Source organism: Phragmites australis, chromosome 5, assembly GCF_958298935.1.
Source record: "Phragmites australis chromosome 5, lpPhrAust1.1, whole genome shotgun sequence".
Lineage (NCBI taxonomy): Eukaryota > Viridiplantae > Streptophyta > Magnoliopsida > Poales > Poaceae > Phragmites > Phragmites australis.
In genome coordinates this window covers 43,474,665-43,535,612 of record NC_084925.1, presented here as the reverse complement: position 1 = coordinate 43,535,612, position 60,948 = coordinate 43,474,665, and the positions used below count along the sequence as shown (strand labels likewise).

Sequence of the window (60,948 nt, the reverse complement as noted above, 5' to 3'; positions counted from 1 at the left end):
CGTAAGCTCTGTTCATGGTGCTGCACTGCTGCCGCTATCAGTTGACTGATCATCGTCGTACTGGGTGCTAACCAGTTGACTAGTCTCCTCTCGTTCAAAGCCCATGTTTTTAGGTCTTAACCCATGGGCCCTACAAAAATATCCCACACTCCATGTACATGGCCGTTCTCAGGTCCAACGGTCCCGTCGGTGGGGCTGTTCGCTGTCCTGCGGGATTTCATTTCGGCAGCAGGCCCGGCCAACATTGCCGCTTCAATCCGGGCCGCACAATCTAATCTAAATATTCTAAACGCCGTAGCGTTTTTGCAAAATGCGCGATCCCCACCCCCTTCTCTCTCTCGTATCTCTGTCCTTCCAAAGTAAGTTTTATAAGATCTCGTGCGAAAGATTCTGATAAATTTTGATCTACATCGTTATACGTGCGTACAGAAGAATAGAAAACATATATCACATGAAAAGAACAAATCTTTCAGAAGGACGAATCTTATAAAATTTCCTTCCTATATCATCCAGAGTCGTGCGTACTCACGACTTGCTTGAGCTTGGTACTTGGAGCGGCCTGGAGGGCAGCAAAATAGACGAAGAAGGACGAGCAGCAAGACCTCCGGCAGCAGCATCTTGTACAGGATGGCGCATCTGCTGGAAGCCGAAGGGCCGCGCGTCCGCCGCGGCAACCGCGTCTGGCCGCATGGATGCCTGATTAGTTAAACGGGATCATCACACGCCGAGCAAAAATTGCATGCTAGTCATTATACGCATACGGAACATATATATATACAGCCATACAGGGTGCGATCTTCATGTATCTGCATGCATGTATTCGATGTTAGCGTCTGAGTTTCGGTTTGTGCTGGTCCGGAGAGTACGTGATGGGGAGGAGAGACCGATAGGAGGTGCACTGCTGCGGGGAGCAGGAGCACCCCAATGCCCTCCTCCCTGCTGTCCTCTATCGGATCTGTAGACCGCCGCCGCCGCCGCCGCCGTCTCCACCAAAGCCCTTGCATGGAAGTCCAAGGAGAGATAGAGAGACGGGGTGATGTGGAAGCACACATGCTAATAGTGAGAGGTGATATGAAACCAATAAAACTGCTTAGTGAAACCAATAAAGGGATGATGTGATCCGGTAGTGCAAACTGAGAGGGTTAACTCTTGCGATACTTCAGAAGAGTAATTTAGACTTTTTTTTCCATTTTTTTATTTTGTATAACTTTGCAGGGATAATACAAGATTACTCACATGATGTTCTGACTTTTGATTACAAGAGATTAATATCCATGGCACTAACGACTACATTAGCAAAAGTCTATTTTTACGGCTGAACTTTTTCTTCTACCAAAGACTTCTTTTATTATATGGATATTCACCTTTTGCGAAGTATATTTGGTGGGAAAAATTTCTTGTATGTGACTAATTTAGCTGTGTTTCGAAGATTTTATCATCCTGGCCTATATGTCATTAACACATGTGGCATCATGTGTTAGTAGGAGAGGAGTGGTATTTTGTCGAAACACATTTAAATTAGTGGCAACTGTGCAAATTCCCCCCCTAATCATACCTCGTTGAGTGTCCGAGCGAAGGAAATTTAGGATGGCAACGTTCTTATAGATTGCATAGGAACATTTCCTATATAGTCTTACAAAGAGAAGTTTCTGTCAATTTGATGGAAAATTCTCTTTATAAGAACGAATGCATATGCCACCGTAAAATTACTTCCCTCAGACACTGAACGAGTTATGACTAGGGTACCGTATCATCTATAGAGCAGTCAAAATTAAGCCTCATAACACGTCGGCCACACCCCAGTGGGATGGGCTCAGCGGGCGCAGCAAGCCACGTCATCTTTCTAGTATGATCTAATGGTCGCTAGTGATGTCAATTTGGATTGTAATTATTAATCGTGATCCAGTCTAAACCAGGAGTTTGGTCATTGACCGGTAGTGTCATTCCAGTACTTTCACTGGGTTTACAGCCATAGTTGTCGCTGTATGTGGGTCGTCCACATGTCAACGACAACTATCTTCGGACGTTCACGTCAGAATAACCGGTTCCGTTTTACAAACGATGTGTGATAGCGACACACTTACATACGTGTGTGGTGCTATATGTGCAGGTACGTGTCATCCTATAATAAAAAAGAAAACTGCCGAGCCCACGCCATGCCGCCGCCCACCGTGCCTCGCAACGGCTTCTGCTCCCGCTGACTTGAGCCGGAGCCGCACAAGGACATGCGTTAGGGTTCGGGAGCAGGGAGTACCGGAGTAGCACTGCAGTTTTGAATCCCATGACGGCTCTGTGCCTCGCCTTGTGCCTGACCATATTGCTGCCTTCTCTGTTCCTTCCAACTCGGGCTTTCAGACGAATGGATGCGAGCGCCTTGATAACGATGCCATACACCCAAAAGTTCGTGAACAAGATGGCAAAACGATCGATGATCAGAGCAAACAAAATCATGGAACTGTTTATCAACTATCTACACTTGGATCAAATACAGGATGGAAAAGAATACACTCGTATAGTTCCTTCGCAGAAAAGAATCTGCCCTAGTTAGCAAGCGTGTCCTGACAACAATTTCAGCTACAACTGAGTTTGATTTACAATCTTCAGTCCCCAGCTCACGTCCTCGCAATGCCTTACAAAAGGCACCACTTTGCCCAAGTCAGCGTCCCTCCTCGCCTTGCAGTCGTAGTAGGGAGCTTGATGGAAGCACGGTTCGATGGACATGGCGCGGCCGCATGGTGGGTCTGGCACGACGTGGTTCTCCGACCTGAACATGATCCATGGCTTCAGGCCGGCGAGCCCCTGAGCTGCGTACCCGAAGGTGGAAAAGCCACTGGTGATCAGTACGTCAGTCATGCTCAATAGATAGATCTCGGCAAGAGCCTTCATGTTATGCTTCTTGTTCCTCGACTTCTGGTACTCCTCGTGGCTCGGCAGGTACACTTTGACAGTGGTGCCGTCGACAGTCTGGTGCTCATCGTACTTCTTCTGGATCTGATCACTGTACCATGAGCTCAACGAAGTAGTTAGAACGGCAATCGTTCTGTTATTCTGAGTCTCGGTTGCTGCTTCCTCTGTCATGCTAATTTCTGGAAGGAGATTTTCATTCTGAGCACATGAAAGGATCTGATTCAGAATGTGTGGGAACGGGCCATTTCTTTGCAAGATGCCCTTCGTTTCATATATTCTGATCTGAATTCCCACTCTTTTTTCAGCTTTGGCAAGGTAGGACCGGTAATATCTTGTAACTGAATACCAAACATTGTTTGTCGGATGAAAAAGATAGCGGGCCAAGTGATGGAAAACAGTGTCTTTCTCAGGAAATAGCCTGCTTAGTTCATCTTGGTAAGCTGGAATAAAAAACAGGGACGGCACGAAGTACATGTCAGTTCTCATGATCAGCCATGGGATACCTTGCAGGAATTGTTGGTCGTCTTCGCAGAAGAAAAGCTTGTCATGGAAACCATAGTTACCATCAAGGTGAAGATACACATAGGAAGGTCTAGTACCAGCCAAAGACCGATCTACATTGCCACCGACAACTTTATTCTGTAGCATGTTGCCGTAGCTCTCTGGACTACTCTGGGTAAATTCGCCATAGTTCAGAGGGAAATCTGAAGGAACCAACCATGAAGTTTCAGGGAAAGGTTCGCAGAAAAGGCCAGCAATCTCCTTATAGCGATCGACAAGCAGAACCCGGTTTGTAAGGAGTGCATATAGGAATGCTGAAGTGATCTCAAGCATCCGGTTCCCTAAGCCAGCGTGGATTATCAGGAACAGATAGTTGCAATCTGTCACATTGATGCTCTGACCGGAGCTCAGCTGTTTTGTGGCTTCCTTGTATGCTTTGGTGCCGGGGCCGCACTTTTTCTGCAATGCTTCTTGTTTCCTTAACCTCTCTATGAGGTATGAAGAAGGTATGCTTGGTGAATTCCTGTGATAACGTGCGAACTGATATCTGCTTTGACAAGATTTTTCATCAAATCCCTCAATCAGAAGGCCACTCAGAAGTTTATCGTACTCAATATGTCGCGACAGAGATAGATCATCAGACATATCATCTTGTATATCTGAAGAAGAAAGGGGGTTTTGAGTCAGTCACTGCAGCTTGTAGTTCACTAACATAGAACAAAAGAGTGCTAGAACGAACTGGCACATGGGAACTGCCAAAGCCAGAGAAGCAGTGGACCACTAGAAGTAGTAGATATGCTGTTACTATTAACGTAAGTGATTAAAAAGAAAAATGCTAGAACAAAGCAATCTGTAGATAAACACAATGCCAGGAAGGACTAACAGAAAGAGTGGCTATTCAGTGAATAACACTGAAGTATACACCTATTTAGAATGGTTGGCAGGTTGTTTGTTCTTTTCCCTATTAAAACTGCTTGCAAGTTGGAAGAAATCACGCAGCCCACTTGGAGGTCACTCATCATAGGCCTACCCTTTTTGCATTTCAAGGGACTAGGAAATGAGAAGGAACCAGTTCTTTCTGTTCCCTCGTGCAGAAGGCAGTATGATGCATATTCTAAAATCATTAGTTGGACATGCATGCACCTGTATATGGTATCTATCACATGGTCTTGTTTCTATCGCCAAGTGTGACAGTTTTTCTCTCTGCTTGCCGTCTACACTGCAGATACATGCATTTCCCCGTAATGAAATATTTCACTTCAGATTTTCTTACATTACAATTGTACGACTGCGTTTTGGCGCAGAGAAGAAGAGGGAAAAAGAAAGAGAAAAATGCAAACCCCCAAAAGTCACTTGGATTTTGATTTTTCCCCCTAAAAGTTGTTTTGTTTAAAAAAAAACCCCTAAAGGTTTGGTTTTGTTGCAAAAACATCCTAAAATTTCAAAAAAAATTAAACAAAATCACAAAAAATTCTAAAAAAACTAGAGACAATTCTAAGACCTTTTGTGAAATTTGTTTTCAAAAATAATATCCTTTGCATCATATTTCATGGATAGTAAGTTTGAAAAAAAAGAAAAATGTGCAGCTCATTTATTAATTCGAGTTAAATACATAGTTAATTATTTACTAATCCAAAAATCACGAAACAAATTTTTTTTAGTCTTCTTACATAATCCTCTATCTTCTAAAAATACATGAAATTTTGAAATAGTTATTGTAACGTGCAGGATTGAGTAAATGTGTTGCAGATAGATTAATTTATAACTAATCCATAACATCCCCAAAATTAGTGAAACTACTTTTATTAGTTTACTTAAACAATTATTTGTGTAGGAAAAATAATGGTAGATATGACAAAGTTAAAATAACATGAGTTAATAAATGAGCTGCACATTTTTTTTTCTCTAAACTTCCTCTCCATAAAATATGATACAAAGGATATTATTTTTGAAAAAAAAAATCACAGAAGGTCTTAGAATTGTCTGTAGTTTTTTTTAGAATTTTTTTGTGATTTTTTTATTTCTTTAATTTTTGGGGGGTTTTTTGCAACAAAATCTAACTTTTGGGGGGGTTCTTGCAACAAAACAATTTTTGGGGGGAAAGTCAAAATCCAAATGACTTTTAGGGTTTTTTTTTGCATTTTTCCCAAAAAGAAAAGAAAAGGGAGGAGGCTTCGGGCGACCTAGGATTGCCAGCCTGGCCCGTCTCACTCCTTTGCTCTATGGCCCAAGTCGGCAGCCCCTCTCCTTATCCGCTCCGCCCGAGTGGACCCCTAGTCGGGGTCCTGTTCCTCTTCCTCTCCCACTCGATCGAGCTGCTAGCTCTCTCGGCCGCCACCCGTTCACCTAGCCACGCGCGCTGCGCTGAGCCACCTCCTCCCTGGGCCCGAGTTCGCCAGCCACCACCCGCTTCTCCCTGGGCCCGAGTTCGCTGGCCACCACCCGCTTCTCCTTGGGCCCGAGGCCGAAGCATGCTCGTCTCCTTATTTCGCCTGTGTCAGATTCCTCGCTCTATATCTAAATATCCTGGTTCAAATTGCTCCTAGGGGGATCGGATGGAGTTCGGTTGGGATATTTTCCCCAAATTCGAACCACCTTGATCCTTATCTCCTTCGGTTTGAGGGAACCGTGGCCACATATATAAAGTAGGAAGAGGGTGCCCGGAAGGAAAGGATTGGGAGGACACCTTGGCGAAGCCATACCGCATCTGGTTACTGCCATACAAAGTCGTCATCGTCGCCCTCGAGCTCACCGCCTCCACAAGATCGTTGTCGGGCCACCGATCCACGACAGCACCAAGAGGTTTGCCGCCGACCCACGAGTTGCCGTCGCTGACCATGAGCCCTAGATGCATCGCCGTCTCCGTTCCACAAGGTGAGCCCTCGCCATGAGTCCCGCCCTCTTGCCTCTCTGGTGCGCATATGCTTGTCCCCGGCCATCGTGCTATGGTGCTACTGCCCGTCGCCGTTGTGCTCATGCTAGGCCCGGCCGCCGGTGTGTTTCTCTCCCTTTGTGCTCGTATATGTGATGGATGACGTGCACCATGCTCAGCTTGACCTATCGTATGCCCCTCCCCGCTGGGCAGCAATGTCGGGGAGCCTCTGACAGTGCTGGCGTCGTGCATGGATCGCGTTGCTGCGCTGGTCGGCCATTGTGCTGCTATGTTCATGGTTCGGATTTGCATGCCGTTGTGCTTGTACACGAGCCCGGCCGTCGTTTCTCTCTCTGATATGCACTATGGACGCTTGAGCTCAGGCTATGCGCTGTAGAAGCACTGGTGTCGGTGAATCAGGAACCAGAGGTCCCCGAGTCCTGAGGCCAGATCAGCAGTTTGCCACGTGACGCCCTCCCGCGGGGATCATCTCCGCGAGGTACGAGAAGACTAAGTCCCGGGAGAGGGTGCTCGGGGCCATGAACAGTAGTCCCCGAGTACCCGAGTTCCCTGATGATCCGCGAAGACCAAGTGCCGGGAAGAGAGTGCTCGGGATCGTGAACAGTAGCCCCCGAGCACCCAAGTCCCTCGACGACCAGAAAAACCGAGTACCGGGAAGGGTGTGCTCGGGGCTGCGAACAGCGGCCCCAGAGCGCCCGAGTACCCCGAGGACCCAAGGGAGTTAGTTCCGGGAGAGAGTGCTCGGGGCCGTGAACAGTGGCCCCCGAGCACTCGGTTCCCCGAGGACCAAGAAAGGGCATATCCGGGAGAGAGTGCTCAGGGATGTGAACAGTGACCCCCGAGCACTCGGTCCCCCGACGGCCTAAGAAGTCCTTCGCCGGTGGCCCCCACAGAGGTCCAGCGGTGAGGTGTCAACCAGTGAAAGGCCCGATGCCGTATTTAAAAGGGTGTGTGGCCTGTCACCTCCTACTGCTCCTGCCAAGCTCGGTGTCAGTCCCTGCCACACTCTGGCAGGGGGGCGTGGGGACATTTCATGCACGGGTCCCATCCCGCGTCATCCGGCGCGCCTCGGGATAACATCGCGAGGCCCAAGGCGCCCCGCCTGCCGCCCTGCTGTGTCAGGCGTACAAGACCGAACGGGCACGCCGGACTGCTCGATGGCTGCCCGGTGTGCCCTCTTCGCGGCGCCCGTTGCAGAACGACATCATGACGACCGAGATCGGGCGGGGACGCGTTTTCAACCCCCCGTCACTTCGCGCAGCAGCCCATGATGGTTGCTTTTCTATTTATAGTGCCTTGGAACTCGTGCCCTCCCTTTCGGGGCACGCTACCGCCGGCGAGTATTTAAGAGGAGTCGGTGGACACGGAAAGGCTCTCCCCAGATTCGAACACTCAAAGCCAAGGGAACAAGACAGTGGTTCAGTATAAGCACAGAAGCTGAGACCACCGAAGAACAAGGAGCCCGAAGCTCTAGAATAGACAAACATTCTTGTAAACAGCAACATCCCTGAGAGACATTCTCAGCGCATTTATAGCATCCACATAGGAGTATGGTATTACGCTCAGTGCGGCCCGAACCTGTCTAAAAACCTCCAGTGCATTTACTGCATTCTGCATCCGATCATTCCATTCCACCTGCCATCGCATTTACGCCCATTTATTTCTCCCGCAAGACAGATTCAGAATCATCCCCCCGGTCGAACCTCAAAGGGGGCTCCTCCGGATCCCTGCTTTAGGAGTTCACCCTCCGACAACTGAGCTCCAGCGGTGCGCCGTCAAAGTCTCGTACTCCGGCAATGTGTTGGTAAAGCCCGAGCTCCGGCCGTGAGTCATGATAGCCTTGCCATCTTGTTGATGTGTTCGTGCCAGTGCGCGAGTCGCCGTGTTGCTGCTAGCCCGGCTGCGTTGTTGTGCTTCTGTATTCACGATCGCCATAACTTTGCCTCTGCAATGCGTGTGCCTGGTGCTTATGCTTGAAGCTCAGCCATGCCGTCATGGTTTCGTTCCTGCTATATGCGTGCGTGTGCTTGGCCGTTGTACTGACGGCCAACTCATGTGTCTGTGATTGCCACTGGTTCATGTTCTTATGGTTCGTCTACCTGTGGATAGCTGAGGCAATTGTGAGGGTCTCTTCTGATTTCACCCCCAGTTACTGAGTTATGCTATTTCTAGTTGGTCAGCATGCCATAGGTGCTTGCATTGCTACCAGTTGATCTCTTCCTATGGTAGCCCTGTGCTATAATTAGTGGCTTTGTGCTTGGTATGTTCAGAGGGCTTTCTTGTTGATTGCCCCTGTTATTGATCTCGAGCCATTATACATGCTTTCGATTATGAGATATTATGCTTTGTTCTCTATTGGTTTGGTGATAATGATATGTTGCAAAGAAAAGAAAAAAGGAAAGAAGAAGAATAATTCAGAGGACTATATTGTTGATGGTCCCTATATTTAATCTTGATGCTTCTTGCAAAGAGCATTATGCCTTTGTGGCTAATGCTTTTGTGGCAAGTTACCACCGTGATCACCCTGCCTGTGTGCATTTGCCTTTGTGGCATTGTGCCTGAGTGGCTGTCGGATAACATTGATCACAGAGAATATATGTGTCATTGCGGCAGGAGCCTTCGTGGCCCACATTGATCACCGTCGCCTTTGTGGCTTTCGCCTTCATGGCATGTTGCCTTCGAAAATGGCCGATGAGGACAAGTCCGAGGCCTGAAGAGGGGTTTAGTGAGTCAAGCACTGCGTCGGGCTCTTAGTTGTGGTCTCGCTGCCGCTTCCAGTAGAAGCTACGCGTCGTGCCGCGCTCTTAGCCCACCTCTTCATACACACTATTCGAATGCTCATACGAGGCCAATGATGATCCGAGATGTATAAACAGTCCAAAAAGCTATAGTCGCTAGATTGTTATCCTGTTCCTTTACCCTTTTTATTTCTAATGTTATCACTTTGCTCTATTTTTGTTGCATGTGACTACAGCTTTGCAAACTCAGAGACGACCTCGATATGACGACCGCTAGCGTAGCTTAAACGGAGATAGCCCGAAGACGGGCGTAATTAACCGGGGTTGCTTTACGAAGCTCCGGGAACCAAGACAAAGCAATCGCCAGATCATTTTACACATTCAGTTTAGCGTGTGCATTGTGGAGTAACACGTTGTGATAAAAAGAACTTGTACTTTATGAATTCGACATAAATGGATAAAGTTTACATGTTTCTGTTACAACGTCCTCCCGTCTTTTGTATACTTTGTATATTGGCACGCCCGTAAATACTACATTCAAAGTTAAAAATATAACTCGACGCGAGCTTTCCTTGCGCGAAACAACAATAAATCAGGTGAAAACCTTTTTCTTAGACTAAAGCAGAGCAGTATACTTGGTTCTAGCTAAACAGTAAATCTCAACTAATGTTCATGTATAGACAAGCTGTTCGTGCTCATTGCCTGGGAGTTGTGGAAGGAATGAAATGTGCGCCTGTTCCTGGGCATATCCACTGACAGCAGAGCACTAGGCCAAACGATTAAAGATGAGGCGTGGCTCTGGTGATGGCCAGACCAAGGCGCTTAGGTAGTCTTCTCTGTGAGTAATCGACAAGGTTTTAGCGTTTTCTAGCCTGACAGTTTCCTCTTTATGTAATATCGCCCTCCAGTCCTGAGTGGTTAGCGAGTGCTTTGCGCCTCGTGTTGTAACCCGATTGTAACTTGACTGTTTCATTTCTCTACTAGATACAATGATACGTAGCTCTCATGCATATTTGAGGAAAAAAGAACTAAATTCTATGTTATCTATCGAGAGCAAAACAACATGTTTAACTTTAAGTGATCCTTATGGTTTCCCCGTGTTAAGAAAAAGTAATCCTTATGTCACATTTTCAGATAAGGACCACATATTTTTTTGTGAAATCCCTATCAGTGAAGTATTCAGAATTGGAACCACACACCATGTCCACGTACCCTATTCTGCTTTATTCTTGCACAGCTTATCTCTGATAGAAAGAGGTAGCATAAACCACTCTTACGGAATCTGCTGCCAGAGTTGCTCACAATTAAGACGTTACACATTACCTTAGAGACTCCAACAATAATCCACAGTGAAGTTTCAGACCCCTTAAGTTTTTTTAGCATCTTGAATACCTTATCCCGATGCTATTTCTCCCAGTAAATTTCCCTCCAGTTCCTCTAAATTTTTTTTAGATCCCCAATTCCTCTAAAACTGTAAATCATCCTACTCTCTACATTCATTTTTTTTCCTCGAAGACGTGGGAGAACAACGTATCATTGCATCAGTGGTAGAAAGGAACCAAGAAAGGAACATTACAAGCTATCAGGTTTACAGAACTCCCTACAAATTTAAGGATCACAAATATTCAAGAGGCCATGGACAATTATACACCTGAAGAGCACCACGAGTACACGACCGTATATCCTACTAAAAAGCTATCACTGTTGCAATGCCAATTCACGGTGACGAAATCGCCCAAGCTAAATCATCCCGGTGTTACTGGTTTCGAGATAAAATAATCATCCCAGCGTTAAAAACAGAGATCTGACGATCTATATAATCTAATTTTATTCGACATGAGTAAACAGCTTGTAACCTCAACCAATCCACGAGCTGGCTTAGCTGTGCGGCAACGTAGCCGGAATGTTATCCATTTTCTAAAAAAAAAAAGCTTAGCTGTGCGGCGAAATGCATATGACTCACTGACAGGTGGGCCTTAATCCCCACGCTTCACGGTTGAAGTAGCGGTACTAGTTCACAAGCCGTTGTGCGCTCCAAACAAGGCTACGAACACGCGGACAAGTAAGGATGGATGGAGATGCACACACACCTCGGTCGTCATCCGCCGGGGGCTCGACTTCGAAGAGCCACTCCGGCGCGGCGCCGGCCTGCCACCGCTGCAGGAGCAGGACGGCCGGGACAGCCAGGAAGCACACCGCCAGCGCGGCGCGCGAGAGCCTGCGCGGCTTCTTTGCCTCCGCCGCCGACGACCCGGCCGCCCTCTCCGTCTCCAACCCCTGCTGCAGCGGCAGCCGCTCCTCGTCGCCCCTCCCCATCACCATGAGCTCATAAACAACTCCTATTTTTCGATTGGCGCCCTGTCTGCAAGCGAGCATCGCTGTTGGTTTTGGCTTTTGGGACAGGGAGGGTCAAACGAGTCCGGCCATCCTCCGCGTGGGAGGTGAGCTAGCCAAGCAAGTTGCAAGCTGAATGGGCCAAGGTGTGTGGCTACCGGCTAGTGCAGCGCGGCACGGTAGTAGCATTTAGTCTGAGCCACTTCACGATTTGAACAGGGTGCAAGGGCAGCGAGTGTCTGCTACTCCCATCCATTGCCGTTGCAGCCGAACCAATCCAAAGCCAAACGGTTTTTTTTTTAAATAAAAAAACTACACCGGTTCCAAACGGCCGGCTTTGTCTGGTTTTGGTTTCTTGAGGGCACCGTTCGGTTGTCTTTTGCCCGGAAAGGAAAAGAAAACGTCAATTTTGTTCGATCTGGCATCCACCAAGAACAGCATTCTGTTCCATGCTCTGGGCTCCACCTGGCTTTGATGCGCTGGGCCGCTGCCCGGTACTTAGAAGTTGCCGCCGCATGGTACGCCGGTGGCTGATTAACACCTGAGTTGGTTAACATCTTCTTGTTCCTCCCATTCATTGCCGTCTCTTCTTCTTTCTCCAATCCCTCTCACCCTTATTGCCACCCTGTCACGGTGGAATAAGGTCTCACCATTGTATCTCGTCGTCATCTCAACCAACTTTCCTTTATCATCTTAGCCAGTAGCGCTCTTATCGTCTTATCCTATGACTTCACCGATAAACTATCATCATCGATAGACCGTCTTACCGTCACATATTTTCCACTAAATCCGATGAGCTTGGAGTCTCAACCTGAACTCTAATCTAACATAAAGATGTCCAAATAGGCGGCCCGACCCGGCACGGCACGGGCCCAGTCAGGCACGACCCGTTTTGGGTACGGCCCGTGGCACGATAGGCCCATTAGTATTTTTCTGGCCTGGCGGCCCGTTAACACGTGAAAATCCCGAAAAACATCAAAAAACCGCCGAATGCAAGGATCGAACTCAAGACCTCGTACATGGGAAGCAATGACTCTACCACCTTGTTAAGGATCTCTTTATGTATTAGGGATAAATAAATTATATAAAACCTTAAAAAAATAGAAAAACTTAAATAGGCCGGCCCGGCCCGGCGTGCCGCCGCTCCGACCCAGGCACGGCCCGCCTAACCGTGCCGTGCCGGCACGGCCCATTTACTTTCGTGTCGTGCCGTGCCTGGGCCGGGCCAATTTTCCCGTGCCACGGGTTGACCCGTTAGGCCCGACCCAGTTGGTCATCTTTAATCTAACATTACAATGGTAAGAGAGAGACTCACCTAAGGACGGATTGCGTGGGAAAAAAAGTCGGGAGAGGAGTGGCATAAAAATGCTAGATTGAAATATAGTTTTATCGCTAATTAATCATCTCGACCAGTATTTGCTTGTAACTTCACGTCTCAACACAAAATTAATTATTTTACTACACCTTGGTATAGTAATAAACAAGTAGTAGGAGTACTTCTACGTGATGGATGGCACTGATGTAATGATGGATGCGACCAAGCTCGACTTAGGATTAGACAACCTACTCCGAGTAAAATAAGCCGGAGACGGCAAAGGAATCTGCTTTGCGAGTTTGATCTATTCTCTCTCTCTTGCACGCCCCTCCAACTATTCCCGGAATAAAGTTTTTTTTATTGAATTCCCGGAATAAAGCTTAACAACTTCGATCCGTTCCTGCGTATTGGCTTCACTGCTGATCATTAGGCTTTGGTCACAATTCTTTTGTAGAAGCAAGAACATAGGAGTTGAGCAGATGCGTACCTTGGCCGTCGTCTTCCGCGGGGGGCTCGGCCTCGAAGACCCACTGCGGCGAGGAGTTGGCCTGCCACCGTAGCAGGAGTAGGACGGCCGGGACCGAGAGCAAGAAGAGCACCAGCACGGCGCGCACGGACGCGAGCCAGAACCTGCTGCCCCGCCCCGCCTCCTGCTGCTGCTCCACGCCATGGTGGGGCGGCGCCGGCGCCCTCTCCGTCTCCAGGCCGCCGCGCAGAGGCTGCCGCTCCTCGTCGCCAGCTACGCCCCCGCTTCCGTGGCTGTGGCTTGGCCTCCCCATGACCATGAGTGAAGCTACCGTACCCGTCTCATATATGCTCTTATCGACGACGTCGCTCGCTCGGTGGTATGCTCTCACTTGCACGGTTGGACTTTAATGGCCTTGGAGTTGGACGGTCAAGATGGATTCATGTCCAGGATGCCAATAAAATGCCGCCTCGTACAGTTCGAATCATCGAATCCACATGGCAAACTTGGAAATAAATGTCAACTCGCATGGCCTCGATGTTGGACGGATTCTTGTAATAAATACACGAGAAATGTAGCTTAGACATAGAAATCATCACCAGATTAAATAACTAGCGTGTTATTGTCATCCACAATTTATATTTCAGTTAGTAATTGAAAGAGAATGAAATGTAACAGTAGCAGTTGTGTATATATGTCCGAATTGTTCTATCAAGAACGAATTTGAATTCAGCACATGAAGGTATATATCTTTGTAATATCCAGGTGTACAAGAAGATACCGATCGAAAACGAATACAACGAATCTCCAAAGGCCTAATTACTCCACAGGACTAAACGTACATGCGCAATTCGGAAGGCGGGATTGAATCAAACTGTCCACTCGAAGTTAGCTGTCGAACAACTTGAGACCGAACCCGACGTCCTCGCAGTGCCGGACGTACGGCTTGACGACGGCCACGTCGACCTCCTTCTTCGCCCTGCAACTGAGGATCGGCGGCGAGTGCAGGCACGGCTCGACGGACGCCGACCGGACGCACGCGACCTCGGACCTCTCCTTGTCCCAGTCCGGCCGGAGCAGGATCCACGGCTTCACGCCGGCGAAGCTGTACGCGACGTACCCGAACGTGGACCAGGCGCTCATTGTGATCTTGTCGCAGTAGCTGAGCAGGTAGATCTCGGCCAGCGCCTTCTGGTTGTGCTCACTCGACGTGTACTGCTGCTGCTCCTCGTGGCTTGGCTGGTACACCGCCACGATCTCGCCGGTCTTGGTCGGATTCTCGTAGTACATGCCACGGATCTTCTCGTAGTACCCTGAGTACAGGGAAGCGATCAGAACGGCCTTCACCTTCCCTGCATCAGCTGTCGAGTTTGTCGGCTCGGCGGTGCCGAGTTCCGGCAACAGCTGCTGCTCCCTGATGCACCTGATGAGCTGATCATACATGTTCTCGAACTTGACCGGCTTCTCGGGGAAAATCCGAATCTGAAACCCGATCTTCTCGTCCACCCTTGTAAGATACGCTTCGTAGTATCTTCTTATGATCCCCCAGACTCGGTTCGTCGGGTGGAAGAGGTACCGTCCCAGGTGATGGAACACCGCCTCCTTCTGCGGGAACATCCTTGCGAGCTCCTTCTCGAACATCGGCGTCAGGAAGAGCGCCGGCGCGAAGTAGCTGTCAGACTTGAGTATCATCCAGTTGAACTTGCTGAGCATCACCTGATCCTCATCGCAGAAGACATTGTCAGACAGCTTCAGGCGGAACTGCTCGACGTGGAGGTAGACGTACGGCGGCAGCGACGACGCCGGCATGTTCGGGTCGTCGTTGCGGATGACATTGTTCTTGAGCATGTTGGCGTAGCTCTCCGGCGCGCCGATGTGGAGGCTCTGGGGGTTGTTGTGAGGGAAGTTCCCAGGGAGCACCCACGAGCTGCCCGGGAACGGCTCGCAGAAGAGGCCCTCTTGCTCCGGCGCGACGTGCATGAGGAGCACCCGGTCGGTGAGGAGGGCGTAGAGGAAAGTGGAGGCGATGGTGAGCATGCGGTTGCCGAGGCCGTTGCAGGGGAACCACACCACGTACTTGCACTCCGAGTTGTCGACGTTGCGCCCGGCATTGAGCTGCTTGATGGCCCTGCGGTAGCGCTTGGTTCCCGGGCCGCATTTCTTGTGGTACACCTCGTACTTCCTCAGCTTCTGCACGAGGTAAGGGGAGAGCGGGAAAGGGGATGGCTTCCGGTAGAGATTCGATTTGTAGCGGCTCTGGCAGGACGATTCTTGGAATGCCGCAGAAAGTAATCCTCCGAGCAGCTTGTCCTGGGACAGAGGTGTTGTGGTCGATGCAGAGACGTTCTTCGGAGTAACAGTTTCTGCAGAAAAGACACAGAACCGAATGAGCGACCACATATGAGGTGTCAAAAAGATGGGAAAAAATAGCTCAATACTACTGCAAAAGATGTATGAATTGGAAAATACCGTAACTTCTTTATTTTCTGTTAAACACTTTGTTAGATGCTCCTCATTCCGGATAGAAACAACAAAGCAGAGCTAGTCCAGAAATTAAATTAGACAACATATTTAATAATCAAGTTTACGGCTGCGTGCTTCTCCAGATGCAGAGTTTGGGATAATTTTAATTCCAATATCTAAAAAACTTAAGAATCAAGACCATTTACTTTAAAATATATACAAATGGTTTATTGCTAAACTAAGTGCACATCGTCTGTTTCAGATCTTTCTTACAACAAAGAAAAAGAGAAAAACATTCTTAAATTGGGTCCCGATGTAGTTAGCAAATGATTTCATATGACTCAACTGGCTGTCATAGCGCAAGTACGGCAGAACTAAAGTGCAACCCATCACTTCTCAGGTACCATTTTGAGTTTAGACCAACATTATCGCTGGAACGTGAACCGTGATCAAGGGAAACTACCACCGCACTCACTCTGTCTGGAGACTTGTTGAATATTATATTACTACTTTAAGAATAACAGTTTGTCTCCTAAAGCCAGGGACCGCTCGAGTGAAGGCTGGGCTCTGGGCCATCTAGAACACACTCAAGCCACCGACAAGCTACCCTTTCCGAAGAAGTAGAGATGAGGCAGGACAAGATCCGGCAATGATGCACCAGTGTGATGGATGCACCAGGATTCAGGGCACCGCTCACCACTGACAAAAACATGGTCGCCTTCCAGAAACTCACTGTTCAAGCACACAGCACGCTGCAAGTGGGATCTGATCTCGGACGAGTATCCAGAGAGAGAGAGAGAGAGAGAATGCTTGCTCGTGCGTGAAGTAGATCGGTGATCCGAGCACAAATTTGGACTGCCTAAGCAAGCCAGATCCGCACTTCATACGCAGGACTACTAACGAATTAACGATGGCGTCCTCGTGAATCAGACTTAGCTGCCCCCTGACCAAACGCCAATATGCAGTCCACCTTGAGGAACCGTAGAGGCGCAGAATTGCTTACGAGTTACGACAGCAGCTGCTTCTTCATAGGCCAACACCATTGAGAACTGGGGCGCGGAACACGAGAATTCCCTCGCACACTGCCGATCAACGAGCTTCTCTGCCTCACGTTGGATGTGATGTTCCCAATTCTGATTCAGAAACCACAAGCGGAAAAAGCGCAGGGGAAAAAGAAGCTTACTTCGACTTTGAGGCGTTGCGCCGGCGGCGACGTGGGGGTCGACGGGCTTGGGGCCGGAGGAGGAGGAGGGGAGGGAGCTGCTGCCCCAGCGGCCGCCGAAGACGAACACCAGGAGAGCCAGCGTGATGAGGAAGCCGACCAGCACCATCTCCGGCCGGACGCCGGAGCCGCGCCACACGGCCCTCTTCTTATCCTCCTCGGCCGGAGCCCGAGGGCTCCGCGCCCGCCTCACGTCCATCTCCCTCCCGGCCTCCCAGACTTTGCTACTTCACCGCCTGCTCTGCTTCTTGATCCCCTCTGGCTCTTGACCTCTCGTTTTGATCCGTGCGTTGCTTGTGCCGGCTTCTCTCCTCCTCCTTGGAGGCGTGGAGCTGGTCAACCTGTTGGAAGCTGCGGGGGCTTGAAACGGAAGGAGAGGGAGTGACGCCGACGTGTGCCCGATCATACACATCGGAAGTCCTGTTCCCTTGTTGGTTTCTGCAACGCCCACTTATTCTATTCGCATTTGCTTGCGAGTACTCCAACTGTTGTGTATTCGCGCGGGAGCTATTGGCTAGCTTTTTGGATGCTGATTAGTTAGTTTGTAGGTCACCGTGATATAGGGATGAAAACGAAAATAAGAATTATCGATTTTCCAAGGCTCTTTTCGAAGAGTTCCGATTGAAGCAGCGAAATGGTATTCCGAAGAAATAGAAACGAAAACAGTATTTTGTCTTAGAAATGGAAGCGGAAATGATTTTAGATCTTCCGGTCATTTTCGGCTTTTTCTATTGAATCGGTAATTATCGTATTTTAGACCCAGTAATTACCATTTTTCACCCCATATATGAAGACCTATATCCACAAGAGCAGCCCAGCCATCAGCACTCCACACTTTGGCAGCCCCTCTGGCCTCTAGACTAGTCCTCACTTCTTGCTCGTCACAACCGCTTCTCTTCGACTCTCTCTGACCTTAAGGCTGTCGACCCCCTGCGCCTCCCTCTCGTCCACCGCCAACGGGCCACCGGTGGTGCCTCATGCTTGCGGATGGCGGATCCCCTTCTCTGGGAGCCCGTTTGGTCGTCCCGTCCTCCATCTTCCCTAATACACGTTGTTGCTGCCGCCACGGCGCTGGCCTCAGCCACTGACGATGACCCTTGACGGGATGAGTCAATGATGCAGACGATTGGAGAAACGTAATCCTGGAAGCGCCTTCTAATGGAGCCGCCCGCCTCTCGTGATGTCACCACGACCTCTCGAAACTCGTCAACCGCGAGCAGTGCAGGTGAGTTTCAAAGCTTGTTACTTCATTACTAGTTAGGTTCTAGCCTTGATGCAATCCCCAGTCCCTAGATCTAGATGTATGAACTACCGACTAGAAAAAATGTGTCTTCTTTTGGGGCGGTTTCTTGAATCTCTTGTGGCTGTTAAGGAGAGAATTTGGGTTCCTTGGAATGGGTAGCACTGCAATTTGGGTTCCTTGGAGTGGGTAGCACTGCAATGGGGATTGATAGGTAGCTTGAAATTGTAGTGCAACAAATTGTTTACTCATAGCAATCTATTTAGCCTACAGCAGAAATAGAACTAGCCTTGTTAGGTTCTTTACTCTTTATTGTTTGTCCTGGAAGATTCTTTTTGTTTGATAAGCAATTAGAGGAACAAAGTGATGGTTGTGGCTGATGCAAGTGAAGATATAGTAGATGGTTAGTCTGCATCATCTACAACACCTGTAGAAGCAACAGTCGTAGCAACAACAACATCAACTTCAGTTCAAAGGGGATTAGAAGTAGTAATGATAGGACCTGAAGCTCAAGGAGTTTCATCCACCACCAGTGGAAGTGACACAGAGGGACATGGTACAAATGCTAGTGATTCAATTATCATTTATGTGAAAAATGGTGGCCAGCCTCCAGAAAAGAAGCAAAAGAATTTGACATCATATGGTTTGGCTTTACTTCACCAAGAATATGATTGAAGTGGAGGAGAATGGCAAGTTGATTAAGCCGGTGTGGGCACATTGCAACTTCAAAGGGTGTAATAACAAGAGTAGCAAACTTAGAGATGAGAGTGGATTTGGAACAACTGGGTTTTGAACTCATCTGAACAATTATCATAGTATTGTCAAAGGCCAGCAACAACTCAAAGTAGAAATTGATCATGAGAAAGTATAACTATTCTTGAACCTTAGAAGTATGATCAAGATGTTAGCTTGAAGAAGTTATATACTGCAATAATCATGCATGAGCATTCCTTTAATTTAGTTGAGCATTAGTACTTTATTGAGTGGGTCAAATCCTCACGTCCTAACTTTTCTATCAGGTCCTGTGGCGCCGTTAGGAATGATACAATGGACATTTATTTGGAAGAAAAAGAAAATATGTATGCACATTTTAAAACCATTCCATCCCTCTTTAGTGCAACAATGGATATGTGGACATCCAACCAGAACAAGGGCTATATGTGTTTCACTTTGCATTGGACTAGTAATGATTGGAAAATTCAGAAGAGGATTGCCAATTTTTTCCATGTCAAGGGACACGTACTAGTCAGTTCTTGTATCTTGAAATGGTTTGTAGAGACAAAAATGTTTTATTTGACTTTGTACAATGCAACTTCAAATGATGTATGTGTTAAGGATGTTATTTTAGACCTCAAGAAGCATAATCCTTTAATATGTGATGGTCTATTTTTCATGTGAGATGTGCCAACCACATCCTTAATTTGGTTGCTATAGATGGTATCCGTGTTGTTGCATCTGAAACTAACATCATAAGAACATTTGTACTTGCTGTAAAGGGCTCTCCATTGCAGTGGGAAGAATTCATGAAGTGTGCTACTGAGTGTGGATTGGACACAAAGGAGGGTATGTCACTTAATGTTTGTACAAGATGGAATTCAACCTACATGATATTGAGAGATGGCATGTATTATAGGCCTGCGTTTGAGAGACTCAAGTCCTATGAACGCCGAAGGTATGAGAACATTGCTTCTACTCCTACAGAATGGGACAAGGCATAGTCACTTATTTCATTCTTGAAAAGTTTCTTTGATCTTATGGAGTTTTTTCTAGCACTTTATATCCAACAGCAAACTTGTTCTTTAGAGATTTTTGTGGCATTAAAATTGTGCTTGTAGATATGTGCCATAAACATGACCCCGCTATTAGAGTCATGGCATTACCTATGATGGTTAAGTTTGACAAGTATTGGAAGAAGTCAAACATGGCACTAGCTCTAGCAAATGTTCTTGATCCTAGGTTCAAGAGAAAAGCTGTAGAATTTTACTTGATGAAGCTATATCATGACTCCTATAAAGTTGAACTTGAGAAATTTAACACTCTGTTAAAGAAGATGTATCAATGCTATGCTTCTTCTCCTCCTTCTTCAATGTCAAACAGTAAAGCTCCTTCGGCACATGTAGATCGGTTCGTAGACAACGCAGATCATGAATTTGATAACTCACTACTTGAAACACCTGCCTATGAATGAGATGATGGATCCAATGACTTCGAAAGATACTTGGTTGATCCACTATTTAAGGTTACTAAAGCTAATGAGCATATATTTGATATTCTATCATGGTGGAGGAGCAAGACACATGAATATCCTATCCTCTCAAGACTTGCTCATAATGTGTTAGCCATCCAAGTGTCAACGATTGCTTCAGAATCTGCTTTTAGTACTAGTGACGGTGTCATTGATCCATTTTATAGTCACCTTGATCCTAAGGTAGTAGAATCATTAATCTGCACCAAAGATTGAATAGGTACAGCAAGAAAAGGTGAAAGTCTAAAGTTCATTTTGGTTTTAAATGTACAAGTCATGACCTTATTGCTAATTTAATAATGTAGTTGACATCTGATTTTTCAAATTCTAGGAATGTATCTTCAGTTGTTGATGATCTGGAAGTTCTTGAGGTCATTGAGAATAATCTATGTTGAGGTCAGTACATCATAGTATGTATATGCATGAGCCTTTTTTTCTTTTTCTTTGCCCAGTCACCCCGCCCAGTATATTGAGTTCAGTACATCATATTATGTATCTACATCATATTATGTGCATCATATTATATATATGTATGGGCCCTGCCTCCTAGCCGCCCCCACTCGCCCCGGCCGCGCCACCACTCGGCCACCCCACCTCGGCCGCGTCGTCGCCTAGTCACCCCGCCCGGTACGGCCCGCCATGCCCCAACCATGCTCAGACTGACCCGGTACAACATTGTGCTTCACGGACCGTGCCATGAGTCATGATGTGTGCCGCGCCTCTGACATGAGGGCTAGCATGACATAGCCCGTTTAGTTAGTCGGGCCAATCGGGCTGTGCCGGACCGAATGACCCATTTGGTCAGATCTGGCCTGTGCATAGATGACTTCTTGTGTGTGTTAGGGGCTGTTGAAATGTGCTTAGTGTTAGTTATGCCATTTCCACCCTATGAGGTGTCTATCGTAGTGTACAATCACAAGTGCAGTACAAGTGCAGAAACTGTCTCTAGAAGCTTTGGGGTTTTCTGCGCCAGTAGGCTGGTTCCAAGAGGGGAATATGCCATCGTCTTCAGGAATCATGTGACACGGATTCCCAACATGAATAATTAAATCTTGTAAAGAACATTGTTTAATGCAACAATTTACCCCTAGAAGCAAACCCTAAAGGAACCACAACATCGGTTGAGGAGAAAACTTTCCGGCAGAAATTTCGTGACACGGAGTACTAATCCAAGGAACCATGCATGTGCCGAGTACTTATTGCATCACTGTTCTTCCTCGGTTGCCACTCTCATCTAACTCGTCAATAGCAAAACAGTCAGATAGCGCTGGACAAGAGAAAACACCAAATTCTAACCAAAGAACCAACAAGTAAAGAAAAGCACACATTGATTAAGGACGTTAGCTAGAAATGGAGGCGTCAACAGAAGCACAACTACATGAACCAGCCGCCGTCATGAAGTGACACTGTCACCAATCCTAAAAAAAGGTGAGTCTTTTTTTTAGAATGGGTGATTTTATTAGATCAGCATAGACATATTACAAACAAAAACCTGGGAAAAGGAGACCACAAAAGAAAAAGCACAATACTTGTTTCTAACACCCCAAGCTTTATCTTTGATCCACCGTCATCCGACATGGTCGTAGTAACCGGAGTCGAACACTGCACCAACGAGGAGGGGTCATTAAAGACCATTAGATTTTTTCCAGCCACCATCAGTAGCATCCTGCAGCTAGGATACATTGAAGATGTTGAACGCTTCGGGTAAACTTGTCGGCCAGAAAGGAACTCGACACCATTGAACATGACGATGACTCGAAAGGGAGACTCAGCGCCTCCGAGGAGCATGTCGGTGACCCGGATTTGAAGCTCGCACCCCTTCTCAGAGATGCAGCCCACCAAACACACATACACATACAACACCAAACAGCATACCCATACAAACATACCTCATACAGCTAAAGAAACCATGGAGAAGCAAAAGCACCGGTGGATCACATACCAAATCCACTGAAACAACTTAAAAACTAACCATATTGCAAGACTATGAGTAGATATATTACTAAACGAAGAGGGCCGGGCCACCATCCTCCTCCGACACCAGCAAGCCGTCGGAGGCAAGGGGCCGGCCGATCACCTCAAATCGCCTCTGGTTCGCCTCGAGTCGCTCCTGAAAGACTCGCGATAGAAAAGACACAAAAAAAAGTGAGTCTGTCACCAACAAATCCACAAAACAAATTCGTCTCGTAACGAGTAACGATCGGGAAGGCTATGCTCACAGGTAGCACACATTTTTCTATGAAACCAGCGGAGGTTAAAAATTTTGCCCAGTGTTTTTTTCTTCGCTCACGGGTGAAATCACTGAAATTCAAGTGAAATTTCGAAAATTTTGGACAAAATTTTTGGCTGAAATTAGCGAAATTTCAGCAGACTGAAACCATTGAGCCCCAATTTGACACCATAATTCAACAAAAATAATGTAAATAATTGTAATATATGTCACAATCAATCTAAGTAAACTTGAAAACAAAGAATATCCGTAGTAACAAACTTGCATTGAACTGTGGAGCATGCCTGATTTCGTTAGATATGATTGTCTTCTCTCCTCTGCACTTTTTTACTGGAAGCGGGAGTGCAGAACCTTTTCTGATGATGCTACATCAGTCAGCTGCAGATTTAAACAAGCTTGATGGTTCAGGGCTCACTCCTGTTATGGTTGCTGCCGAGTCAGGTCATGTTGATATTTTCCGGCTCTTAGTGATGGAGGGGGCAGATATTTCGATCAGAATTGCAGAAGGGAAATCTGTTGTGTCTATTCTTCGACAAAAATCTTCAGCGACTAGAGATTGCTTTGAACAGATCTTGCGCCAAGCTTCACTAGCCAATGCACTCACAAGTCATGCATTATTCAGACCTCTGCACTATGCAGCCTGAATGGGTGACACATCCTCTTTACTGCAACTCCTGAAAATGGGCAATGATCCCGATTGGCTGGATGAAGATGGCTACAGCCCTCTGATGCATGCAGCTGCTTCCGGTAGGTCAGAATCGTGCAAGATATTGGTATCACATCGAGGGGCAGATTGCAGCCTAGTGAATGAAAGAAGCGAGACTGCTTTATCATCACCAAGGAGGAGGAGCAGATCGAACAAAGCAATGGATGAGTGGTTGCTGGATCATCTTTCACGTGCCCATGCTCTTGCAGGGGAGGAGCTGATGAAGCACACGCGAGAAGGGAAGGGACCACCCGCGTGGTCCAGACGCCGCCACCGCTTAGGTGGGAAGGCAAGATTATTTGAAAATAAAATACACATTTGTGAGAGTCAGATTAGATTTGCGGACAAATATGGAGTTTGGTGGTCATGCTCCCGGATGGAGTCAAGCTGATGGGGTTCGACCCCTCATTTCGCATCCTCCAGATCTCTATTAAAGATCGCGTCATGAGAAAGCGCTGTTAAAAAAAGTTTATTTTTTAAAAGTTAGGTTAGATTTGGAATAGATTTAAGATGATTTATCAATTAGGATTGAATTTATATAAATTGGACCGATTTTTTTTTATCAATTAGCAAAATTCGTCAAATTTCGCCATAATTTTTTTCAAGCTCGGCAGTGAGCGAGCATGATTGCAAGCACGCATTGCACGCCGCCTGGAGCTACCCATCCGTGATCCAAGACGTGGCCGCGGACGGAGCCATCAGTCATGCCCCGCTTTTACTGCTCGGCCACGAGCGGCATGGACGACAGCATGAGCATCATGTCAATGTGGCATTGCCGAGGCTTGCCGCTTGGCGCTTTGCCAACTTCACTATGCGTGGATCCGAGAGACCAGGTAAAGAGATGGGTGGCCGCGTCGGTGCTTACTGGTTCGAAGAGTTCTCGGCGGAACCACGGGCGCGTGACGCAGGCGGAACCCTTGCCGTGTGGCGAGGGAAGCCGGGAACCTCTGCGGCGGCGCCATGACGCTCTGCCGGGGAAGCCCCGGACTACCGCGGCTAACGGGCCCGAAAGGTAGAGACGGCGAATTCCTAAGGAACATACGGTGGTATGTACAATACAAGCCTAATTATGTAGCGTTTGTTGATAAAAAAAAGCCCAATGCAAACAAGAGCTCGTGAGGGGTACGTCTGTGGTGGCCCGCTTAGCTGGGATGTGTTTTGTTGTCTGAATTTTTTTATTTGGTGGATACAAATAATTTTATAGAGAAATTATTTGATTATTTATATCCGATTCGACCGGTTACTGAGAGACGATTCTGACAAATTTTTGATCAAATTTTAAATTTTAGCAAATGAATTTTGTCTGAATTTCAACCGAATTTCGAGCGGTTTTCGCGATAATCGTGAATTTTCGATAACCGCTCGAGCTCGGTAACCGACGGTCGGTCGGTAAGTTAAACCTTGCGTATAAGCATTGATCTCTATTCTAAATTTGAATATAAGATTATACATCGCCACTATTATAATTTGTATATATTGAATGATCGCAATTCAAGCTACTTGTGACCTTAGTTGAGTTCCTGTACATGGCAACTGGCAAGTACTACGTATTTAACATAAAACTGGAATTGGATTTCTCATGGGAAAAAAGAGTTTGATTTGACATATTTCTCAATAATCTGCAGGACAAACGGATTTGTTAGCACCGAGAAAATTTGTTCAGTTTGCTTTTGATCTCCAATGCGAAGAGAAAAACAGGGAGAAGAGATTTTTTTTTAACCAATAGCCATTTATAATTGTATGGACTTCACCGATAGGAAGCATCAAAACAGACCACAATCATATGAACTTCAGTTTGATAGCAAGCAACAAAGGAGACCAAGAATTACGTATCCTAATTATGGGGGAGAAACATTTACAGTCAGGCCAACTTGGCACATCTAATAGGAAAATATTAAAACATGTGAAAATGAATTGAGTACTGAAAACAAATCAAGAGTTATCTTCCAACAAAAATGCTACAACTAGCTATCAAATATAAAAGAATAGCTACAAGATCAGTTTAGCGGTTTTCATTTCATTTCTTGCCATCAATCTTGGCTGAGGCCAGCCAAAATAAGCAGTAGAAATTAAGAGGAAATGGGTGCTAACCTCGCTGACATCCTTGGTGACCGCAGGCGATGCCTCGCCAATTTGATCAATTAACTAAAAAAATGAGGCGAGAAAATGCACACCGATTACAAAGCACAACTTACGATTATAATGGTAGTATTCAGACAAATATCCATGTACATCTGTGTGATTTCATTAACTGCATACAAACTGCTACTATTGTTTTCTAACACCTTCAAAATTGAGTTACTCATATTTAGTATAGTGCTACTTATTTAACATAGCAAGATCCCTGCAGATCAGTGTGATTTCACAAGCGAATAAAACTACATATTCTTGTTTTCTAATACTTCTGAAATTAAATCACAAGTATTTAGCACAGGGCTATCTCATTATTCATTGACATAGCAAGCTAGCATTAGTAAGCATAAGCAATATAGAACGATAAAGGAATCACCGAACACAGAAATTTTGAAGAGCAAAGAGTAAAGGCCTGTTCACAGTTTCTCTGGAGTGAAGAAGTTGTTCACAGCATGACATACACCAATCCGACGGTCTACGACTTCTTGCCGACGTGGCTCAACCGGTGATGACCTTTACCCCAGCTCTAGTATAATAAGATTACATGTAATCCGCTTAGTTAGAATACATTACAGATGCTAAGTAGACAATGCGCAGTTACCACACACCCGACTGAAACCAGGCTGTCTGATTTCTTGACGAGAAAAAGCCACAGGACAGAGCAAACTCAAGGATCACAAAAGCAAAGCACCGCCATTTCACATCCACCAATGCATCATCTCGTCATGCCGTGCGACATGGCCGGCGCCCCCATCACCGCGCCGCCGGTAACGCCTCGCCTCCGCCGGTCGATGTTGGCATCCCAACCTTCTCACGCGCAAACACGAATTGTCAGCACCCAAAGAAGATTTGCTTGCGCTGAAGCAAGCAATCAACCAACAGCAACACTAGGCCAGCGCCTGAGAAGCGAGCAAATATGCACTTACCGATCCCCAGGTCGAAGCCGCGGTTCTTGAGCTCCCGGTACTCCTGGCACAGCGCCAGGTGCTCGCAGCAGCAGTGCACCAGGAAGTCGGGGCACTCCCCCTCGTCCAGGTCGTACTGAGCCCTCAGCCTGGAGCGGTAGAGGCACGAGTACAGGCACCCCATCCCCGTCGAGGCGCAGATGAGCGCATAAATCATTCCACTCGCAATGCATGCTGCGAAATCACAGTTTTGCAGCAGCAGAGGATCGGGAAAGATAGATCTTTGAGTGGTTTCAGAATCCAGGAGGAAAGATGAACGGAGACGAAGGAGAAAGAAGACTCACAGCAGGTGCCTTCGTCCACGATGTCAGCGATCTGCCCGAACGTGATACAGGGGCACAGGCATGTGATGAGACCTGATCTCCATGAAAGAAACGGATGTGAAGTAGTAGGCAACCATTGCTCTGAACTCTGAAGAAGCAGAAAGGGGACTTACAGTTCCCCGGGTCGTCCATGCAGTGGAAAAGGCCGGTGGACCACGTCCTCAGCGCGCCGCCGGGGCGTGAAGGGTTCATGTTCATCCCGTGTTGGTATGCTGCCGGCGGCGGCGCCGTTGGCGGAGCTCCGGTGCTGTACTTGTTATACGCGTCGGGCGGGGCGGCAGGATACATTGCTTCGGAATACAGTTTTTTGTTTATGCGAGTGGTGATGCGGAAGACAGGACCTGGTTCGTCTTTTAAGGATTCTTTGAACCTGAGAAGACACGTGAGGAGTCTCTGACAAGCTAGCACTAAATAATGCACCACGCTTCATCCTCTCGGAGTAAATAATTAGCCTTCTTCCAATACTCCAATATTGTTGATCTTTTAAACATTAGGTGTTCACGAGTAAGTAAAAATTTGATACGTAAGCTATTTAAATATGAGAGATGAAGCTTGTTTTTTTAAAGAATCTAGCTAGTTAAACCATCTAAGACGTAAGACATCACACTAATTCCTATAGTTTTTTTCCTTACGCTCTCTCTACCTCCACGTTTGATCATTTGTGTCCTTCATGACACAAGCATGGCTCATTCCTCTTTCTGTAAAGCAGCACAATTGACCACATAATTAAAATAATAGTTTTGATCATATTACATACAACCATTAATTATCTTGAGGTCTGAAAAAACATATAAACACCGTGCATTGAAAACTTATTTCTTAATAACAATTTCTTACACTCTCTTCTCTCAGATATTACCTAAGAAACAAAGCATTGTGAGTGGCCTTAGCACTGCGCTTTTCATCCACATATAAGCCATACAATGTTGGTGTGCTCCTTTTCTAGGAAAAGATGCACGTGCATTTCCTAAATTTCAAATGAGAAGTTTATGATCAGTAATCCAACGTAGATAGTAGTTGCAAAGTGGTAAGAGCATCTCGATGATGCTCCAACAGAGCCTCTATCTCACCCTCCATCCCAAATGTTTAAAAATCAATCCTCAATAGAGCCTCCATCTAACATGGTATTTTGATGTGGACGCCATCCCAGTCCTTCCGCATACCAGATATGGCGTCTCTCTCCCCCTCACACCATTCTCTAACCATCCCTCGCCCCCTTACGCTCCCCCACTATCCGGCTTCGAGAAGATCTCCTCCAAGGCCCCCTTTCCTCTGCCCCCGCCCCGCTCCCCACCTCCCAAAAGTACTATGTAGTCCTCCCCACCCTCACATATGGTGTCCTCTAGCGCGCCATCGACAACGTTGACAACCTCCTCTCCTAGATCGTCGGTGCCAACCGCTACTGGGACCGCGCGTGCGAGCAGATGGACCATCGCAACTACCGTATCACCATCTAGGTCTCTGAGCTCGAGGCCTCTCTCGCTTCTAGGTCCACCGAATGTGAATCCCTCTCTAAATCTTTGTCCCAACGGGATGCTGAGATCTCCGAGCTTCGTGACAAAATCACCTCTCTTGAGGGGAAGCTGGACGTTCAGAGGCCCATGCTCGCGGAGCAGATCGGTTGTGCCTCCAAGCTGTACGACGAGATGCAGGAGGTGGTCAAGTTGGTGGACGTGGATGTCACCACACACTGTTTGACTCGGTTTTTGTGTGGAAGGAGATGGACGTGGATGGGAGCCTCAAGGTGTCGCTGGAAGGGACAAAATTAGCGTATGAGCTTGAGGCCATGCCCTGGAGAAGGTTGGAGCATGTGTCGATGAGAAGGAGAACAAGGTGAAGGGTTTGGGGGAGAGGGTGGATGAGCTGATGCGGGGGAAGGAACACATTGGGATGCTGCTAATTACAATATATTATTACTAGTTTAGTGCTCATGCGTTGCAACAGAAATAAAATTTACACAAGATAACATCAAACATATACGTAGATATTTCTTATATCAATGGATCTAAGGAGTGATTCTCCGACCAGTGTTCTTATCATGTAGAAATTTAATCACATCCTATTGCACTCTGAGAATAATAGTGAAACAGTTTCAATTATCATGGCAGGAAACCACGAAACCGTGACCAATGACTATACATATAGATGAGTTAATTGCTATAAGTCACCCTTGAATGTCTACAAAAACAAAACGATGAAAGATACAAAAATTATAATATCACTTAGTCAAAAGTTAAGATTTGCCTATAACCACGTCATTATCAAGATTAGATTTGACCAATATCAAAAGAGAAAGCAGCATACTTATACCAGAGTGCCCAACACAATAGTGCACGCAATAATTATAGCTTAAAATCTCTCATGCCCATCAACAAATTTTTTTTTTTGATGATTCATTCATTCACCAACAAAGACACGTGTCAAGATGGGGAAAGAATAAGCATAGCCAACATCCTCCAAGCTCAAAATTACCAATATGATGCACAACAGATACAATAAGCAATGAAGCATCCATAGATCATTAAACATAAAGCAAGAATAAGCCCCTAACCCACATTGAGCCTCTACTGATCATCTCTAAACAACTCATTTTTACATGATTGTTGAACAAACAATAAAAGAAACATACTCAATAAAAAATTCAATTTATTACAAAATAGCTCTTGAACACTTGATATATGTAAATACACAAGGTAGTTCATACATTTCCAATTACCTACTACGAAATTTCAGGTCTCTTAAGTACATAATAGTGCAAATGTACCACAAATGAAAGTTACAATAAAGATTGGATTTACTATTTTGATAATACACTGAAAAATCAGCTAAGGAATGTGAGCATTGAAGTACCAACACTCAGCAAACAAGGTAACTAATCCAAATGGAGTCTCTCAGATACTAATCTTCCTCCATTCATTAGAGAATACTTAATCACAATTTAGTTAGATTCAAATGGTGCATATATATGCATGGAAGCATATTTGAGATATCGTAAGAATTTAGAAAATATGCCCTTCCTTCTGCATCACTGGATTATTTTTCTAGAAGTTTTCACCCTTCGCTCCCAGGACTCAGATCACACACACAAATAGATGATTCCTTTCAGAGTTCAGACATGTATGGAAGCAACTCAGAGATGATTGTAAAACTACATTATTATTTTTTAATATATTGAAAATTGATTTCATCATATCATTTCTCAAATCACAACACATAGACTTACCTTTCTTTTGCAATCCAACAATACAGGTCAACTATTGAATTACCAGAGTGTAGGTAGTAGCATGAAGCATATCCAGTTGCGCGACTTGGCTTACACATAAGCTGCACATAGAGGTTCAACTTAAGGCAAAGAGAAGACTACCTTCTAATAGGGCAAAACATTAGTTTTAAATGAAAGATACAGAAGTCTATTACAAAAGACGTGTAGAACTGCATTTATGCAAATTATGCCATCCTCACATGTGACTATGAGAGTGAGCTCTCCCTCTCTAAGATCCAGATGTCTTGTCTGAATCACTTATTGATGAATTATTGGTTCTTACCATATAAAGCCTACATTGCCTTTATGGAGCTTAGTGAGTAGCTCCTTCGCACATGCTAACAACATTTTATATGTCATAACCGTAGTGTTGAATGGTCTAGCAGTCCATGGTATATACCAGCAACACACTGTATAAGTTCTAGCCAATGAATGAAGATGCGAACATGCCATGAGTATGGAAATATTGTTATATAAGATAACTTAATCCACAATCTATTATGGCCTAATCTATCCTATCTGCTCAGTAGCATTATGTATAAAATTATTTTACTTCAAGATCAAAGCATGTTACAACACCACACGAGGCGCAATGAGATCAGATTCGTTACCACATTTGGGCCGAGCGATGCGAACTGGGACGGTTGGTAGTATGACACCCCTACCACCTGCGCCTGTAACCTCGTCTGCGACAAAAGAAGACACCAACCTTTCAGCCACCAACGGGCTATGGGAAAACTCTCCCACTCCATGGACAAGCAATGAGAAATTCGAACCTTGACAACACCAAGGGGGTTGATGATGATGGCGGACACGAAGTTGGTGCCGGCGGTGGAGAGCGCACGCTTGTCCATCCTAAGCTCCTGGTCGGCGGAGGGCCCAGCATGGCGGCAATGCCGCCGGAGAGATCGACCCCCGTGGTGGCAACGGTCATCTAGGAGGGGAGGCCCACCATGGTGGCACCCGGAATGGAACCCTACCCAGCTAGGGGGGTGAGTAGCGATGCAGCAATGCCCTCTCCATCTCTAGAAAGAGAGGAGATGAGTGAGAGGAGAGAGGCATGTTCAGGACTCCCACTCCCTTCAGACCAGCTCGTTCAGCAGAAGCACAGGGCAGAGGAAGCAGAGGGAGCTTAGGCTCGGATTTGCTCATCACCGACCTCTTTGATCACCCCTCCATGCTGCTACACCTCCTGTCGTTGCCACGCGCGACTGAGAAGGTGCACAAGAAAAAGGTGGCCATGGTGGCGCCGAGCTCCGATACCCTATTTGGACCACGGCGCCACTGCCTTGATCTCCTCCCGCGCCTCAATCCGGTCCGCGACTCTGTGACTCCGGTGTGAGGTATTCCAGCGACGCATGGATCCGGTGGTCGGGGAGGAGCAGAACGACGTTGGGGGTAGTGTGTTATGCGCTGAAGGCCATCGTTCATACGCTATCCTACGGAAACAGCCATCATGAATCCTGCACAGGAGGCGGAGCAGAGCGAATCAGAGGTGCAGTATGAGGGAGAGAGAGGGTGGTAGGAAACAACGGTAGCACGTGATCCCACATGTCAGCATGGTTTCATAGGGAGGGCGGGACGACCTACCTGGTACGGGAATCACTATATTTTAAGTAGTAGAGAAAATATAGGAGGGTAAAATATGGATAATCTGTTGTAGTGTGAAAAGGCATAGAGATAAAATCTTTTTTAGAGACTTCATATAGAGATATAGATGGTGTAATATGAAGTGTCTCTTGAATATGCTATAACCACATGATACAAAATCTGAGTACTAGAAACTTAGAAAAGAGTGGCCAGATCTTATCCTCTTAGGTCGACTCCAGCAGAATCGGCTTCCAGTGCTACTAGACGGATGCCAATGACGCAGCGGACGCAAAAAGGATCCAGTGGAGTCGGCTTCGAACGCTACAGGGGTGTGGGTGGAGACGATACAATATTGACGATCAGCAAATATGAGATACTCTCTCCCCTCCCTCAACATTGTTCATGGAGGATGATCGTGGGCCCGAAAAGAAGATGAGAGTAATAGAAGGTAGAAAATAAGATAGCTACTGAAGATGAAAAAATAGAAAGCACTGTAATAGTATTAAGGGATATTATAATAGTATTATAGAGAATGAATTTTTAAAGTACCTGCTGAAGATGACCTTACTATTTCCTGACTATTTGCTAATGAACAACACAGGGAGAAAAATATGCTATTTGGAGCTAAGTTTGTCATCAGACAAGTAAAACATTCATTTTTTTTTTGTATTTAATGAAATTTAGGTGTCAGGAGAAAGAAAAAAGTTGTTCAGACTTGAATGGACTAGTAAATTCCTGGCACATCAGTTTGCTCACATTGAAGACTCCTGTTCACCTAGGAAAACTTTGGAGGATCAATACTCAATGACAATACTATAATTTCTTTTTATCTTGGTTAATACTAGCTATAAGACAGATTACTTCTGATGTACGACAACATCAACTTTGCTGACATTCTTGGCCAATGCTTACCTAATGGCTAAACCTAAGTGTGTCTGCTTCTCAGAAACAATCTAGCCGTTTACGAATAAGTGAACAGCGTCGCGTCTCATCTTCTAGAAGTAGAGCATGGGAGTACTTGGTTACGATGGAGAACATGAGTTTAACATGGTTACCTGATAGACCAGACCATCAAATGAGCACAAGCAACGATAGAGGACTGCATACATGCGCAACAAATGTAGAAGCCTATCGATCAAAGGAGAAGGCATCAGATTCTTTGTCCCCACGCGCATCTCATCCCCGAATTCTAATGCCCTTCTTGTCTCAAGCAACAAATATTAATCCTCTATCAAAAAGGCAAGTGGATCCCGAGGGTCAGTCCCTTAATTCTCCTCTACCTAACAGCGCACAAGAATTCCACACCCCCGTATCGTCCTCATCCATCGGTGCATGACCGGCATCATGCGCGAAAACGTGCGGCAATTGAACTGCAAATCTACGATGCTTTCCAGCCTAACTACGCAGATGGGAACACAATATATATAGCGGTTTAGTTATCAATCGGTCACGGTCTCGTGGATACTGGATAGCGATCACCATATCAGCTGCTGACACACGAGGAAGAATCATGAACGTGCTGAGACCATTGCATGGCATTCATGCGGTACTCGCCCATCCGGGTGCTACCACATGGGGAGACGACAGTGGAGGAGTTCAAGGCATGGCTGAGCCAGTTCGACGCAGACGACGATGGCCGGATCAGCCGGGAGGAGCTGGAGCAAGTGGTGTGCAGCTTGAACCTATGGTTCACACGGCGGAGGCGCGGGAGGCGACGCACGTGGTCGATGCTAACCGCAACGACGTCGTGGATGGCGACGAGATGGGTAGGTTGTGCACCTTCGTGCACAAGCACCTCCACATCAAGATGAGCCAGCTGGAGGAGTACTACTGATTTTGTTGGAAATTTTGGTGACGTGCAAACATCGTTTGCGTATTCTTGTGCTACGAGGTTTGATATCATTCTCGACGAGTTCCTGAGTTCATTCCACGGTATTTCCTGAATGCAACTTTTTTAAAAAAAATTCATGGTCTTGGGCTAGGGTACTTAATCAAGTCAAAGAACTAGAGATGGTCTTTTCTGTACATAATGATATATACTTTGTAGTTTGCATGTACTCCCTTTTCTACACAACAACCCTTCTTTTGATTTTGTAAATTTTCAAGTTTCAACATAATCAAACATTTCTGTCTCAATGCCTTGTTGTGCCGCCTCCCTCCCCAACTACCTGTCTCGTGCCAACCTTGATCTAGGTGGTCCTCCCTGGCTATGACCTTGCTGGTGCGGTTTGATCTAAATGGCATGATTCAACCGAACATAGCTATGTGAATGCAGATCTGCTAGTCCGTGCTACCCCCTGGCTGCACAAAAGTTGGATGCGGGATAGAGCACCAGGACGACATAGGAATAAGTGACCTAGGCAACCAGAGGAGCCATCATCGGTCTTTCTCATTGTCCCTGCATCACATCCTCCACATCAATCCATCACCACAAAAGAGCTGCACTGGCCTCGTGCACAACAAGGGAGGAATGCTGCCTGAGGGTGACAGTGGGTGGATTCAAGTTTGTAGGAAGGGGCAGTGAAGCACTTTGCAGGTCCCTTTGATGCCTTCCCCTCAGCCTCCTTCGTCGCTCCTCGGTAGGTGCTTCAATTGACTCTCCACGACGCACCGAGTGACAACTTATCGAAATCCAATTCATTGTGTTCGCTATGGGGCTTTGGTCACTATGCATGTGGCTGTCCTCGGGGTGATTCTCCTTGTGTTTTCCCATGATCATGGCGCAATGCCCCTTCACCAAGTCCTTCTCCATCAGCGCTGCATTGCACTTCACCACCATCGTCTCCAAGTGAAGCTTCTTTTCCTCCCTTGAAGCAAGGCATACATGTTCTTGCTTTGAACCGTTGGAATGGTGCCTTCTCAAGGATGATGATATCTCCTTCGCCAAGTCGATGCTTGGTGCTTCTGTCCTTTTGATGGACTTAGCTCAACAATCCCTATGGATACAATCTCTCTTGCAATTTTTGACAAGCTTCATATCCCACTCAGCGCGCTTACGGTGGAGGTATTTGCAAGCGAAGCCTTGACAAAAAGTGTCATTGATCCCTCTGCACCAAGATCCTTGTCCTCAGTTGAGACTGTTGAGTCGATCAAGGAGTCACCAAGTGCCATTGTCGATTTGAACAACCTTGCACCGTCGTCTCCAGAGGGTCACTCAATAGTCTCTGTAGCCAACCAACTTTCAGAGCCGTTTTTTTGTTTGGTTCCCATTGCAACTCAATTGAGTTACAAGATGAGGTTTCACTTGGGGTCTCTCGCACTGAAGATCAAAATCTCTAGGTGGATGCTCCATCGCTAGAGGCTTTTCATCGAGGATGATATAGATGAGGCCCTTGTAGTTGTTGATGTTCATACCTTAGAGGAGCCGGTTAGCGACTTTCGTCAAAGGGAGCTTTCTTTCGAGCAACCTCCAATGCTGCAATTTGAGACCTCCTCTACAAATCTTTGTGCAAGCGGTCTGCAAGTCCTTATGAATACTTCCTAATTGCCTTCTTCACTGTTGGTTGATCGTTAGCTCTTTTTAGACAAGATCAACAAGGTTGATGGTGCCATTGAGGCGGGCTGCCACTCTCCAAAGCTAGAGTTCCCATGAATCAAGCCATCATCCAAGATGATCATCCCGTATAAGGCTACTCATCCAACCAGATCTAGGACAAGGAAGTTTTATTTAAAGGTGTTGAAGAGTTCGGGCATCATGGGGAAGGAGGAGAACTGAATGAATATGTATTCGAGGGCTTTACGAATCTCCTTAAGGAGTTGCTTCCACAAAATCTCCTTGAGCCCCTTACACGTTTGGAATGGTGTTGTGCAAAATCTCCTTGAAGAGTTCGGGCATCACGGGGAAGGAGGAGAACTGAATGAATATGTTTGCCCGAGCAGGTGTTTCTTGGGGTGGTGTTGTGTATAGTTATTCCCTCCCCCCTTCAAAGGTGGTGTACTGTCTGAGCTTAACTCTTTTTTAATATAATAGGTATATATTCTGCCTGTTCCTTTCGGAAAAAAACTTGGAGCTAAAAGATGCCTAAACTTTCAACTCGAATTTACCCAAATTCAACTTTACTCTAAATTTTCACCACAAATTGCAGCTTTCAACTCAACAATTTAAAATTTTCAACTTGAAAGCCAGCCTCATCATCTTTGGGAAAATCTTTGGTGCAAACAAACCATTCATCGTAAAGGCGCAAACACTCATCTGTCCAATCCTGATCCGAAGGCAGCTCTTCCTCTCACCATCCATTGGTCATTTTGCAAAAAGCCCCTACAGGACAAAAATTTTCATGCAAAAGGAAGAGCTGGTGGGATGGTGAGAGAAAGAGCTGTCTTCAGATCTGAATCAGACGGACAAGATTCGGTATTTGCATATTTGCATCGAATGACTTGTTTGTACCGAAAATTTCCCCTATCATCTTCCCCTCCATTATTCTCCTCCACCCAACATAGTGTGGTACAAAGCTAAGTTCAAATCGTGATAATTTCCCATGAATCCACGATTCAATTTTAGGTGGGGCAAGTAAAGGTCTGTTTGTTTTAGTTTGCAAATTGTAGATTATGATCATAATCTGTCAGTTAAAACAAACATACTGAATTGCAAAAGCTAGATTGTACCATCAGCTTTCAGATTGTAACAATCCAATAATATATTTTCTACTAATTTCTACAGATTATACAATCCAATCTTTTACGATTCATAAACTACAAACTGTTTTTTACAATCCATATTTAAAACAAACCTAACTAAATAAGTTAGCCTCCATTGCAACCTGTGATCCAGATTTAGACAGGCCAAATTAGACCGCGACCATACACTAGACAGGTTTCTTTGGGCCTTAGCTTGGCCCAGTCACCTCCCTGTTTCTCTTCCCAGCATCTTCCCCTGCACGCTTCCCCTTCGTACCGCCAAATTTTTTGCAGCGCCTCCAATTCGTCGAACTCCAATCGAACCCGCCACTCCAATTTCTACCCCCCCCCCCCCCAAGCCGAGCAGCAATCGAAGCATCCAGAGACCATCCCATCCCCAATCCCCATTTCGCTGCTTCACTTGAGGCGATGCCCTCGAGGAGCAAGTACAACCACCTCGGCAGCGATGGCGAAGAGGTGGTGGAGGGGATCGTCGCCGTCTCCTCCGACCCGAACAAGTCAGGGTCGGAGGCGGAGCGCGGGGCGGGGGTGGACGACGACGAGTACGTGGGGGGAAAGCAGTGACGCGGGTGCCGGCGACAAAGCGGAGGAAGGAGGCAGCAGCGACAGCGGCGGCCAGCGGCGCGGCGTGACGGCGCCCGATACGGAGAGGAAATCGCAGAACGTGGATGCTCTCGTCAGGTATGCTCCGACCTGGTATTGGGTTTCGTCTTCAACGTACGCGTCTGTGAGCTGGTATTGTACTGATTGACCTATTATCGCGGATTACTAGGGTTTGAATGTGTGCGGTGTGGATTTTAGCGAGATTTTTTGATGAATGCATACGAATTTTAAAGGATAGATTCGTGAGTTTCTGATGAAAATTCCGAATTAGGTATCCTTCCCTAATCAAACCAAAAGACCAAACCCCGGAAACTGGCTTGGTTGTTGGATAAAATTAGGGTAGGATTTAAATCCCCATTCCCATGTGGAGGTAAGCCAATTGGATTTGGAACTTAGAAACATGACAGGTTCGATTCAATTGGATTGTTTGTTCCACAAGTATTTGATGGGTTTATTACCTGAAGGAACTTGTTCTAGAATATCCAAGGGCTGAAGCTTTGAATCCTGATTACTTGGTTTAATCCCTTTGTCTAACTTAACGTGTGTTATGTGCTAAATTATGCATGATGAGATCACAAGAATGTCAAATTAAGTGTGACAAGTCATGGCAGATTTCCTGAAAATATTATGAAAAATGACTCAATTCTGACTAATCAAACCTTATCACCTGATAGCACGTAACACCAAGAATTTTAACAATTTTCTGAGACAAGGGATGATGTGGAAGGGATACGATATAACATGTTAAATAAACATAATAGATCAAATGACCATGTTGCATGCCTGTGCTATATCATATGCCATGCATTTCTTTCATTAAATTAATTGACGGATGGAATTGGCAATACAGACAGTTAGTTACATGGTACCACTGAGAAGTTCATGGTTTAAGTACTTTAGTAGATTTTACACTGTTTATCCTTTGGTTTAATTCAGTTTTAATTTCGATTTTTTCTGTAATGTAAATACAATGAAATTTATTGTGTAAAATGAAATTTCAATGAAATAAAAAAGGAGTCTTCACGTCCTGTTATCAAGGACCTTGTTTAATTTTTTTTTCGTCATCTAGCGTCTAGTATGCATACAAAATAGATAATTGGTAGCTGATCTGACAGAGTGTGCTCTTGCATGTGCATTGGGTTTCTCCAGAGTGCGGATAAACCTATGAGTTATCTATCTGGCAGGGTCCTATACTGGACGCGGTGATGATATTGACAATAAGACTAGCATTTATATGATTCATTGGAATCCAGAAAATCTCATTATATTCGATCAGTTAATTTTGGGCAAGTGGAACAATCTTGTTCTATGTGACGCGTTGCTAGTGTTCAGTTCAAGCTTTTTTGATGTCTTATATTGTTTGATTTAGATCTGTCATGTTCGTTTAGCTTTCCTAGTACACACAAAAACTGTTTTCCCTGATCAAATATAGATTAGCACGCACATTAACAATATCTTGTTTGACTATATTTATCTTTCCTTTTCTGGTTTTTGTCAGGGGAAACCCAGTTGTAAGGAGACAGCCACTTATTCCACGTATTCTTTCAGTTTCTAATGCAGCAGCGATAGCTCGAAAACCATTCAAATCTCCATGCCAAAATGGGTACAGTGAGAATAATGAGCAGCTTGTTCGGTGCCTTTCGGCTCGTAAAAGATTTGTCCCGTGGGGTTCAATGCAGACATTTGCAGTTATACATAATCTTCCACAATCACCTGCTGTTGCTAGTGATAATTCCTTAGAAAAGGAGGAACCTCTTCCACCTGGCATAGAGCCATTAATTTTGTGGCAACGTGATGATTGTGACAAGGAAAATTGCAATTTTGTTGCGATGGAAGTTGATCACTTGCTTGTTCGTTACCTCCGACCCCATCAAAGGTATTATGATTGTTTTCCCTCTGAAAATTCTTACACACTCGATCTTGTATTTTCTAGCAATACAGACATAACATATTGCCACTATATCTGTCATTTGAGGCTAAAAACCATTGCATGTCCCGCTATTTAATTTACACTGTCCAGGGATACACTTTTTATTTTATTTTAGAAAATGCTGATTTGTTCTTTTTTGTGAAAGCAGTAATATGATAGTTTTGATTTAGTTTAGCATAGATATCTTTACATGCTTATGTTCTAATGCAGGGTAGGAGTTCAGTTTATGTTTGATTGTGCCTCTGGGTCATTGAGTGATGATGTATTTCTGGTTGCATTTGAGCTGATGATATGGGGTAATAAGCTGGGCCAAATCTTCCTTCTCTTGTCCATTATTATACTTTAATGTAAATATCTGTAGCTTACCTTTTTTTATTTCCTGCCCTTTATCTTATCACTGTGATATAAAGCTACTTCTAACATTACCTTGTACTTGTCCAGATTGGGGAAGACTTTACAGTCAATAACTTTACCATATACCCTTCTTTGTCAAGGGTTTGATGGTAAGCCAATGGTTAAAAGGGTTGTAATTGTAATCCCCACAAGCCTAGTTAGCAACTGGGAATCTGAGATAATTAAGTGGTTAAAAGGCAAAGTACAGCTGCTTGCCCTCTGTGAAAGCACACACACCATGTTCTTTCCGGAATAGAAAGTTTCTTAAAACCCTTGAGTCGTCTTCAGGTTTTCTTTGCTTACTCATATTTTATTAATATTCACAACGCTATACTTTTGAAAACCGAACAACAAGTTGATGACAATGTCTGCTCAAAATATATGTTCTCTATGAATTGTCCTCAGGTACTTATCATATCTTATGAAACTTTCCGCATGCATTCTTCAAAATTTGAAAGACCAGGCAGCTGCGACCTTCTCATATGCGATGAGGCCCACAGGCTGAAAAATGGTCATACACTGACAAATAAGGTTCATCAGTTTATGAATGTCGTTTTATACACACAATTCATTTTGCACTTGGATTCCTGTTCGACTTTGTTCTGCTGAAAGCACTAATACACATAATGTTTAGGCCTTGGCTGCCCTTCCTTGTACACGGCGCATCCTCTTGTCAGGTACCCCAATGCAGTTTTTTTTTTGTTGGCCCCTCCTCTCTCTCGCTTATGTTGGAACAATTGATTTGAAATTTGATCTATTCAATATTTTTTGGTTGCGCAGAATGATCTGGAAGAATTCTTTTCAATGATGAATTTCACAAATCCAGGGTGTTCTTAACATGGTATTGGAGCCAAGTCTTTTTTGGGATGCCGCAACTTGTCCCGATGTAGTTCTAGTCCACATCATGTTTTTGTGTTCATCTCCTCGCCGGCTCCTCCCTGACCCGACAGGGCACGACTCCTCATGCGAGCCTGTCATGCTACTTCGCCCGCCCCGGCTCCTCTTCTCGGGCTTGCTCTTCTCGGCTGGATCTTGTTAGCCACTTCTGCCTGAGCGCCTCTGTCCGCCTGACGTTCATGACAGGCCACTGTCTCTGGCGTCGTGTCGTCGTTTCAGTCTCAACATGGATACTTTCTATATATTGTCCTCAAGGACTACAATTGAATATAAGTTACTATTCTTAACAAAGAACAGGTCCAAACAACAGGCACAAACACAGTAGAAACCAAACCCTCACATTGACCCAAACACGCAAACATAAAAATACACACACACAAGATCAAAGCTCAAAACCAACGAAACACACACACACACTCTAGACTAAGAACAGTAGCACCACAAAAGGAAAGCCACACGACTAGAAGCCTAGATCAAGGCAAAAGAGCACGCAACCCCTTCGTCCCCGCTATGCACCACAACCTGCTTCGTCCATGATTTCACGCAACACCGACTGCACATTAGGAGCACTGCCATTGAGCACAGTCATTTTGATGTTTCCAAATCCACCAAGATCCTAATATTACAAGCGAACTGAAACCTTTATGTCTCGGTTTGTCAAGTCCTTGAGTCGCTCTACTCCACCAAGTCCTGAAATCTTGATCTTGCTGTTGCGGTGCAACATCTTGCAAGACAACCATGCACAATAGTGAGATCCAAACTTGTAGCAAGAACACTCAGCCAGCCAACAGGTGTTGGATCGTTTCTTCTCGCTGGTCACATAGTGGGCACAGCTGCGGGTGTAGCAGCCCTCAATGTGCCAATCTATCGGCTCTCCAGCACCACTTCCGGAGAAGAACATTTTATAAGCTGATTTGGTAGAGAAAACTCCAGAGACTTCGGACGTCCACTTATGTTCATCGGAGGCATCAATTTGTAAGTTAACCTCGGCGACAACGTCCCATACCTGGAGATATTCTACGAGAGCCGGAATTGAGAGACCGCCTTTGATATCCCTGACCCAACGGTTATGCAACAAGGCTTGGCCGACCGTCCTTTGGTTAGCAGCACATCAGGAGACCAACGCTACCATCCACGGCGCTAGGTCAGTCAAAGATTTACCATGCAGCCAACGATCCTTCGAGAATAAGGTGTTATTCCCATTGCCCACCTCTGAGACAGTGAGGACGGAGAACAAAGCTTTTGAACTGGTGTGCATTGGAAGGCTGAAACCTGCCCACGGCTTGTCGGGTTGGATCTTTTGCAACCAAAGTCATCTCATGCGTAATACCGAGCCTAGCGATTCAAGATCATGCGTAATACCGATCTCGATGTCGTTAGGGCTGCATTGGATCGAGATTACGGAGTTTTTTTGAAAACTAGTCTTCAACCCTGACGCCTCACCGAAATGCTGCAAGATCTCAGTGATGATCTCCAAATCAGTGAAATCACTCGAAGATGGTCGAAGAAAAAGAACAACATCTTCATATAGAGATACCCGATTGTTGAGCGCTCTAGAGCAGTGGTGGAGCCACGTTAAGACCAACCTGGGCTCCAACCCCCCTTTCCCCTGGAGAAATTTCTGAAGGGCCTAGTGTTAGCGCACTAGTTCCTACATCCATGCATGTCCACTACTCTCACACCCATCGCTCTCCTCAGTAGCCCTGTTCCTTATGGCTACGGTTGAGCATTTATGATGCTACTTGTATATTCTCAATGCAACATGAGACATTGTTGTGCAATGTGGGAGCTTACACATAGGTAGACTTTAGCCTGTCTAGCCCATCTCAAACGAGAGCTACACACGCACATGCATCATCTCATCTTCCAGTCTACCCATTGGCATTCTTCATCATGGACAAGGGCGTATGCCACACGGCAGCAACAGCTAGTAGGAGCTCATGCAACCTCGCCATCTTGTGCTTGCTCACAGCCTTGCTATGCTCACCGGACACCATGCTCGTCAAGCCGCAAGTATGCAAGTCCGCCTACCGATTAATCGGCATGATTTGGTTGCTTTCTCACGCTAGTTGTAGCTGTTTATTAGCATGGAATTACCCCCCCCCCCCCACATCTTAACCCACCCTCCGCTACTGCTCTAGAGGCGAGTAGTTGTAGCAGCCCCTCATCACTAGCTTTGTTGATCAAAGAGTTCAGGACATACATGACCAAAATGAATAACATGGGAGAGGGGATCTGACTGCCGTAGGCCTCTGCGGTGCTGAAAAGGGTCCCCGGGAGACTGCACATTCTTCCTCATCGCCCGGGAGACCACGTAATCATCTAGTGCAGCTTGATCAAATTCTTCCGAAGTACCAAGAAGGCCCAACTTCCTCATTAAGTCATGCTGAACTTATTGCAAAGGATCAAGAGACTGCATTCTTGTATTATGTAAAACACATGCATTATTAATTGATAAATTATTTTGCAAAATAGCTCACTATTGTGTCTTTAAGTGGACAGTGATTTTCTTTGATAATGTAATGTCAAACCATCAAGGGCCATTGATAAAATCTTCAAGAATAACAGCAGTTCCTAACTTGCTGTTTATACAAACCTGATTCCTAGTCAATTCTGAAGCTAGGCCTAAATACCCTGTCATTACAATTTTTCAAGATTTGCAAAAGGCAATAGCTATTGTCATCTAAATGCAGTACCTTAGTTGATATCCTGTGTCATATTGTTTCTTACCTGCATTGTCGCATGGGTCTGAAATACATGAAAAATTGAAGTGTAGCTGCTGTAACAAGGATGGCAATTCGCTTTTCAATGGTAATGGTTTTGATTTAGTAGCCACTGAGCATAAGGCTTCAATGCCAGGGGCACAAGATTAATATTGATATTGGTGGGTTTGGAGAGATATCTGGATGTTTGCATAAAATGAATAGTTCCCATCATCAAGTAGATGACACCTTATTTGTTTGGAATCTAACTCTGCAGTAGCTTCAAACATCAACAGCTTTTATGTTCTGTTCTATTTCCAACCTTTTCAGATTGGAAGACCTTCTGAAGAAGATTTAGGAAGTTAGGGCCATCATTGTGATCCATCAACCATACCTGATACTAAACTCCAGTGTTCTTCTGGTGAAGAGGTGATGACCTCAGTGCATCTGCATCTTATCTGTTTGGTTCTATAGGTCTTGTTTGTTTTAGGATTTCTACGTCTCAGATCTACATCCACGATGGCCCATAATGAAGTTCTTTTTTTAGCATACATGTAAGTGTAGTTTTTACAATTTTTTTTGTTTAATGATTATACCACTACATTACTACATACTTCTCCACATGGCCTTGGGGATTGTACCCCTCCTGTCCAAAGTTGTTCAGCATGTAGCGGGTACCCAAACAAAGGTTCAGAAAAGAGTGAGATCTGCCTCAAGGACAGGAGACCAACTGGTAGATTTAAGCATTTCATTCCGACAAACAACTAGACCGGCCACTTGGATGATATGCTTTCACCTCCAGCTGTCCTTTATTTAGGCCTTTCATGTGGGTGACAGCCACAGTTTTGAGTTGGTGTAGAAGCTTGACGTTTACACTGTTCTACTCACCCCCTTGGCATAGTTAAGTAAGATACTCCTGGAAATTTAGCATCATCTTGGATTAATGTAAAATGGAAGTGATGAATCTGTTAATTCTTAGCGTGGGTTGCAGGGATGAGTGTTCCTTAGTTCCCATGAAAATGTAATTTTTCTGCGATATACTGGGAGTATTTTTGGGGATCATGCTTCATTTTTGTTGTTGGTATGACCCTCCTGCAGTCCTGCTACGTAGTTGAGATGGGTACCCTCTGGGGGAAAATTATGTTAGTGTTTCTTTCTTTTCCCCTTGAATCTGTAGGATTAAAAGTAGGAGTCGGGGTCACGATGAGGCTGGTCTTCATTCCCATCCCTCACATGTGCAGTCACGAAAGTTAAATACATCACTTGAAGAAAAGAATTGGTGATGTTCATGTGCTCACATGGGTGTTCTAGATCTTAAGAGCTTTGCCTAAATGTTGTCGGTTTGACCATTATGAGGTACTTCTACTTCGGGTCTTCATGCAAGTTAATTTGTGAGAGTCTCCTGATAGATTCTTCTCCCCTTGAATCATGGTTTAATTTCATTTACTTGAGGTGATTCTGAACTTCTGATCTATGGGATCATCATTTGTTGCAAATATGGCCTTCTCGTTGTAAGGACATCGGGTACAGAATCTTAATTGGAATCTGCAGAAACTCGTTTTCATATCATGGTGAAAAAAATTGGTCATGATTCCACATGCTGTGCCTTTGTCTTTTCCCCGTTCCACTGGTGCCTTGTGCTTTGGAGTTTAGACATTAAGAAGGTCCAATTTTTTCAACCTTTGCAGCATAGATTGTTGTCCTGGATATAACTGTGTCACAGTCAAACTAATGTCCTAGCTCCTAATGAAACTGTGTTTGTTAGGGGAATGGAGGCAAGTGTTAAATTTGACATGTTTCTATTGCCTAACTAAGTCCATATTCTTAATACTCATTGGCACCCAAAGGGAGAGGACAGCGGAACATTAATAGTCGGTTACCTCAACCTTATGATCTATTTTTTAGATCACGTGCATTTCAAATAAGTTTGTTTAACACATGATTATTTTATCGACTGGTAGTTTGAAAAATTAAATTACTATTTTTTTATAACTAGTGAGTAGTGACAACTGACAACACTTTAGAACACCGCATAACTGAATCTTAAGCTTGGGCTAAAAATGTTAGTTTTACAAAATCAACAAGCATTCTAGTTGAGACAGACCCTTTTTTGCTGACTTCTGCGGAATGCGTCAATTTCCTTGCTCAGCATAAGAATCATGCTTCATGTAGTACGTTTTTGGAAAATATGTTTCATGGTGCATGATTCTAGCATAAATTTAAGAACAGGGATGCTGACCACTTCGTCGTGCTGCGGTGCTGCCATACAACACTCCAGCTGTTAACATGTGTTCCTCCGTAGAATCAGAGATGATCAAATAGGCCACTCGGGCCGGTCCGGCACAGGCTCAGCTTGGTACGGCCCGATTATTGTAACGGGCGTGTCGTGCCGGCTCGTGTGCCGCGTCCTCGGTCCACAGCACGGCCCATTTTCCACCTTGCCGGGTCGGCCCACGGCACAGCCCATCTTCCACCTTGTTGGGCCAGCCCACGGCACGACGGGCTCGGTCGGCACGACGGGCCCGATCGGCATGACGGGTTCGGTCGGCACAGTGGAGGCACGTTCGGCTCGCCAACACTCCGAAAATAGGAAAAAATAAAAAATAATAGCTAAAAAATTCTAAAAAATCAAAAAAATTATAGAAAATAAATAAATAAGAGCTTTATTGATTGGTTGTCTCGTTAAAAACTTTTCTACTAGAAGAAAAAAAGAGTACAACATATGATTATGCTTCGAAAATTAATGGTTTTATTAGAAACCTTATAATTTTGCTTGCAATATTTAATATGCTTCCTCAAGTGTCTCGTTCTATTTGGAGATCTAGCACCTAATTTATTGCTGCATATATTACACTTAGTAAATCTTACCTATTCCCCGTTAATTTCTCTAAAGATCTGTTCAAAATGTTGCCACACCCATGACCATGCACGCGAGTTCTCGGCGTCTTGATCCATTAATTGAAATATGGAATTGATTTCTTGATGTGAAGTGGTTACTGGCTACTTGGCTAGCAACTAGGAAAACAGAGATGGGTGGCCGATGAGATCACATAGAGTTTGAGATGGTATTTATAGACCAAGACGAGAGGTGGGTGGAGCCGTGGGGATCGTTTTTGAAAAAATAGGGACACATAATTAATTCTAAAAATGAGCTTAATTGATAGGTTGCCTCATTAAAAATCTTTCTAGCAAAGGAAAAAAGAGTATAACCTAGCTCAAAAAATTTAAAATTACACGTTCTCATCAACATCTAGATACAAATTTTGGAATGATTCTTCAAACTCAGTGTTTTCTACAGTGTGTTGCATTCGTGCTTCAGCTTGTTCCCAATCTTTTACTATGGTGAGTATTTCAACCATCTCACTTGACAGATTTGTTCTTTTCTCTTCGATTATCCTTCTAGTAAGACTGAAGGTAGCCTCAGAAAAAACTGTAGATACAGGAACCGTTAACAAATCTCATGGTAACAATGAAAGCACTGGATAATTCGTCTTGTGCTCATACCACTATTGTAGTATGTTGAAGTTTTCTTGTTCATGACTGATAACGTCACTGTTGATGAAGGTAGTTAGCTCCCCTCCAGATGTTGGAATTTTGACGCTCGTAAACGATCGTGACGAAGAGTCTGAACTTCTTGATTAAGAACCTGCACCAAATATTTTCCCCTACGTTGTCATCTTCTTACTTGTTGTGGATGCTAGTGGAGGTCGTTGCAGACGAACTCCGCTATATTTTGTTTCATATTTACTATAAACTTCGAATAACTTAGAACAAACATTAGTATAATAATTAGAATAATCGTCGCCAAGAGCATCACGTAAAATTGCGAGAACTCTACAGAAAGCTACAAATTTAGCTCTAGGATCTAAAATAAAGGCAAATGTGTACAATAAAGGAATACTTTAAGAATTTAGATTTCATAGGAACTACACAACCTCTTAGAAGATTGTTATTTTCATAGTTGTTTAAATGAGTAAAAATTTCAACAATATTATGCACTACTAAACAAGATGTTGGATAATAAACTCCTGATAAACTCACAGTTAAATCATAAAAAATTCAAGAAACTCCAGTATCCTTTCGGCAACATACCAATGTGTTTCCGTGAGTAAAGTTTGACCCCATGCTGATGGTAATGTGTATGAATAAACACATCAAATGTGCTTTTATATGGTATAATATTTTTGAGTATCAAGAAAGTAGAGTTCCATCTTACCGGTATGTCCACAATAAACTTACGTGGACGCACACCCATTGCCACATAATACTGTTTATATGCTGCAATTCGTTGGTTAGAGTTCATAGAAGATATTACAGTATGAAAATCGTCTAGGTATTGCGATAACCTTTTCAAACCGGATTTTACTATAAGATTGATAATATGACAAGCACAACGTTGATGTAACAAGAAAGATTCAGTATAGGTACTAAACAGCGTAGTAAGAATATTCATTGCTCTAGAATTTGCACCGGTATTATCTAAAGTGATAGAAAATATTTTATTCGTGAGACCAAAGTCTGCAACTACTTGAGATATTTTTTTAGCAATATTTTCACCGGTACACACGTTGTCAATCAATCGAAAACCTATTATTCTCTTTTCTAATTTCCAATCATTATTAACAAAATGAGCAACCACACTAAGATAGTCCTCTCTAGCCCTACCTGCCCATATGTCCGAGGTCAAAGCAACTAAAAATGTAAATGTTTGCAACATTTCTTTAAGCTTGCTACGACACGCATTGTAGTATTTTACCATATCCCTACTAGTTGTCTATCTAGAAACATGCGTGAACCTAGGATTATGAGCTTCCTTAATGTAATCTTTAAATACAGCAGACTTACCGATATTGAGTAGTAAATTCGCTCTTGCAATGAAACGACATAGCTCTTTTCAAGCATTGGCGGAGTTGTACTTCCAATGACGAACAGAGCTGTCGGGGTTGTACTGCAACACCGTCTGTATCATGACTGCTCCACTCTTTCACTTGCAACTTGTGGCGTGCCAAGTGCCCCGTTCCACCCGAGAGCTTTGCAGATAATTCATGTTTGCAAATATAACACCTAGCATACCTGACACTTACCCTATCTTCCTCTTTGTAGAACCTTTCAAAGTCTTGCCAAATTTTGGAAGTATTGGCTCGTGATCTTTTAGACCCGGTGCTTGCTAATGTGTGCGCTCTTGTAGAGCCTGACGATGGAGGTGCTGCTCCATCACCTGCATGTGAACCAACCGGAGATTCACCGTAGGGTCCATCATCACCTGCAGCACTGGTATCTAAGGGGCCGTAGTCCCCTGTGAGTCCTTGGAGAAAAAAAATCATGATCTATGGATGTATCATGATCATCGGCATCCATGATCAATGTCGAATGACACTACAAAAATTACAAATATTCAGAGTTAGAAATAATCAAGTAATAAAACTAATAATAAAATAAGACTAAACAACGATGCAAAAAAATCATCTAGATTTCTTTAACTTCAAGACAACAGGTTAGCAGGATGACTGTTTTGGAATTGCTCGAATTTTTTGCAACAATTCAAAATAATTTTACCAAATTATCTCTAATTCTCAAGAACTTTGAGACAAGAATGAGAGGAGGAAACAAGATAGAAAATGATGTTGCTGGTGTGGAATGGAAGGGCAGGGTGCTCTTATATTTATAGGTGAAAAATGGTGATTTTTGCAATTTTTTTGAATTTTTTGGAGCTTAAACGGTCACAAAACGGCTATAAAATTCAAAAAGCCCCCGTGTGCCCGTCATGCCCCCTCGTGCTGGCTGGGCCCGCAATGGCTACTATCGGCCCAGGCGTGCCCACTGGGCCGTGCCGTGCCGTGCCGCCTGAGCCGCCGCGTGCCGAGCCGGCACACTGGGTCGTGTTGTGCCGGGCCGACCGTGCTGTGCCAACCGTGCCTCCTAGGCCGTTGCATGCCCGTGCCAGCCCGAAATATCTGGGTCGGGCCGTGCCCACCTGTCGTGCCGCACGCTCAGCCCAGGCACGGCCCGAGGCCTCGTACTATGCCGGTCCGGCCCATCTAAGCTCGAGTCGGACCGTACTTGAGCCGTGCCAACAGTATCATATCTCGAGCCAATCCATGTTGCACGATCCATTTAGACATCTTTACGTAAAATCATAAAACCAAGTTAGAATTTAAAATGGTCCTATAATAGAGGCACTGTTGTAATTGATTGCAAATAGGATCAGCATTACAATGGAACAAGGACGCTTGACTGGTCCGTTGTCACTTGAAGGAGGTACAAGACCAAGAAGTCGTTATCATTGCCTGGTCATGGAGGTGGAACCAAAATGAGGAGGATTATTGGGGATCACATGGTCCTATTCCGAGAGGTCGATGTCGCCAGCTCACCCTGGCTAATAACAAACCAGTCAAGTATCAGTCAAATGATTTTGTCACCAACCTTCTCCCCCTGTTTGTGCTCAGCTATTGCCTGATTCTACTTCAGGACATTTGTATGCTAGCATTTTTTTTCTTCATAATTATGATTGTGCTCATTTTACTATAGCTGCCAGGTTAAAATTTTCTATTTCAGTGGTCAAATTTGAACCATCAGAAATTAGGTAGAAATAATGACCACTGATGCCTGTTCCTCTCGGTTCAAATGTAACTTGGACGGTACAGAATTTCAGTTTCTACTTATTGTTTCAATTTCTAGCTTCCAACAAATCAACTTGATTTAACCAACATTGGCATTGTCCGGCTTTTCTTTTGCATGCCTGTCTTCACGAATCTATAACCCCTTTTTCTAATTACATCACCACCAGATGCTTCTGAAAGAAATTACGCCATCCTGTCTAAGGTTGGAGTCATATAAAGTTATCCGATTCTTGCTTGCCTTTTGTACTCTTAATCTGTTTTGATCACAGGTTACCCTGCATTTAGAGATCTTGACACGGAGTCGCTTTCTTCCTGAACATCATATTTGTTCACTTCTAATGACGGTCGCTTTCTCCTCAGGTTCTCAGCAGTTGCAGGTGGTCCCTAATCCACGGCAAGAAAGCTACCACCGGCCTACACCCCCGCACCGTCGGCGGTTGGACCGTACGGCCACACTGTTCCTTGGTATTCGGTTCATGAACGAAGCCTCCAATCCCCTCGTCCTGCAGACTGTTGTCTACGCCTTGGAGCCTTGCTAATCTCCCCTGCAATTATGGATGGATGCTTGTACTCCACCTTTGGGAATGCAGAAAAGGTTAGCTTTTTGATTCATACTACTCAATTATTAGGTCATCTTCAGTATTTGTTCTAAAATTTTGTTCACTATAATATTATTATAGTATCTTCTAATACTATTACAACATTTCTTATTTTTTTCATCTTTAACAACTATCGTATTTTCTACCTTCTATTACTTTTTCATTTCCCTCGAATTCACATACATACTAAGAAACCGTGATGTAATACCTTAAAATTATCGGTAAATTTAGAATATACATTTCTCTCACCATATCATTGTTGCATTAGATTCAGATCTGCTGGAGCTGGTGTTAGATGCTGCTCGGTAAACACTAATAATCTTATGCTGCTAGTAGCGAACAAAATCTAGACGGCGATAAGATCGATTCTTATCGCCTTCGACGTAGGACCTCGATATTATGAACCGTACCGAATATTGATTATCCTCATTGATAAAAAGTCGGCGTGTTGGGCCTGGCAGACGGTGGTATACAGCAAACAATGGTCCTCCAGGTTTCTGTACGATTGGCTGGCTGCCAGACCTTATAGTCAGCTTACTTATCATCATTTCATTATAAACTCTAGCTAGTGATGACTGTGTTTGTTGCTAGATCTCTTTGTCGTCCTAAAATGCGTGTACTTAACGATTAGAAACTTTGACAAGTGAAATGACTTTTTTTGTCAAACAATTAATATCATTATTCTTTTTTTTCTAGTACGTTTTGTGGGCATTAAGATATGATCTTGATGCGTAAACTTATATCTCACGCCTCCACCACATCAAGAGGTGATTCTGATTCCCAAATATATGCATTTGAGACCAAGTTGATATCGAAAACATCGAATAATATAGTACTGAAAATGTGATCAGTGCATGCAATTTGGATGCAATGATAGTTCGAGGTTTGCATTTCAGGCTCGGAGGTAAAATAAGTGGGTATTTTGATTTTTTTTGGTCGGCGAGTTCCCATTGTACTTTGCAGTCCACGCTTTTGCTTGCTCAGAGGTAAACGAACACAGCACAATGAATAGTCTTATTTTTTTTGAAAAAGTTAAATTTTATATACTTTGATTAACATTTAATCAAATTATAGAAATATCTAGTACATAAAAATTATATAATAAAGTTTATAATTTAAAATAATTTTATACTATATATATTCTGTAACTATAAATGATATATTTATGAGAAAATCTTAATCAAAATCTAACTTTAAAAACGAGCCTAAAAATACACATACAATTTTTTAACGGAGTTTTAACGGAGGGAGTAGATTCTGGATAAACATCAGTCGAAGAAAAAGAGAAGCTACAGCTCACGGTGCCGGAACCACGTGCGGAACTACTGAAGAGGGGCGGGTAGCAAGATTCAATTTATCCAACCACCAATTTGGTTTATACCTTCACGATATCGCCAAGGAACATGCATGGAGTCCTGAACAAATATAGTTTGACCGTAGTCAAACTAAGCACCAGCATTTGCCACCTATCCAAGCAATTGTACCCTTTTTATAAGGAGAAAAAAATATATTTCTGACACCGACGCTCTTGATTCTTCCCCCCATGACCATGAGCACCTCACGTATGTCCATGTATCCGATCCGTATCGAGACGTGTGATCCATCCCCTCGAGATCGCATACCAACAACCCAACCTTCTTATCCCAAAGTTGACAGAAAAGAAAAGTCAAGAGTTGGTTTGGGAACGACTCTCTTCTTTCTCATGCTAGGAATAGCATATATCATCCCTGAAATGTGAAACAAGAGTTTCCAAACAGTTTACACTCTGTCCTCTTTATGTAATGCCTGCATTCAATCTTCAGTGATTACTCGGACTAGACGTATGAAATGATACCAGCGGAATCTCAGGAAAAAAAGGGTTCCCTATCATTACTTTTTTTTTCATATATTCTTGTAAACATTTTTAAAAAGAAATTAAGGCCTTGCCCAGCTTGGAAAGATGGAAATCAAAATGGTGTACTGGAGGCCTTTATAGTGCCAATTTCCACTCAGCAAAAGACAACGAATGTAGTACTGTATATGTGGCAATCAATTACACAGTATTAACAATATCAACTGAGCTTGTTTTGAAAAAAAAAAACATCAATCAACATATGATCGTCTTGATATTCTATTTTCATGCTGCGGAAACATTGTCAGTAATTCACTGGGGAAAAAGAATACAAATCACATTCTGCACTGCACCTCAATCATCGCCATTTACTCTTGGCGGTGCTAAACAATTGCATCGCCCATCTACCCGAGAGCTCCATGCCACGCATTCCCCTGGCTCTCTCCTCTCCATTATATAAACACTACAGTGACCGCCCAATCGGCAGTGCACCGTTTCTACTCGCACTCGCACACACCACTACCTTTTAAAAGCCCCCACCACCCCTGCGCTGCACGCTCAGCTCAGCTCAGCTCAGCTCACAGTGGAGGAGACATCACACGAGAGGGAGCAGAAGCGCGCGAGGAGATCAGGCCACGCCCACGACCACCAGAAACACGACGGGATGGCGTGCATCAACATGTACCGCCCGGACGGCGCAGCGGGGTTCAGCGGCGGGCCGCAGCCACCGGTGGCGATGGGCCCGCGCATCTCCTTCTCCAGCGACTTCGCAGTCGAGCCGCCGCCGCCGCCGGTGCAGAACCGGGCGATGAGCCTGCGCTGCCAGGAGGACCTTAACTTCGAGTTCTCGGTGGGCAGCCACCCCATGATGGCCGCCGACGAGCTCTTCTCCAAGGGCAGGATCCTGCCCCTCAAGAGCGGCGGCGCTTTCGCCGGCCGACCGCCCACCACGCTCCGCGATGAGCTCCGTGCTGGAGGCGCCGACGACGACGAGAGGGCCTCGACCAAGGGGTCCAGCCGGTGGAAGGAGATGCTCGGCCTGCGGAAGGCGCTCTGCGTGGTCAGCGGCGGCCACGGTGCGGCCAAGAAGAGCGACGAGGCCATCGCCGACGCCGACATGGTCACCGACATGGCCGCGTCCAATCAGGTTGGCATCTACTGCATGCAGCATGAGTACACAGTTGAGCGTTGAACGATATCTTGTCTCATCATCGATTTGTTTGATTCACTGCAGGAGCTATGATGAGGTGACCGATGGGGGAGACTTGGGACTCAAATTGACATACTCCATACGAACTCAAGCTTCTGTCCTCCATCGTGATGTTGTTGATCAACCTCTCGAATCGTGCTTGTCATCGGCTAGTCTTTGTAGATTGTTTTGAGTTTGCTTGTGTGCTAGATGGCCAGTGTGTGATGAAAAGAGCAAAAAAATTATGTATTTTCCTTGCGTAAGTGCTCTCTCTAGCAAGCTGCTCACTCACTAGATCCATTATCAGTCTTTGCTGCTTCTCCGTTTTCTCTTCTTTTTATTTCACTTCTTGCTTTCTCTCCACCCTGTATAAAGTGCTTGTGTAGATGGGAAATTTATGGTGCAATGATTAGTTTGCCGGGTGGCCAGATCTGTGAAGTGAGGAGGCTGTGCAAGTGATGGAGCCTTTCTGGCCTGCCTGTGGGGATCAACAGTGTTCTCCTTGGTCTCGTTGCTCCGCTTTACGAGTATATATATAAGGAGAGACAGGAGCCTCAGGGCGAGCATGTGTGAGACACGGAGAGCTAGCGGGGAAAGCTGTTCGAAATAATAGCACTTTCAAATTTGATTTAATTTAAGTTTTAATATAATATGGATATAAATAGATGTAGATAATTAATTATCAATTAGTTTGGATAAGTTTTGATAAGATTCAAGTAGAATCAACTATGATTCGACCAATCTCAATCAATCTTGACTAGCTCACTCAATTAGTATATCGATTACTTCACTCAATTAAACACTTGAGTAGGATTGTAGTGTATGTATTCGATGGCGACGTATGATGAAAAACCCTCGTGATGTCGATATAGTAGGCGATGACGAAGATAAAGTAGTCAAAGTTTATCTCGATATAGCAGACGACGATGACGGTGGCAATATAGACGAAGTAGCACACGATGATGTAGAGTAAGCATATCATGAGCAGCTGCGATGAGCGCTTCACAAAAATCTTATTCGCTCTTTTCCGGTGCAGGATCCTAAGAACGACAGGTTCCGGAGACCTGCTCTCCGTTCGTCGGTGCACGTCGACGCAGCGGGATGGAGTAGACTACGTCCGATGACATGGTAGAGAGAAATTGATAAAACACTAATTGCGTGTATGCAACTTGCGTCTATCCTTTGTACGACGGTTGATAAATATATAGAGAGGGAGAGTCACGCGGTTAAGATGCACCACGATCGTAGTCGTTACACCACCACTATCAGAGTCTTGACCGACACGATTTTTATATATTTATCCGTTTGCCCACGTAACAAAAGGAATAAAACGGTAAAAAGAGATCACACCTGTGCAAGCAGCTAGACCCGATTTCGGAGAACCATTCACGCAGGTGGCGTGTGCCTACGCCCTCCACCGACGCCATGACCTGGCCTAATGAGGCGAGCTGAGCGAGCGTGCATGTTCTTTTAGTCCTCTCATCCACACATGCTAAATGAATAGAGAAGAGAAATCCTTTTAAATTAATCTTTATTCACCTTAACTAGCAAGGTAGAATTAAATAAACACACCTACTTTATAAGTTAGACCTCTGAGGTTTATTTAGAATTATACAAATATAATAGGCTAAACTTATGTATTATAACATAAGCATCCCTAAGCCTGTATGATGATTTATTGTTTCTAGCCAAGTGATAATTTTCTTTTCTTTTCTTTTCCTTTGAGAAATCTAGAGTGACGATGTGATCTTTCCTCTCCCGACATGTCCTCTGCAGTCTGTCATAGATGCACAGCTCCATGCATGCAATGCAATGTTTTCAGATCCATAGAATCCTCTCGGCCAATTAAGTAGAGGATGGCCGAGAAGCTTTTTTTTTCTTTTGAAAAAAAAAAACCTAGTGGATGTGGTCCTCATCACCAGTATTGTATTGGTGCAAGAGCGAGCGATGGTGTTGGTGTTCAACTTTTCCATCTTTACAGGCAAATAGGACTGTCAACAAATGTTGATGTCACTTTAGCTGATTTCAGGCCACCTTGTCTCCATTATAGCCGTCGGACGGTACGGGCGCATAGCAAGTAGCCGATACAGAATGAACTGTTAGAAGCTCATCTATCTCCTCCTTCCCTAGCCTCTCCTCTTCCTATTCCTTTCATTTCTCATTCGTCTCTATAGAACATCAGAGGGTAGGGGACCTGACTCACGCCTCCTGAAGATCTGCCCCTGCGTCTAGCCACAGTGGATAGCAGGATAAGCACCATGAGATCTATAAAATTAATGATAGCACCATGCGGCTTTGCGTAAAGTTAGAATATACGTAAGACTGTGTAGTTGAGTACAGTGGAAATTTCATTTCAGAAAAAAAAAAGTTACAATGCAAACAAGCTGAATGAAAGAGCCTGTAAATTGGTCGACCTTAAAATAAAAGAACTGGTAAAATAGCAAGCATGCATGCGGCCTGTAATAAAAACCCTCTGAGGGTGAGGTAAGGTGAAGAGGACAACAATTTAATGGAGCCCTTAGCTAGTCACGGAGGATTTGTCACGTCAACAGAGCGCCCAAAAGCGTGGTACAATGTCCTCACAAAGCAACAACAATGACAACAGCAATAATAACAGAAACGATAGTTGATGCGTGAAGACACAGAAACCGTTTTCCCTCCATCTACCCGTATGTTTTATTTGGCACAGCTAAAATTTATTAATTTTTATTGAAAAGCGATTTTTATTGAAAGTTGTTTATATCTTATGCTAAAAATTGTAGATTTTTATGAGAAATTTTTAAGTTCTCAGTATATCAGCTTTTCAAAAGTCATTCTCATTCAGCTTATCAACTTTTAATTCATTTCAAAAACTAGCTTTTCAGCTTATCAAAAACCAATAATAAGGCAACATATATGTTTCAGCTTATAACTTCTAAAAAAAACAGAAACCAACAATAAGCCGTGCTAAACAAGACCATTGCAACGTCTTGAGTTTTAGCATATTAGTTAATTGCAAAATTCATATCAAATTAAAAATTTTGTAATTAATTAAACCAAATAAACATCAAGTAAAAGTGTATATGAGTATATATATATATATATATATATATATATATCGGTACGTATATATTCATATATATTAGGTTGGTTAAGTACTCCGAAACAACACCTTACTTTCAAAATAAACCCATGCATTAAGTTTATTCATATATATTTGGTTTACTGTTGTTGTGGTTCTTGGTGTAGAGATTAGAATTTGAATGTCTCTCAAATTCATATCTACTCTTAGTTTCCATTTAGCTCAACTACAATTTGAATTCAAATCGTTTTGATTCAAATTATCTTCCAAAACTCGGAGCTTTACTCCTAAATCCAAATTCAAATCCCTCATTTGAATTTATCCCAAAAGTATTTTTGCTTTTCCTTTTCTCTATTTTACCTCAGGCCTAATCTCTTTCTCTTCTTGGGCCATCTTTCCTTTTTTTCCCTCTCAGCGTAGCCCATCCAGCCAGCCCAACCGGCCCGGCTCCCTTCCCCTCTTCCCTCTCCCGCGCCTGGGCCACAACAATGCTGCTAGCCTAGCTTCCACATGTGTCTCCTGCTCACCTCCGTGCACACGTGAGCCCGACCGTCCACGCGTCACTCATCCTCTTGTGTCATCTCCCTCCTCCAGCGCATCGCCGTGCCGCACTGTTCGCGCACCACCATCGTGACTACCGCTCCCCCCCCCCCACGGGAAATATCGCGAACAAAGCATTGAATGCGCTGCAAAGCCCTCTGCTCTCTCGCTCTCTCTTCTCTCTCTGCCCTCACAGCACGCTGCCCAAGCGCTTGCAGTCATGCGACTTCTGCGCCCGCGCATGCGCATGGAGGGTGCAGTGTGGCTATGCCGCGGGGATTAAGGTGGGCACCCCACGCGAACTCACCGCCGCACTACTCACCGATGACCGCATGACGGCACGAGCCCAGCACCGCCTCAAGCTGAGTCGTAGGGCTACAGAAGGCGTAGCCCCGACCTCTCTCCTCCCCCTTTTTCCCCTTTCACTACCGTCGCGCCATTGCTCTCCACCGCAGCTCTGCCATAGCTATTTCTCCCCCAACAAGCTGCCGAGAAAACCCACAAGCTCACCGTCATCCCTTTGCCGCTGTCCATCGAGTAAAAGCTCGACAGGAGCCTGCCCGAACTGGGGACCTGTCAGGACCCATCCAAATTAAATTCGAATTAATCATTAGGGACGATCTTTTAACAAGATGAGCCACGTGCTAACCCACATCTCATCACAAAGATCGTAACCGCCAATTATTAACCCAATTCTAATTCTGGCAATCCTGGTATGTGTGCATTTGTAACTCCCAGAAAAACTATTACTCACACATACCTTTAGCAACATGAATATCACAACACCAAAATTAACTATGATACATAATATTACAAGTTAGTGCATTAGATAAAACACAGGGTAATATTCTATCGTAAACATACACGAAACACTGTGGAAAACATCTAAAGAAACAAAACCGGTGGCACCATTTTCCCACAAGGCAACCAACCAGGGTTAGAGTAGTATATTGACTACTCGCCACCACACCGCTCTAGGTGGGATAGAATAGCCGGCACCCAACTTCACCTGAAAAGAAAATAAGCAGCGTGAGTACGAAGTTACTCGCAAGATTTAGTCCATGTTAAGTACTTATAAATAATCCGAGTCTAAGGATTATGCATTTGGATGTTAGCAAGGAAATGACCACATAGTTAAGTAAATTTATGTAAACGCAACTTTGACTCCAATGTGTGAGCATCTACACCTAACCAACTACACATATACCATTCTAACATGTAGTCATCAACCTGTATATAAATGTAAGTGGAACCATATGAACATACTGTAAAAAAGAACCATCTCCCAACATACCATCCATACCCCATATCTCCTACAATCGTGACTCTACGATCGATGCAAATGGACAGAAGCATGCTCATAACTGAGAACATAGCAATTCAAATTGTTTTTACACTCTATAGGGGGTACTCCTGTACCCACACGACTCGAGGACCATACGGCTTGTGGCACCCGCTAAAGTGCATACAAGAGGGTACATGTGTCAACCTTTTCCAATAAACCTCGACCGTTTGATCATGCGCCGATAGGTGCAGGGGTCATCCAGAACAACTCTTGGAGCAAACTGAATACCCCAACCAACCTCATGTCTGACATCATCGACCCGCATGCTAAAAAGCCACAGCTAAAGAGGTGTTCGGCTCACCTGTCCTATATCCGGGTATGTTGTAAGTACGGACAAGTGCTAAAGCCAACTGCACCGATGGACAGTGTTTAAACGACGCAAGCGGACTATGGTGTCCGGGTTCCTCTCCCGACCTACCCAGAGGAACTCCACATCCGGGCAGGAGAAACACCTCTAACACCGCCCACATCTCGCCTCATTCTCACAACTCATCCAACTACATCACTGTCGGTGTATCAAGTAAAAGGGTACCCCGGCTAACAGGCCCCACGAAGGGTACAAACAGCCAGGGGAATATCTCCTAAAAACGCTAATCGGTCGATGAGCTACCCTGACCAATGAAAGGCCTCCAGTGACCAATCTCGCTACGCCTTCACACAAACCCACGACCAGCCCCCTGGTCACAGGACTGGATTGGACACTCGCCCGAACGCTTCTCTTCACCAAGCACCGGCCCCAACGGATAAGGTCGTGGGCGGCGCAGGAGAGCGTTGTCCCATCCCGTAGCATTAAAGGCTACGGAGTGAGCTCTACAGGTCGACGCAGTGTCGTACGACAGATCGGATATTATCAGCCATCCGGCAGGGTAAGTGGACGGAGAGGGCGCAGAGAGGCAAGTGGACGGGGACGGCACATAAGGCAAGTTGACGGGAACGACGCAGAGGTAAGCGGACGGGGACGGTGCAGAAGGGCACCGTTCCATCCTGTTACATTAATGCAGCAAGATAAGACTCTACGGGCTAAGCAAAGACGGCGCGCGGCAGCACGATATACAAAGCCATCAGAGCAAGTTGGCATGCCCGGTACTCCGTGATGATGAGTTGAGTTAGATATTAGAATGAGCAGATGTCATCTGTGTAGGGCCCGTTTGTAAGTTCTCCTTCTCCCTACTATATAAAGGGATGAGGACCCCGTCTGTAACCAAGATAGATTAATTCTAGCAAACTGCTAGAACACCATCTATAACCAGGTGAGATGTATTATAACACAAAACACAGGATATAGGGTTATTATCCTCCGGGAGACCCGAATCTGTATAATCCCTACTGCCCCCGAATCCTTCATCTACACACAAACACATTCAGTCCCTAAAACGCCGTTCACGCACCCATTGTCCGACATACCCTAGAACCACTGTCAGGGATTTACGCTCGACAATCACCAACCCAACATTGTCATCATTGTAAATGTAATTAAACATATAGCTCACGAACGATGGAACGTTCCACCGCTCAACTTCTACCGAGGACCTATTGCATTGCTAAGCATATAAGACATTTCTTTAAGTTAGATGACATCAAGTTAAACCCCATGTTACAAGGATACGGAATTATCAAGAATTCAAGGTAATGGTAATACAAATCAATATAGGTTCTACCCATATCACCTGACTCTGGAACTCTAATCATGCAAACATACATATGGCATAACTTATCAAATTATATCATACAAGATCCAAAGTAATGGGTAGGGTATGCTTAGATGATTCCCTTGCTACTTAGCTTCAAATCAAGATCAACCACAAAAACTCCTCGCGATAACCTGCTACTTTCCGGTTCGACGATCACTAAAGAAAAGAATGCATTACAATAATCATATGATGAAATACCATAAAATTATGATTTAAATGCATTAAAATATTTTTCCTAGTTAGAACAAGTCATAATAAGACTAGCAAAATTTATTTCACTGACTTTGGACTTGTAAAGAATTAACGTTGAATTAATAAAGCTTTAAATTAATTAATTTATCTCAAAAGGTTAATTAACTATTTCATGGCTGGGGATATTATCGCATGTGTAATGTATTGCACTTTTATAAACTACTTATGTTAGTTACTCCTATCATACAATTAGCTTACCTAAAATATTATCATCCAGAATACATATAATCCTAGGAGTTACCTATCGTTATCTATATTAATGTTGGACGACGCTTTGATATCTAGTATGATTAGAATTGAATGCGTCTCCTCGTAAATGTCGTTTTTAAAATAAATCTCTTCGGAGATAACAATTTACTGTTACCAATGTTAACTCATATACTATGAATCCTTGATGTTTGTGAATTACGTGATGATTGTAAAATCCTTGATGTCGTGTGAGATATGACAAGATGTGTAAAAATAGGTGAAAACTATTTTGGCGGTGGCAGGTAGAGTGGTCCTCCGGTCGAGGATGCTCTTGGGGGTTTGAGTTACCTTTGTGTTATTCACTGCCAGAAGATACCTACCCTGGCCGTTTAAGCACCGAATCTTGCTGTGTCATGATGGGCCACTCCTGTGCAACTGTACGTCCTGTATGGGTAGGACTTGACTTTTCTCTCACCGGACTAGGTTAGGCATCATACTAGGAGGCTGGGGAGCAGCGAGGGGTCAAGTGACCATTCGTCCCTCTATTTGAATGTTTCGAGAACTGACCAATGACTTAAAAACAGGGTTATCATTCAGTACAAGGCCTCTGTTACTTGGGGTATCTCGTAGAAAAGGCCAGAAGGAAAGGTGATTGTAGTGTCTCGGTATGATTCACTCCTCCGGTTGCAACGGTTGGAGGCTCAGCATATCGCGTGGGTATAATGTACAACCTCTACAGAGTATAAACCTTTTTGAATAATCGTGTTCACGGTCATGGACATGCGAAGGCATGGTCACGCTTGATTAGACTCTAGGTGCATGTGTCTTGATGAGTGACTGTGTGGACTAGATATCCGTGTGATGAGAATTCTCGCTCAATCTGCTAGGATCTGTGTGGTACTAGAAGTACACAAGATATGATGATAGGGACTACA

At 44.7% G+C, this 60,948-nt stretch overlaps 4 protein-coding genes and 1 pseudogene across 5 annotated transcripts; 2 read left to right on the top strand and 3 right to left on the bottom strand.

The window, feature by feature from the left end:
- Window positions 1–2,414: 2,414 nt before the first annotated feature.
- LOC133919864 (galactoside 2-alpha-L-fucosyltransferase-like) lies at window positions 2,415–13,527 on the bottom strand. Of its 2 annotated transcripts, none has more exons than XM_062364406.1 (2): window positions 13,176–13,527; window positions 2,415–4,067 (listed from the first exon to the last, which is right to left on the bottom strand). In XM_062364406.1, the coding sequence occupies exons 1-2, from the start codon at window positions 13,471–13,473 to the stop codon at window positions 2,575–2,577; spliced, it is 1,791 nt and encodes a 596-aa protein (XP_062220390.1). In that variant the 5' UTR covers window positions 13,474–13,527; the 3' UTR covers window positions 2,415–2,574. The 2 variants fall into 2 exon arrangements, with proteins under 2 accessions (XP_062220390.1, XP_062220391.1); XM_062364407.1 differs by lacking the exon at window positions 13,176–13,527 and adding an exon at window positions 11,130–11,547.
- Window positions 13,528–13,873: 346 nt separating this feature from the next.
- On the bottom strand, window positions 13,874–17,211 carry LOC133919863 (probable fucosyltransferase 8). The gene is made up of 2 exons (XM_062364405.1): window positions 16,801–17,211; window positions 13,874–15,517 (listed from the first exon to the last, which is right to left on the bottom strand). Exons 1-2 carry the CDS (start codon window positions 17,036–17,038, stop codon window positions 14,043–14,045), a joined length of 1,713 nt encoding a protein of 570 aa, XP_062220389.1. The 5' UTR covers window positions 17,039–17,211; the 3' UTR covers window positions 13,874–14,042.
- Window positions 17,212–25,781: 8,570 nt separating this feature from the next.
- LOC133917727 (cell number regulator 1-like) lies at window positions 25,782–27,018 on the bottom strand. The gene is made up of 4 exons (XM_062361590.1): window positions 26,795–27,018; window positions 26,643–26,714; window positions 26,320–26,532; window positions 25,782–26,200 (listed from the first exon to the last, which is right to left on the bottom strand). The coding sequence occupies exons 1-4, from the start codon at window positions 26,967–26,969 to the stop codon at window positions 26,109–26,111; spliced, it is 552 nt and encodes a 183-aa protein (XP_062217574.1). The 5' UTR covers window positions 26,970–27,018; the 3' UTR covers window positions 25,782–26,108.
- A 9,382-nt stretch (window positions 27,019–36,400) lies between these two features.
- LOC133919862 (DNA repair and recombination protein RAD54-like) lies at window positions 36,401–43,305 on the top strand (annotated as a pseudogene).
- An 8,866-nt stretch (window positions 43,306–52,171) lies between these two features.
- Window positions 52,172–53,373, top strand: LOC133919861 (uncharacterized). The gene is made up of 2 exons (XM_062364403.1): window positions 52,172–52,893; window positions 52,981–53,373. The coding sequence occupies exons 1-2, from the start codon at window positions 52,411–52,413 to the stop codon at window positions 52,987–52,989; spliced, it is 492 nt and encodes a 163-aa protein (XP_062220387.1). The 5' UTR covers window positions 52,172–52,410; the 3' UTR covers window positions 52,990–53,373.
- Window positions 53,374–60,948: the final 7,575 nt, after the last annotated feature.

Coding starts and splice junctions, on each gene's coding strand:
- LOC133919864 (XM_062364406.1), bottom strand. CDS start 13,473: ATGGTCATGGGGAGGCCAAGCCACAGCCACGGAAGCGGGGGCGTAGCT. Junction 4,068..13,175: donor CGCGGAAGACGACGGCCAAG/GTACGCATCTGC, acceptor TTTCTTCTTCAG/ATATACAAGATGATATGTCT.
- LOC133919863 (XM_062364405.1), bottom strand. CDS start 17,038: ATGGACGTGAGGCGGGCGCGGAGCCCTCGGGCTCCGGCCGAGGAGGAT. Junction 15,518..16,800: donor CGCAACGCCTCAAAGTCGAA/GTAAGCTTCTTT, acceptor TCTTTTCTGCAG/AAACTGTTACTCCGAAGAAC.
- LOC133917727 (XM_062361590.1), bottom strand. CDS start 26,969: ATGTATCCTGCCGCCCCGCCCGACGCGTATAACAAGTACAGCACCGGA. Junction 26,715..26,794: donor CATGGACGACCCGGGGAACT/GTAAGTCCCCTT, acceptor CATGGAGATCAG/GTCTCATCACATGCCTGTGC. Junction 26,201..26,319: donor CGGCTTCGACCTGGGGATCG/GTAAGTGCATAT, acceptor GCGCGTGAGAAG/GTTGGGATGCCAACATCGAC.
- LOC133919861 (XM_062364403.1), top strand. CDS start 52,411: ATGGCGTGCATCAACATGTACCGCCCGGACGGCGCAGCGGGGTTCAGC.